This window comes from Haemaphysalis longicornis, unplaced genomic scaffold (assembly GCF_048455015.1).
Source record: "Haemaphysalis longicornis isolate Haplotype H1 unplaced genomic scaffold, Haemaphysalis longicornis Haplotype H1 scaffold_127, whole genome shotgun sequence".
NCBI lineage: Eukaryota > Metazoa > Arthropoda > Arachnida > Ixodida > Ixodidae > Haemaphysalis > Haemaphysalis longicornis.
In genome coordinates, this window is record NW_027526230.1 from 253,272 (window position 1) to 325,360 (window position 72,089).

At 49.4% G+C, this 72,089-nt stretch overlaps 1 protein-coding gene across 1 annotated transcript; it reads right to left on the reverse strand.

Moving 5' to 3' along the window:
- Positions 1–28,655: 28,655 nt before the first annotated feature.
- Positions 28,656–34,127, reverse strand: LOC144163645 (uncharacterized). Its single transcript, XM_077694442.1, has 2 exons — positions 32,829–34,127; positions 28,656–28,703 (listed from the first exon to the last, which is right to left on the reverse strand). Exons 1-2 carry the CDS (start codon positions 34,125–34,127, stop codon positions 28,656–28,658), a joined length of 1,347 nt encoding a protein of 448 aa, XP_077550568.1.
- Positions 34,128–72,089: the final 37,962 nt, after the last annotated feature.

Below are 72,089 nucleotides of genomic sequence, written 5' to 3' on the forward strand. Positions count from 1 at the left end.
ATTAAAGTGGATTGTGTTGGATTGTATTGCGTCATAGCCGAGGCAGACGCACTGGCGCCAGAGCGTCCCGTCACCGTTATGCGCGCTATAAAACGCGGTGCCTGCGGCACTCCGCTCCATCGTTCCAGCGCCGTTCCTCCGCTGGCCAACGCTGCAAGTGAACCCCCTGTGCGTCGCATCTACACAGGGGTTCCCGCAAGGGGAGGTGGGAGTTTTTTTTATGTATGCCCAGAATGTGCCTACAAAAGTTGATCCGGGTGTTTGCCGTATTTATTTGGAACTCGAGTTGGGAGAGAGTTAGCCGTACTAACTTGTTCCGCTGTGTGAGAGACGGAGGGCTTGGTCTCTCCCACTCGTTTCTTCGGCAATTAGTGTCTCGCTTTTTTTTTTCGTCAGTGAACAAAGTAATGACTTTCTGCAAACAGTTATGCAAGTGAGATTAATGAATCTCATTCCGCATTTTATAGTGTCTTCTGCTGGCGGCCCCCGACAAGGGCTTAATGGTTACATCAAGGAAGTGACAATTGCATTCCAAATGGTATACAAAGCCGATTTTCGTTTGAATATCTCTCCTCAATTACTAAGAAAACATTGTACAGAGACTTAGTCGACACAATGCTACCGGTACCTCCTTCTAGCTCCAGGGCAGGACGTTCTAAAGCGGGTTAAGAGAATGCCAGTAAGATGCACTGTAAAGACTTTCTTCTTTAAAATCCATACTAACACATTACCGGTAAATGCATGGTTGCAAGAAAAGGGCTTTTTTGTTCCCTGGACAATTAATTACCTGTACTGTTTTCAAAAACCCAGAAACACTTGAACATGTTGTTTTGGATTGTTTGAACCCAATATTTTTTTGGGGGACGTGCTACAAAGAACACCTAAAAAACTACCGATAATGCCGCATGGAATCAAGTATCTGCCCGTCGTGAACGACGGAGGAATCCCCTCTGACATGTTCATGCTGTTAGGCCTTCACAGCCTATGGAAGGCTAGGATGGGTGTACGTCATGCAGATCTAAATGCCCGACCGGTACGTGAGAACTTCATTTTAAAGTATGGTGCAAATGAGAGAGCTGTACAGTACACAGAGCCACCCGCCAGATTGGGTGGCGTTGCTGAATGACCTTGCTTCTTTAAAAAGATTTTAGCGTTACAAACGTCAGCCGGGTTTCGGCTGGGGACTTTTAACCAGTGTATGTGAATTTTGTTTGTATATGTCTGAACAGGCATTCAATAATAAAAAAAAAATATTTGTAGTTCAGTGGGAAGAGCGCCACGTACCTCCCGTTGCGGCCAGAGAGTCGTGGGATCGAAACCGGCCGCCGCCTATTTTTTTATAGTGGACTGCGCTGACGTCAGCCCAAACGTTGACGGGGCTGAAGAGACGCGCATGTGCAGTAGAGTGCGGACGGCGGACAACGACAACGAGGAAGGGAGGGACACAGCCCCGAACACGAGATGCTTCGCATCTAAAAAAATATCATGCACCCCTCCGTCTAACGACGACGATTGTTTAACGTGAAGCTTTCTTGTGACGGATTCGTTGGTTTGCAAATACCACACTGCGTGCGAGTATATGCTGCTGTGGAGGTACGCACCCCTTTTCTACAACACCCACAGCCACTCTCGGGTGTGCACTCCGTAGGCCCAACGTTTCGGTTTGGGGTGTACGGCGCGAATCGGTACCTGCTGCTTGTCGTTCGCTTCCACCATGTCGAACTATACTGGCGAGTCCAAACGCAGGACAGACGGGAAAAGGGGAGAAAGTGGAAAGGGACCTTTCTGTCAATGCTTGCGAAAGCGACCGTATTAATTTATTTTTTGTTGCCAAGCTGTGGTATGTTATGCAAGTGTTACATTGCTCACGTGTGAGTGCGCAAAGAATGCACCGAGCATTCGCGGTGTTTATCTGGTCTTCCACTTGGGAAAGGTGCAGCAGGGATAACCTGTTTCGGCGGGTCAAGGAGGGCGGTCGTGTACTGGCCCATCTATTTGTCCGCCAGTTGGTGAGCAGGTTTCTCTTTCTGCGAGATACGAGTGATCCCTTTTTGCGGACAGTTTGCTAAGTGAGGCTGTCTCAGGCGTTGCCGGAATTGGTTGTATCAAGTGTGCAAATGCAGGGGCGGATTCTGGGTTATTTTAAATAGGTTATAATGTCGGTAAGATTTCTATCAACCCGTTTTTCTTTGCACTACTTGAGTACAGTATAGCGGGAAAAATTGTACAAGGACATGTGTGATAGTCTGTTCCCTGACCCGCGCTACAGAACGCTGTACAGTGGCGGGCCAGGGCAGGACGTACTCAAGAGAGTTAAAAAGATGCCTGTGCCATCGGTGGTGAAGTTCTTTTTCTTCAAACTTCATTCAGGCACACTAACAGCGAAAACGTGGTTAAAAGAAAAGGGATTCGAGACACCATGGGGTACACACTGCACAATTTGCAAACAACCAGAGAACATAGAACACGTTTTCATACACTGTTGGATGGTGGTACACTTTTGGGATGTGATGCCAAGAACGCTACACAAATACTTTCCACTTAATTCACATGGTATCCGGTATCTATGCGTGCGCGCATGGCCTGGCGCATGGCGTCCGCGCATGGCCTGGCCCCACGGCGACGCGGACGCTCGCCCGGCACAGCAGTTACTGCGGGAAAGCGTTACACAATTTGTTGAGGGGAAAAGAACGCGACAGCCAGTTCCGAAATGGTTGGATTTTGTTGAAACACTGACTGCTATTAAGTAATGGACCACAGACAAAGCCAAGTCGGAGCCACGACGGTCTGCTTTTCGTGTGTGCCTGTTGTATGTGGCGTGTTGGATGACTCGCATTATGTCGAATACCGGCAATAAAGAAAAAAAAAGAAATGGAGCAATCGAATAGACTCCGTCTCGATAACGCGAGAGACCAGGTTCGTTTCCGGCCACGGGTAGCGTTTTTTTTTTGTTTGTTTTTTTTTTTCACTCAGCCACGACTATACATCATCTTCGTCAGAGAAAGTTGGCATTCCTGCATCGCGCATTGGAGTGCAACAGCATCAGTGAAGACACTAGAGCTTCGCTTTAAAAATATTGCACGCAGAACATGGGGTCCGAGTTCTTTTGATGTTGGTGGGGCTCCCAGGGAGGAATCAGTGCATGTCATGAAGGCGAAAAAAAAAAAAAAATGAGCGAGCAAAATTGCCTAAAAGATAACGTCCCCGCATGTCTGACAACCAATGATAGTGAGACACGTTACCCTAAGTCGATTTTGAGTTGAAAAAATATCACTGCAAGGAATCGCCGCACTTTGTTTTACACGGGTCACATTGGTGGCTTTGTTTTGGTGGCTTGGTTTTTTTATTTTCTAGGGTTCGGAGGAAAAACGTAACTTTTTGTATTTGGAGCGTATGTTCCCCACTTTGCTATATATTGTTACGAGGGGGCGCAAGGAGTATTGGCTGGTATTTACAGAAAATCACGCCATATCCACAGAATGAATGATGATAACTGGGGCGAAGCTCGAGAGGGGAGATCATCGGTAACCGTAACTCTCCCGTGAAAGTTCGCCCATTACATCACTCCGCAGCCTTGTCAACAACCACCTCCTCCATCCGGTGACTCGTTGCCCGATCAACTCCCCCTCTGTTACCACTGTGGCGAGGCAGTACACATGTACCGTCGGTGTCCCTACAGGGAACTCGGGCTACGGGGCTTCGGAGTCAATGCTCCCAGGCTCAGACCTGGTGAAATACCCCGCGCCATCGAGGACTACCCCGCACCTCGACCACAAATTGTCACGTAGGATGGGACACAACGGTAAAGAAAGAACTTTTATTTAGGGCGAACTTGTGCCCGAACAAGACGAGAGGAAACGAGCAAAGGTCCTTGCGTCTCGTTCGATCTCCGAGAACGACTGCCTGCGTTCGTGGCGTTATCTCTTGCGTGATCTCCCCCTCGCAGTGCACGTGCGCTCGCGCCTCCGTTGGCGAACACAGACAAACTCGCGCTCCCGGTGCCGAGTTTGCGCGGCCGGTTGCAGCCGGTTCTTGCGCGTGCAACGCGGCCCACTTTGCGACATCTCCGAAAGCATGCGGTGGTCACGTACCACGAGACACAAGGGATGGACAGACCCATGGCTTTAGGAGCTTCGCCCCTAAAATCAGTCCGAGTAGGAAGAGTCACCAGTGAGTCAAGGTGGCCGCGGTACGGGCGAGACAAATGCTCGTCTTTCTCCTTGTTCCCCGTCAGCACTAGGCGCATAGCCGGCATGGCGCGGGTATATAGCCCCACGGTCCCTCAGGCGGGAAGCATGTGGTTTCGCGGGATTGACATACACCCAAAGAGGTATTGGCCAGCTCGTACCTTCGCGTATGGCTGTCGAACCCGGGACCTTACGGTCTAAGCAGCAGTGGAATGCCGCTCTCACGGGCGAAGTGTTAGCGGAAGCTGTAGTGGCAAGATTGCGGGGGATGTGAAATGCCCCACGGGAGTGCATGGCAGCGATATACACCGCGCATGCGCCCTAATTCTGCTTTTGCTGCCGTATTATTTCACCTGCTAGAGAATTTCACCTATTGAAACTAATTCCTTATGAAATTTTGGTGCGTTCGAAATTGGAATATACGGCTGCTGTTTGGCATCCTCGTCGGTCGTCATTGTATTGTCACCAGCCAAATTTTTGCAGTGTCGAGTGTGTTGGAGTGAAGATTGGTCCTATCACTGCTTAAACCAACTTGTGCAACGCATGCTTCCTTGAGTAAGGGACTATTTGCTATTGCTATAACTATCGCAGTGTCGGTACTGTTTCTGTAAACAGCTGTTTGTTATCATATTATATTTGGTGTATATTTCTCAAATAATTTTGTTATCACCCACTCCCCTCTGTAATGCCCCTGGGCCCTGAGGGTATGTAAAAAATGAATAAATTGCAATGGCGTTTATTTGAATGAAAACGTAGTCCGCCGGAGAGGGTTCGAGAGGCAAACGGTTCAAGGTGAACCTGCCGGAGGATTCGATTCGTGCAGCGCGATCACGAACACGAACCGGTGCTGACACCTACATGCGGTCGGTCCATGCTACATGCTCATTCAGGGATTGACCGGTCGGTGAAAAGGGATTAAACGGCGACGGCACGTCCATCAATCTTGATTACAAAATAAATAAATAAATAAATAAATAAATAAAGGGCACGGTACATTTCACACAGGTAAAGTGAACGTAGTACATATAAGTCGCAGGGGGATTTTCAGGGCGGTAGAAAATGCGTATTTTGGGATCGGTAACAGTTGTTATCATGCGCCATCGACATCAGCTGCGCACATCTGGATGCGCACTGTGGGAAATCATGTCCGTTCGTATTCACGAAGCATTTCGATTACGTCTTACCACCAGGATGCGACGGTCATACGAGGCCACACACTCGAAGTTGCGTCAAAACTGCTTCTTTGAATTTGGCGCCAGTAACGCGTACTTAGCACCTCCTGTGTAGAGACCTAGTATGGATGGCTGCGTTAGATATCGGTAGCTATAACGTCCACCGGGTATATCGCTGTAGCATACAAGCACCGAAAAAGAAGACTGCCATAAACCCCCGTTTGATCGCGTCCACCGTCCAATACCGCCATCTCAGGAATGCAGATATATACGCAAGCTCTGATACGGGATGGAGGGGACGGCGGGTAGAGAAACAAAAAAAGCGGCGTCAGTCGGAAGGGTAGCCGAAGCAAGCCGAGCCGAGACCGAAAGAGCCTCAAAGTCGAGGCTTGACCAAACACGGCACGACGGTCGAGGGGACAGAAAGGGGGAAACGGAGGAAATTCGATGGGGGGATTACGCGTTAACGACTGCGCCGCGATACGGAAAGCTTCCCGGGCGAATAGGAAAGAAAAAAGGCAAGTGAAACGAGGAGAGCGACCAGAGAAAGAAAGGGAGTTGAGAAGAGAGCGAGCTTCGGAGTCAGGCCCCGAGGTAAAGAAAGCGTCGAGTGGGCGAATTCCAACCGAGGAAGCATCTCCAACGCCAGCTCAGGATAAATACGCGCGGGGAGTCCTAATCGCACTCCCGCGCCGCGCGGGAGGGAGAGGATGGAAAAAGAGGAAAACTCGGGGTTTTCAGCCTTTGTGCTTGGTTTTTTTCCCCAAAAAAATCCGGCACATCCTTCTTTACCTTTATTTTATTTTGAATTTGGCTCTCTTTCCACCTCTTGCACAGGTTGATCTGGCAGTATTTGCCTTAGGTGGCGACAGTATTTGCCGTCCCTTCGTCTACCTTTCTCGGCGATCTTCCGTTTTCTTCTCGCCAGGATCGCCGAGCGTTTCCTCCGAACGGGTTTGAGACAAGCTTTCACTTATACTTAGCACTCGTTTCACGTCCTACGCCCCGAACAAGATAACGACAATGACTTTGTTTTCAGTTCGACTTAAGGCTCGCGGACTCTTTCGTTCAAGTTTAAGCGCGCTCGACGCCGGTTTTATTCTTGAGTTTCTCCCCCTTTCTTCCCCGTTTCTCCGTCTGAACGTTTGTTTTGATAAGCATTTAAACTTCGCTTCGCGCTCCAGATAGTCCGTTTCTTTGCATCACACCTGCCTTTTCCCTCTTTTCACGCCTTTACGGCACTCCTTCGTCTGCAGCACTCACTGTTGTTACAAGGCGCGGTTTCTTTGGCCGGGTCTGCCTAGAGATGCTTTGCATCAATTTGCTCTGCTGTTAACTATGACGAGCAGCATGACGCGTTAACGAGCGCTAATTACATAAAGACGAAACACTAGGCACCGCAATGAGTATTGGCCGAAATGTCAAAATCGTTTTACAACATCTTAGGATATTGTCCCTGGTGTGGCCTTTGGCGAAAACGAAAATATTTCTTACGCTATGCTTATTTGGGCAGAGGGCACTGGAGGGATGAAAGCAGCTGCCTATGGAAGGGCACCCAACACAAGTGCCAACTTCCGACTGATATTTCTATCTGTTGGTGCCACGCGTGGTATAGCCGTATAGTCGTCGTCGGTAGATGCGTAGATTTGTCTTTTAATTACACTTAAACCTCGCGTTTGCGTTACCGTTCCGTGCGTCGTTTTTAATAAGCTCTGTGCTTCCTGGCAGCGATAAGAAGAGCGTTGGAGCGCGCATAATTGACTTGAATCTCACAAGCACACCAAGAGCTGAACAACAGGGATGACGACGCGGTCGTCTTCCACTTCGATGCATTTGGTTGTTGAGTCCTAATTGCAGCACCCTTTCACTGTTTCCGCGCTTTATGAGAGCTAGGCTTCTTTATTTCTTTCTAATATGATCCCCGCGTATTATTGCAATTGGCATAGCCAGGGTTATGACCAACGGTATAACACGTCCGTGCAAAGTGGAATATTCCGGCGTAATGAAGGAAGCAGTTGAAGTGAAGACAGTGCGTTGATATTGTGTCTGCGCCTGCCGAGGGCCTTGACACCAAATAACAGGTTCGACCTGCCCCCAGCGTATACACGTTGCTCCGTTGCTCGTTTTCCTCGGTTAAACTGACGTCGACAGCGTGGTGGTGCGGCGGCGGGAGCATTTAATGTGGTGTTAAGCCTGCCGAAGTACTTACATGGGCGAAGGGAAAGGTGTTAAGCCTACAACGTTAGCGCGTACTCCCGACGCGTGCCGCTTACACGTCGATGGAGCACACAATTCGATCACTACGAGGGAGTACGCCAAGGAATAAATAATAATGCGCGCTGGCTTCAGAAAGCGCTGTGTTCGCACGTCCTGCTACATCTCTCTCTTCCTCTAGTGGCCCTTGTCATGCGCACTCGGCGTCAGCGGGCGGAAAGCGTGTCCCCGCCGCTGCGTCAACTCGGCGATCCGCAGCGCACGACAGATTAGGCGTAACGACTGCGTGCAAAGTCAACCACTCGCTGCCGTTCCAAGCCGCTGCTCTCCCGCGGCATTAAGGCTCATTTGCGGCACGCCGGGATCGTATTTATTCCCACTGGGTGATTCCGCGAGGCATTGCGAAGTGCTCCTTCAACCCATTTTTCACCGTTTATTTTCGATTTTTTTTTGTGCGTGTGTGCTTGACGAGAACGTGACTGGAGAGAGTATGACGGCTGTGTACCCCCAAGGCTGATGTGTGTATTGCTCAATGCCGTTTTTTTTATTTTTTACACGGCTTTTTTGTCGTTATGAACTGCGTCTTCATTTTCGTGAATTCGCGCCTGACGTAACTTGGCACTCGCGCACTCGCGTTCAATCGAGAGAAGAGAGAATACAGCTTTATATAGATGCCAACGAAATTTCTGTTTATTTCCCATTTTGGTGTGTTTCCCCCGCTATCTGTCGATGCCTTCCATCACAATGCTCTGATTTGCAGAGGAACGAGACCGCAGAGCAGTCAGTGTACCATCATGCTGTACTAGCGCCGATGTGTTTGGCGAAGTCGACAGGATGACCGAACTGCGCATGCGCAGTACAGTTTAACCAGTCTCCAACGAAATTCGCGGCGGCGGCTCGACGGGAACACCAAGGTAAATGTAACTGGTAGCGAAGGTTCCATAGAAGCCCATTAGTTCAGAAAATGGCGGCTCTCGAGCTGCTCATGGGGCTTAGCGCCATCTGTGTGAGGAGGGAACACTTCCGGCGGAACAAAAAATAAACCGGATGTGAAGCAAGATCCGGTCAAAAAGTGACGTCATTTTGGTGGCATTAGCGCGAAAATTTGACTTCAAAATATTTTTAGCGCGCCTCTGATCGCTCAGGGCTCATGTCATTGCCATCTGACGCAAGTTGGCGAGCCGTTGGCGTGTGTGCTTCCAGTCAACGCCAGCCTAACTAGTACAGACTCGTGACTACAGAAACGTACTTAAGCATACTGTCGTATGATCCACCTCGGCGTTGCTGAAAACATCTTGCATTATCTCTGAAACTTTATTCTGCATTCATGTCTTCAACTGCTGTACAAAAGCAATCAGTTGTTTATTTTGATTGCAGTGCGTGGCAAACCGGGAACCGGGCACGTACACCCCCGACCGGAATTTTTTTTTTTGCCATAGGATGCAGAGCACAAAATGACACTCAACCACTCTCCCCTCCCCCCCCCCCCCTTCATACCAAAAATGTGCCCACTCCTCACCCCGATACAAATTTCTACCAACGCCACTACTGGGCTGTTTAATTGCGTCGCACTTACGCAGGTTGCGTGCGTGCCTTAAGTATAGATCAATGTTATATAATGCTTGCTCGGTTTGTGTGCTTCAGTTCTAAGAGAAGAAATAACGCATAGTCAAGCTATAACCAAGATATTTGAATTTTATTCCAGCATAAACATAAAACAACTTTAACACACTGTACAAAATCAGAACGTATACAATAAGTACAAAATGCTCGTGGAAACTACATCATATGATTTTTTTACGAGCCAAAAAATTGACTTTACCCGTAACACATAGCATTATGAGCAATGAAAGCCTCAACAGCAGAACTACTTCGAAACAAGTGAAAAGAACTAGGCACTGCATCTTGACGCAGAAAACCAGGCCGCAGTAATGCGGATTCACGAAAGTGAAGCGAGCACACCGCAGCTGTCCCGGCGTCTTATCAAGTAGACATGGGTTTTTCAGAACTTCACCCAAGATTCACGCCGGCAATTTTATGGTTGCATTGTTTAGGCAAGTGTCGCAACAGATAAGTAAAAAAAGCAGGAAAGATCTGGCAGCAGGGCAGCACGGAGCAGCACAACACAGTACTGCGATGGGAATAATGCTTGCGGGAAGCAACGATCACTACAAGCGTTGTAATGCAATAAAGAAGGCACTGAGATCGACAATTAAAGTGAATCATTTGAATTCAAGTGTGAATACGCTGAGAAGTCCTACAGTAATTGACACCACTTGCTCCGATGCAACCTGAGGTGAAATCAAGAGGTAACTGTGACATAACAAAGCTTTAGACCCATTTTTTTTTTCGAAGCACCACCACGTCCCCTTACACAACCCCCGTGCACGTATTAACAGTACCATATTTTCGCGTTACCTGTGAAAAAGAGAGGAAAATGGTGCAGTGAAACGCCAGGCGTACGGGAGTTGCTGTTGAAACCTTGTACAGCACATCGTTTCCGTAGGTACCGAGGAAAGCGCTCCGCTCCAACCGTTGGCAGCATAGTCAGCATAGTCCCGTAGTTCACCGTGCCCGCCGGGCACGGTACTAAACGTGTTCACCCACGATACGACGCACCTCGCAACTCCACGCACAGCAAAAATTAAGGGCACACTAAATTAACAAGGAAGAACGAATGCAAATGCGCACCACCAAAACACGCGAGGGGCGTTTCCTAGCAGACGAACTTAAGGTGCTCCTTTCCGAACACTACAATGACTGCATCACAGAAAAATGACATGTGCCATTCTTCAGAGGGCGCTACAAAAAAGGTTTTTAAGAATGAACAACATTTTCATAAGTTATTTGCACACTGTGCCTAAATAAATGTGATCCAGAAATAAATACAGTTCGTAAAATTAAATGTTGCTTTATTGTTGAATAAAACTTGGTTTTTTGTTACTAGTGTTTGTTCCCTCCTCACCTAGTCGCGCTTCAATCGCTACTCCCATAAGCCCCCATGCTGATGTTGCTGGCAATAGGTTCTGAACCGCTTTTCGCGCGAGCCTTCGCTACCATTTATATTTACCTTGGGAACACTCTCCGGTAACTCACGGGCTCTACGGGCCAGCGCAGCCGTACACGCTACGGGTCAGCCTCACGAGGCCGAGGGATAACGCGACAGGTCTTATCGATATCGAATAAGAATTGCTAAGGTTAGTGAGAGGCCCGCGTGTTTGAGTTGCCACGACAAGTTGCTGACGACGTTTGGTGAGCTAGGCGTGTGTTTCTTTTTCTTTTTTTTTTTTTGAGGCCAGTGGTAGTGGTATTGAGGTTTTATGCAACCCGATAATCGGTAAATGAAATCAACTGTACTCTTCCAACCTTGTCACCCGATGAACAAGTCCCAGGTAGTACAGAATCACCTCCGAATGCTGCACGGTTAAGAAAGCAGGAAGTGCCCATGGGGCTGGTTGGTTTTGCGTAGCTGAAGTTACAACTGCTACGTCAAAACAAAACAACAGAAATACAACGTGTCTGAGGGTTGTAGATGCCCTTGAAGTGTGGTCTGTGCGCTCACGACGTGAAAGGTTAAAAACGTAATCGTGCGCATGGTTTAGGTAAATCAAAGAGCTAACAGCCATTTTTCTCTCTCCCTTCTTTACACCCTACATACAAAATAACTTTTTCCGTACTGTCGTCCTGGGCAGACCGCTCAAAAGCTTACCCATAGCAGCGACCCAAGCGCAACATAAGTGGGATAAACGTGTTTTCACTCCCTCGCGGCAGCGTGGAAATCAGTTTCTGAACTCGCTGACACCCGGTCCCATCTGTTTTCATATTGTCGCGACTTCGCAAGGCTCTTCTAACGCGCTGTGATAAGAGGGGAAAGCAGCGAACAGAGACACGCGTGAAAAGGTCGCGGTGGCGTCACGTATTCACTTTGTCTTCAAGATTGTGGCGAGAGAAAGGAGCCCGGCGGAACGGCCAACGATGGTAGCGAAGTGTCGTGATTCTAACTTTTCACACTGAACTTTTTTACACCCATCGCCTAAAAAAGATGTAGTACAAGTGTAATAAGGGTGTTGGGAGGTCATTACGCCCTTTTTGTAGGCTGAAACTCCCTAATTTGCAGCTTCACATCCTTTTTGTGTGGCAAAAAGAATGTTGACCGACTGCAACACTCCCGGTTTTCTGCGGGGTGTTGAAAAGGTGTGAAATAGGTGCTCAGTTGCAAAAAAAAAGAAAGACGGAAACAGGGGAGCTGGGGGTCGACAGCTTTGATAAGTTTCGCTAGGTTTTTTAAGCTGTCCAAAGTTTTGTTTGGTTTCGCGATGTTCTTGCTAGCCCCTCTGATGTCACGTGGAACACAAATAATAAGCTCCAGGAAGCGCGTGGTGCCCTAAGCGTTTGTAACAACAGACGCTGTGAGTGAAACACCCTTCACCTTGCGGAGGAGTCTTTTAACTTTCGGAAAAGTCCACTGAATTGTGCGGAAATATTTTGATTGAAATGAGCGAAAGTCCGCTGTGTCGAAAGTGAGACCCCGGCTTGCGGGGGAGTTCGTCGATTTGCGGGGGGGAGTCCGTTTACTTGTAGGAGAGCCCCTATCGGCGAGTCCGCGAGAATCCATACTGAATATTTAAGAAAGCGTAACCTGTAGCGGTAAATCAGGTGAGCCCGCTTGAGCGAACGTCACAAGAGGTACCGTGGTATAACGTTTGAAAAACGGGTGTTGTCGAATGGTAAGTAGTTTATACTTACACAAGTAATACACAACTTTCTACGGTAAGAACAGAGTAGAAAGCGAGTAAAGGAACGAGATATTGATGAACGCTCGCGGAAGATGGAAAAAAAAAAAATCGCTGCATCGACCGTGCTTCCGCGGCCACGTTCGACAACAAATCGGGGAACAGCTGCGGAGGACGGCTGTCACCACGGGGCTGAAGTTGGCCGTTTCTGTGCCGGCGCGATATATAGGGCAATATAACGCCGCCAGTTCCCCCCTTTCCGTCTTGCTAACGTCGCCCCTAAACGGGCATTAACTATACCTGTCGGGACCACAACACCTGCTTCCGCGTTCTACCGCTGCTTCTGTTCGTTTTTTTCTTGCGGGAGTGCACCGCAGTAGAAACCGGATCTAATACGAAACTTCCGTTTTCTTTTTTTTTCTTTTTTTTTTCCTTATGCGTGCGCGCGTGTTTTCGTCTTCCGTACGGAAATATCGATCCCGAGGAAAGCGGGAGAGGAGGAATGCTGGGATGCGGTGGGTAAAACTTCTAAAATGTATTATTTCAGGCTTCCTCGTGCGTTCGAACTCGCTGCGTACGAAGAGGGATTACCTTTTTTTTTTTTTTTTGCTCTCGGGATTTTTGCAACACCGAAGTTAGTGTTAACGAGTCAGTAGCAGGATTTGTGGACATTAGCAGCACAAGGCAAGCAAAATAAAGTGCGATATATGGGGATGAGGCGATGGACCGCGTTTTTGTTTACACCTGTTGCATGGAATCATGCAGGGTGCGTGACTGCAAAAAAAAAAAGGTAGTCCTAATAATAAAACGAGACTCGGAAGAAGTCACACGAGCACTTCGCAGCAAGCAGATCCCACACGACGGAGGCCTCTACCGAAATGAGATGATTTAGCTTAACACTGAGCGATAGGGGTTGTATACCTGAGTATACCCGAGAATAGTATAGTACACCCGAGAAATCGTATACATGAGAAATAGTATACCCGAGAAATCTACCCGGGTCCATAAATGTTGTGTTGCCAAGTCTGTACCACCCTGGCACTTAAAACGTTTTAGGTCGTCAGGCACGCCATGAGCATCTCGGTGCGGTGCGTGCCAGTAGGCAGAGTTTTCCAGTACCCCAGCTTACCCTATCCCGTGAAGCCACATCTCAGGTCCGGCAAGCACAAACCTCCTCTCTTCCCAACCCCGCCCCGTAGACGCTGTGTAGTACGTGGGTTCCCCTCCCGCCCCACTCGGCCTACCCATAACGGGCCTTACCTCTTACTGGGAGTGCCATCCACCAAACCGACCGCCCCGCCTAAGCTGCTCCCGCATATCTTCCTGGGAGGACTGGCGGAACCCGGGTTATAGCTTCTGGCGGCCCCCTGCAACCGGGTTATTGAGGGACTCTGAGACATCTACGGACTCCTAATGAAGGGACTGTGGCACCACGGCACGGACTAGGGCTGTCTAGGGAATAAAGTTTTCTCTCTTTCTACCTGCCTACCTCTGCTAAAACTGCTTATAAGGCTAAATAAGGCGGCCCGTTCATATCTCTGGAGCTCACATTCGGCACTTTTGTAAGAAAGAACTTCGCTACTCAGAAAAAAATTTAAGGGAATGTCTACTAAGTAATTGAAAAATCAACTCAAAGAAGACATATGAGAAAAGTAAACAAGTGAGAGAGAAGGGTCTTTATTGAAATAGGATCGAGGAGCTATCCTCGACAAATATTTACAGGAGAAATCGCTTGAAAAGTACATGGATTCATAAGTGGGCGTAAATAATCACACTAAGAGCACACATGCCGTCGTTAAAAAATAGATCGTGGTGATCCTGTCGAAAAAGAAATCAAAACAATAACAATATAAAGAACAAACTATAATAATAATAATGAAACGTTATTCCTGTTCCATAAACACAAATACAGAAAAAGGAACCGCGGGAAAAACGGTCAGCTTGACGAGGCCGCAGCCCCCTTTTTGCTCAACAGCAGCATCGCGACAGATGAAAACACTCCGGCAAACGGAGGCAACCGGAAAAAGTAACAACGGAAAGCAACAATAAGACACTTCTTTTCTTTGCACGTAATACCCGTTATCCTCAATGGGTATGAAAAGAACAGTTAAACAAGAAAGCAAATTAGGGACATAAAAAGGTTAACACATTTTGGTACACATGGAACGTAATGGACCTGATGATGATGATGATGATTAGTGGCTTTCCCTTTGAATCGGGGCGTCGGTTGTCAGCAACCGGCTTCCCTGTTTTATTACGTTTACTTGCCCTACTCCCAGCTAACCTATAGATTTGCTTCCTCCCTACCACCTCTCCCTCTTTTCTGTTTTAAACTCATCGCCCCCACCCCCCTTTTTTCTCCCCTCGCTGTTCTAAATTCTCGTCCGCATGATTACTCCGCCTGCGTACCCATCCCTTCCCTACTTTTCCTCCACCACCACTCCAGTCGCCTCTTCGTCACCTCTATGGCCTTGAAGTTGAGGTTCCCCCTCGCCCCAAATCCCAAAGCCTCCGCCAGCGTCGTTTCCCCCTCACCCCGCGGTGGCCGTATCTCTGTGCAGCTCCTGACAATATGGTCTATAGTTTCCCGATCACTGCCGCAGCATGCACACGTTTCATCCTGCTGCCTGTAGCTACCCGTGTATGACCGGGTTCTCAGGCACTCTGCCCGTGCCTCGAAGAGCAACGCACTGCCTCTCGTATTGCCATAGAATCCCTCCTTCTTAATTTCCCGTTTCTCTGCCCTATAAGTCTCCTGGGTTTTTTCGCTTCCATTCTCTCTGCCCAATTCGTCGTCTCTGCTGCTTTTACCTGCTTTTTAACTGTTGTGTAAAACCCGCTGTCCCCTACCGACTTTCCGTACCGCTTGGTCAGCTGTCTGGTCCTCCGTCTCCACCGCGTGTCCACGCTCCTCAAATACAGGTATTTAAACACCCTCGCGGTCCATTTTTCGTCCTCCATGTCACGAAGTCGCTCCTCAAACTTTATCTTGCTCTGCGCCTCCCTCGCCTCGAAAGACGACCAGTCCATATCCCCTTGTACCGCTTCATTTGTAGTTTTACTGTGGGCCCCTACGGCCAATCTGCCTACCGCCCTCTGATTTACTTCCAGGCCCGCTTGGGTCTCTGACTTCATGCACAGAACCGAATTAGCGAAAGTTAATCCTGGTACCATGACCCCTTTCCAGACTCCCCTTACCACCTCGTATTTGCTGTATCCCCGGAGGGCTTTATGCTTCATTGTAGCCGCGTTCCGTCTTCCTTTCGTCTTAAGGTGAGCCTCATGAGCCTCCGTGTAATCTTCGCTGTTGTTCAGCCATACTCCTAAATGTTTATACTCTTTCACCAATGGTATTTCTACTTGCTGCACTGATACTGTTTTGTGCTCCTCGCCGTCATTAAAGACCATGGTCCCCGATTCTTCTCTGGCAAAGGATAGCCCTAGATGCGTCGCTTCTGCACCGCATATATCCATCAAGCCCTGCATACTTATCCGGTTGTCCGCCATCAACAATATGTCGTCTGCATACATTAGTCCCGGAACCCGTTGTTCCACCATCTGCCCGTTTTTCATGCAGGATAAGTCGAACCCCATCGTGCTGACTTCTAGCTTCCTTTCTAACCCCGTCATGTAGATCATGAACAGCAGCGGAGAGAGAGGACATCCTTGTTTCAGACCCTTCTAGGTGTATACAGGCCTATTGTATGTTACCCCCTCCCACACTATTTGCACTTGGTTCTCCCGGTATAGCTCCCTGAGTAAGCTAATGAATTCTGCCCCAACTCCCTCGTCCTCCAGGATACTCCAAAGCCGCTCCCTGTCTACATTATCATACGCCGCTTTTATGTCCAGAAAGGCTAACCACAAAGGTCGGTTTTGCATCTTCGCCACCTCTATGCATTGGCTTACCACGAATAAGTTGTCGTCTAGTCTTCTGTCCTTCCGAAACCCATTTTGAAGCTCCCCTAATATCCTATTTTCTTCCACCCACTGCTCTAGTTCGAACTTCACTGCCTGCATTGCTAACATGTACAGCACTGACGTGATGGTTACTGGCCTATACGAGCTTGGGTTCGTCCTGACTCCTTTGCCCTTGTACACTAAGTTCATCCTGCTCATTTGCCACGCGGCCGGTATTGCCTTTTCTTCTATCCCTGTTCTGATGGCTTGCAGTAGCTTTCCCTTGCTCTTTGGTCCTGACTGGTTAATCAACTCCATCGGTATCCCATCCGTGCCTGCCGCGGTGTTCTTGGGGACCTTTTCCTCTGCTTTTTTCCATTTCAGCTTGTCCTCATGTATCTCCAGACCTTTCGGCATACCCGTCGCGACATCTCTGTGTCGCTGCGGGGCCTCTTCATCCACCTTACCGAACTTCTCCGTGATGATTTTGTGCAGGTATGCTAATGCTTCCTCCCCCTTGAGCATCTGCCCCTGCTCGTTTTCTATAGTAGCGCCTTCTGTGGGACTCGTACGTTTCCCTAATGCCTGCACATGGTTCCAAAACCTTTTCGGCGCGTCTCTATCCCTTCCTCGTATTTGCGCTACCCATCGCTCGCTGTCCCCTTTTATTTTCGCCTGCACTAATTGCTGCACTTCCTGTTTCATTTGCTTATACTGCTCCCATTTTAGGTCTACCTCCTCCTGATGTCTCCCCATCCTCTTGGCCTGCCTGTGCTCTCTAGATGCCTGTTTACGCCTCTCTATCGCCGCCTTTATTTCTTTGTTCCAGCAGCTTTTGGGTGTTTTTTTTTTCTCTCCATCGATTGGCCCCCACTGCCTTGACTATTTTTTCCTGCGTAGTCTTGATGAGCCTGTCATATTCCCACTCTTCTCCAGGATTTCTTTCTATGTCATCCTCTATGCTTTTGGCTATATCCGCAATTTGTTTGCTGTTTAACTTCGTGCGCTGCCCCGGTCGACCCAATTATAGAAGAACCTTTTTCCAGTAGCGTAGCCCTCTTGCGGCGGCCACCCGAACCACACTTGGGGGATTATAGAAGAACACGAATACTTGAGCCTTCTAAAAAATCTACCAGAACCTTGTCTCGAGCTCCAAGAAATAAATCGCTTAGAATAGGGGCAATGCACGAGAAAATGGATACTCCTTGCTTTTGCAGGTAGGCATCTGCGTCGACGTAACATACGTCGACCTAAGGTATACTTCTACCAGTTCCAGAAACACTGCTACGTTAATGCCCGCTTCATTTTGAAACGGAATCACACCGCTTCTGTCAATGGCATCCTCAACTGAAGACAAAATCCCCCTGTGTGGCAATGGATAAAACAAGTCTTTGATGTCGACAGAGAAGGCTTTTAAACACTTATTCTCATGACTGCGCAAAAAATTCAATTACTTCCTCAGAGCTTCTAATATGAAAGGGATCCTCGTTATATAGCAGGTTCAGTTTTTCTTGCACGAACAATGCTAGAGACTTCTGCCAAGTACCTTTTTCCGAAACTATACCCGCAGTCTTAGCAGAAAAGAACTTTGTGTGTCTTAACAGAAAAGAACATATCCAGGCTCAATTTCTTGTTATTTTCAATGGATTTCACTAAACTGGTTAGTCCTAATTCTCTGCAATGATTCCTAGCTTCAGCTTTAACCTTCTTCAACGACACATTGTCCCTGCGGTCGAAGCACGACAGATGGCATCAGAGGCTTTCTTCCTAAACACATCGTGAGGTAGCACTGCAAATTCACCATCCTTATCTGCCGGTAGAACACATAACTCTTCCTCTGCCAGAAAATTGACAATGCGCTTAATAGGCACCATTTCCCCGGACGCTGTGGAACGTTCGAGTATGCCCACTCCATGCGACACGCAACTGGCACTCTCATCTTCAGAGCACCTTTCTAACAAGTCCAGTAGCTCAGGCGCCTTTCTGGCTGGCTCCACTGCCCCCTTAGGCCCGAGCTCCAGAACACGTTGCACGTCAACCGGAAGGGCGATGTCTCCTATAGGGACCGGGCGGCCGTTGTATGGCACCACCGTCGTTTCAGCGAACAGCGCCGCCCGTGGCGAGCCGCTCGTCAGCCGAAATGCTACCAGCCGAAATGGTAGCATTTCGGCTGGCGTACCCGCAAATATTCAGACCCCTGCGCGCTCGCCGCGCGGGCTTTTTTTTTTCGCTTTGTCCCCACGGGAGGTAATACAAACGTATGGGGCCCGTAAAGGCAGTCCTCATCCACGTCTGCCGAGCTCTTGATTGATTGTGGGGTTTAACGCGCCGACGCAACGCAGGCGATGAGGCGCGCCGTAGTGGAGGGCTCCGGATTAATTTTGACCACCTGGGGATCTTTAACGTGCGCCGAAATCTCGTACACACGGGCATTTTTGCTTGTCGCCTCCATCAGAAAAGCGACCGCCGCGGCCGGGAATTGAACCCGCGACCTCGTGCTCAGCAGCGCAACGCCTTAGCCACTGAGCCACCGCGGCGGGTCGTCTGCCGAGCTCCATGCACTTAAACAAGCCCTACGCTACATTCTTCGTCAGCCACCAGCCGAATGGGCTATATTCACGGACTCGAAGGCGGCGTTGCAAACCTTACGGCGTGCCAGCTGCTTCAGCCTTCACGAGCATGTATCCCGTGACGTCACGTACCTGCACCATCTCGCCTACGTCGCCGGTCACCGAGTGACCCTACAATGGATGCCTGCACATTGCGGCATTCTCGGCAACGAGAAAGCGGATGAGGCAGCTCGCAGAGGCCTACAGCTGCGAAATGTAAGAAAGATTTTTTTCACAAAACATGAGGCCGCGGCGCTAGCGAAGGAGCTTGTCTTAGCAGAGCGAAACCGCCTCTGGTCTTGTCCTGAAACTCGGCACCCTTTCCTGCACCATATAGACCCTGGACTCAGAATGAGGCTACCAGAGCGGATTCCACGTAAGCTTGAAACCCTTTACCACCGGTTGCGTCTCAACGCAGCGCTCACGAACTCTTACCGCCATCGCCTCGGTCTAACTGCAAACCCCTATTGCGATAATTGTGGATTGCCCGAAACAGTAGAGCACGTCCTTCTAGAGTGTCCGGCATACATCCAAGAAAGAACTCACCTCGTAGAAAAGATTGAGTGCCTCAACAACGCATCTATATCTTTGAAAGGTCTCCTTGGACCCTGGCCCTCTCCATCGTCCCAGAGAAAAGTGTTGGTTGCTTTATCTGACTATTTACACGGAATCGGCCTCGCAGAGACAATTTAGAACTTTACGTGTGAGATCATGTGGACTTTTAAGTCACCACGCAAAGCTTCGTGTTCACTTTTTCTTTTAATCTCTTCTTTTCCCCTCTTTCTTCTGCCCTACTTCTTTTAGGGCCTTTACTCCCTTCTCCCCATCCCCGCAGAGTAGCATGCAGGCGGGAACATGCCGGCAAACCTCTCTGCTTTCATCTAATAAAGAGCTCTCTCTCTCTCTCGGGAACAATTCAGCGCGCCAGCATACACCCCAGCAATTTTACCCGAGTGCGGCGTAATATAATACGCACAGTAACGGTTGACACGAAACTGCAGTGATCCCACAGGCAACCACCGCAGCTAAACGAATGGGTCATTAATATGCGAGTCAATCATCTTAAAGCAGTGACGGTGTCCGTCGTTTTTTTTTTTTTTTTTTTTTTTGTCGCTGAGCTTATGCCTGCCCGGCATTTTAGCATTACGTGTTGCTTATGCTTTAGCAGTCTGCATCGTTTATTCCTCTTCCGTATTATGGTGCTCATCGCTGCTTACCCCTTCCTAGGTGTATGCGCGGAGCTTCTGCCCGTGCGGCCTCGGCCGCTGCTTTAACGCAGATATCGCGGCCAAATCCATACGACTAACATTTCGTTGATTCGGACAGAGCTGGAACACCGGCGTTGATACCGGCGCTAAAATTTGGCAATAGCTGCCCGGTGCTCGCAGTTATGAGTTGACGAACATTGCAACTGCATCGGCATGTTTACACGAGCCGTGGCACCCGGCCTTGCGCGTGCAGCTTCCCCCACCTACCTCGCTTAGACTCACTGAACTCATAATAAAGTGCAGAGATGCGTGAGCCGCGTGTTTACAACAGAACTCACAACCATTCACTGTACCCGCCTTTAACTAAAAGTCGCAGCCCAGGGTCACGCCTGTTATGTGCCCAACGCCACTGCGGGAAACATCAAACAGGTCCGTTGCGTTCGCTAGCTCCTCCCGGACGCAGTAAACATCGTTTGCGGCGTGTAGCTGGCGACCGCATTTTGAGGTTTTCTTATAAAAAAAAAAGAAAACGAGAGCGCCGTTTGAGCAATCAGCCATCGCAGCGTAGCACGGGCAGTACGGGGAAGGGCGAAAGCGACAACATCCGATAAATGTCTCCAGTGGCCGTAGATGGCGCTAGTTGTTCAGGCGCTTGTGTCGCCACCATACCAGCGCACAGAGCCTATAGTGTGCACCCGGTTGGTGGTTCTTACTTGCTTGGGGGGTAGACTGGCTCGAAGGTTGGCCAGGGTCAGCTGCCAGATGCCCTCCGTCGTCCGGTCGAGCAGTCGGCACAGTTCACGACCCTTTTTGTACGCGCTTGTTGCATCTTTCCCTGTAAGTGCGCTATTTATTTTCCGCAACTTGTAATAAAGCGATCAGTTGATAGTCAGCGCTTATGGTGTGCATTTCTGTCCGTCCTTCCCCAAAATGGGCGGTGTTCCTTCCTTTGTATCTGAACAACAACTAGCCCAACATAGTACCCTTTTGAATTACGTCCCTCGATCAAGCGTGACGACATTGTTAGAAGCGTTGTTGTTCAAAGTATATACAAGATTTTTACTCATATGAACGTAGCCGCTAAATACAAAATCGCACGTGGTGCAGTTGCTCCCAGTCTTCTTTCGGAGGTCTACCACCGCAAACACTGCTCCTGGTAGAAAAGATTGAAAAACGTTTACTAACACAGCTCCTGTGATACAGGTGAAGCATTTACGAAATTGAGTGTTGCTATTGGCATGACTCAACGATTCCATGGAAGGCGCATTGTATACGCTATAGGCTACGATTCGCGTTTACACCAAGTTGATGATAATGTAATGGTTTGATTCATAGAACAGCCTAAATTGAATCACTGCAGAATATGTGTTTCTTCTTCTCGACCCTCTCCGTTCTTTGCTTCAGAAGCCTCCTTTCTGTGCTGTGCCCATGGCTTTTGCTTTTGCTAAACCAGCCTGACCGATAACCGCCTTCCCATTGAAAGCCCGGAGGGGAATGCAAGCATCACGTCTCGCACAAAAGATGGGTGGAGGGGAAACGAGCCTGCCTCTTCTCATCTATTTTGGGACTTTCGAGAATAAAGTAACGCGGTTGGAGGAAAACAAGCAAAACGTAAAAATAAAAAAGGTGGAATCGAATCCAGGAGGACGCATTTCAGGGCTGGTTGTTTGTTGCTCATCTTTCTTTCTTTCTTTCTTTCTTTCTTTCTTTCTTTCTTTCCTTCTTTTACTCTCTTTCTCGCACGCTTGTGGGGACGTCTCTGGTCCGCTCATTGTTGTTTATGTGCTCCCTGTCCATGCCGTCGGCCGCCTTTCTTCCGGCGGGAGAGTTAAATGAGCACGTCGCAGGCAACCATGCAAGCCATTCAGCGATGTCGATACGGCATCCTGCCCAAAACAATCGCGCCGATAGCCGTCAACAGAGAGTAATAGCAGATCGGAAAAACGGTTCCGGTACGGTACGCGGCACCCGTTACCGGACCGTACCGGGAAGGCTCGTTTTAAGAGTTATAGCAGACCGTAACTACCGGACATGCTACCGTACGTGACTGAGAGCGACTTGGGTTTTACGTCGTTTCGCAATTCTTCGTGAGTCTGTGGCGTTTCCTGTGCTGAAATATTAGTTTTCAGTTCTCAAAAGCGCTAAAGGCAGCTCTAAAAAATACATGTGCAACGCCCCTACGGAGATTCGAACTAGCGCCTGCGTGAACATGAAGCGGGCATTTTACCTCTACGCCATCTTAACAGATGGCGCCAGCAGGTCAAGCTGGGTTCTCCGTACATACGGCTGGCTGCTTCTAGTTTTTCGTTGTATCTGAGCAGTGTTGTACACGTTCCTCTAAAACAAGAACTAAAGCTCGTTCCTCGTTCCTCCGAAAATTTTAAACGAGTTCCCGTTACAAGTTCATTTATTGCGAAAGGAACGCGTTCCAGTTCCATTTCCAACATTGGAACGTGTCGTTACATTATTCAATAACCAGCACTACGTCCAAGTAAGTGACACATCTATGGGGTCAAAAATAGGCCCAAATTATGCCAACATATTTAGGGGAACCCTTGAGACCCAGTTCCTAGAGAATTTTCCTTTAGAACCACTGTTTTACAATCGGTACATCGACGACATTTTCTTGGTTTGGTCTCATGGTGAGGAAACTCTGAATCAATTCATATCCGATTTTAACAATGCTCACAGTGATATCTCACTCTCACATGAGTATTAAACTTCTACAATAATTTTTTTTGACGTGCAGATAACAACTAACAGACACAGACTGGCTACTTCGGTGTACAGAAAATCCACCGACCGAACCCACCGACCGACACCAATACTTGAACTTTCAGAGCAGCCATGTGAGACACTGCAAAACGGCCATACCATGCAGCCCAGCCCTACGCTTCTGCAGAATGTGCGCTAACGAAAACGACTTCGCTTCAAATTGTGATCAGCTCCGCATTGACCTCGCAGGAAAAAAATATACCCACTACCACTCATTGAAGATTCACTCAGGAAGGCATCAGAACAGGACCGTTCTAGAGTTATTAGTGGCAATAAAACCTCCACTTCGAGGTCACAAACCAATCTGATTTGGACATATTCGGCATCTGGCCCCAACGTCAATGAAATCTTAAGGAGACACCACAACATCTTGCTCCAGAGTGAAAGAATGATTCACGTCATCTCAGATCCACCACGCGTGGTGTATCGCCGAGCAAGAACCATCAGAGACATTGTAACATCATCTCAACCAAAAGGAACTAGTTTCACAGGTTCCACACCATGTGGAAAATCCCGTTGCAAATTGTCTGATGATGACACCAACAACAAGCGCTCAGAGCAGGGAATCTGACTTTTCCATGCAGATCAGGGGCAACTTTAATTGTGGCACTGCAAATATAGTTACCTCCTAGAATGTGGTGCTTGTGGTGCGCAATATATTGGATAGACTGAAAATTCTTTTACAATTCGCATCAATAATCACATATCCCATTCAAAAACAAAACCTTATCTCCCCCTTTCAAAACACATCAACTCATTCAAACACCCGTTCGACCAATTTAAGGCCACGGTGCTCCAATACGGATTCAAAACCCATTTCGACAGGGAAGCCTGCGAATCATATCTGGTCCACAAATACAACACTCTCACAAGGGGTATCAATGAGTCTCCGGCAAGGCTGTCGTGCCTTCAAGCCTAGACCTTGTAGCGGCACGTATCGCATCTTACCACTTCTCAAGCGCTGGGTGGTTCATCAATGTCAACAGGTTACTTTTTCATATGCTTTAATGCTTCTTAAGCAAGAAATCTCACTGTATCACATCATTACACTTTCCAAGCACTATTCGGTTTAGTGTTGTCAATTAGTTATTTTTTCCGTATGCTTTCTTGCTTTTATGGGCCTGGCGGGAGCATGGCTCGTTTTAAGCCGTTTTGTACCTCATGTAAGTCTTGTTAAGCTGCATTGCTGCGCTGGCCAACCCGTTGGCTGCACAGTTCTGCTCGCCCTCGGACATTTTCCCGCCACCCTGGCACCAGCGTCTATCCGTCAAAGAGCCGCATCACCTGCTCGTGCCACATCTGGGAGACGTCATCGTCTCTCTGCTACCCCCTATGCAATTCGCGGCCGTGACGTCCACCGATGCGGTGCCTATAAAAGATCGTCTGCAACACTTCGTCTTCAGTGGGCACGGCGGGCCTGGCGGGAGCATGGCTCGTTTTAAGCCGTTTTTCTACCTCATGCAGGTTGGTTCAGTTTACACCAGTCTAAAAAGCGACAATCCTTTTCGTCTGGTCCTGCCGTGCCCCGGACAGTGCTACAAATGGGCTTATGAATGCTTTATTGTTCTCGAAATGCTTCTTTGTGGAGATGTTGAAACCAATCCTGGTCCTAAAACCCAGGAATTATTGTTGCAAATTTTGGAAGGGCAAGAGGCACTGCGAGGTGAGGTCGGAGACCTAAAAGTGAAAACTGAAAGCCTTTTAGGGGACTTGAAGAGCCGTTTTCTAGAACTTGATATTCACATTAACGAGCTGAAATAAAAAACTGCAAGATTAAACGACATAGACAACCCCATAAGCTCTTTTTCTACTTCGGTGGAATCCAAAAGGCGTAAACTTGTCGACCTTGAAGACCGAAGCAAACGGTCGAGCTTGGTGGTTTCTTCTGGCATACGTGACGAAACAGCAGATGATCTTAAGCGAAAAGTCATTGGGGAAACATTTCAACAAAAACTGGGAGTTAAGTGCCAAACCGTAGGTCGAATTCACTGGCTAGGCAAAGGTCCTGTCAAAAGGCCAGTTATTTTGTTTTTCCAAGACTTTAATGAAAAGGCTGCTGTCCTCAAGAATGCAAAAATACTAAAGGGCACGAACATTTCCATTCAGAATGACTACTCAGCTATATATATATATATATAAAGTAAATCAATGTCCTGGACTAGGCGAAATTGCGACAGGGAAGGATGCTATACCAGTTGAACGACACAATGCGGCCAGAGTCCCTTAACGCTACACCAAAGTCTGATGTTGCCCGGAAATCTGTTCTGCGGTATTTAGTGGGGCCTGAACAAGCGAACGTCAACTACAAAAGCAATTTGTAAAAAAAAAAAAAAGGGGGGGGGGGGCATGGGAGCCGGAGCCGGACTGCAAAACAGGTCCCCGTTGCGCCAACAAAAATATAGACAAAGAAGTTCGCGAGAGAGCAATTGTGTGAGCAACCTCGAACATTAGAGAGAGTCATTTTCACGTTGGCAAGGCTACAAGGCTTCCCTCGCGCGTTGAAGCACGTAGAGGAGGAGGAAATATTGGTGAGGAGGGAGGTAGGAGCGGGTCTCCACTAAACACAGAAAAACCAACAAGTGCGTCTTCGCAGCAGGGAGGCCCGAATGTCCAAGTACTAGGGGTGAGGAATCCGAAGGATGCTGCTCTCCTATACATCAAGGGGCCAAGCCGGGCGGGTCGCGATTTGTGGTATCAAAGGTGGTTTAGGATAGGCGAGTGCGTTCGCCGGAACTCCTTTCCGCCGAAGAGCGCAGCTCCCCCGCTGTGCGCTACCTCGCATTGACGAACAGCCTCGCCGGGAAGCCCCCCACCAGGGTGCCCCGTCGCTAAAACTGAGGCGACGGGTTAGATAAACACCCTCTAGGTAATGAAGCCCACCACCGTCTTTCGGGCTAGTACCCAAGTACAGTTAACAACTACCCTTTGGTGGTTAATTAAAAGAATAACGTGATTAGGGGTGAACTTTAGACTCAATTTACGGGAGAAAGGTTCGACGAAAAAGCGGCGTGTGTAGGCTTCCTTTCATACCATGGGGGTGGTGTGCTGATGTTCGTGGCCGGCTGGCCACGTACGCGCGAGCGCTGCGCGCTCTCGCGGTTTGTGCAGGGTAGCGTTAAAGTGGTTAAGGCTTGGTCGACGCACTGGTTTAGCAGCTGCCGGCCTGAAATGCGCGCATTTCCCCGCCAGCCGACAGTTCCCGGAGCCTCCTAGGCGCTCTGTGTTTCGCCCCCCCCCCCCCCCCCCTTCCCCCCTACTAACCTTCCGTAATCCCTCGCTTAGGTTGTGTTTGTATTGTGGTCGTTACTTGTCTAATTAGCTACGTCAGCGCGCGTTTGGCCGGCGCCGCCGAGATAACCCGGCAAGGGTGCTTCCTCTTCCCTTTTTGTTTTTTTCTCGTTCTTCCGCACTTTGTGAACTTTTCAGATCGCTGTCTTTATTCGGGAAGGTAATAAAACTTGCTTTTATGCTTAAAACCATAACGTGGCGCTTTTCTTTGCGATTAAGAGTCGGCCCTGGTGTTTAGTCAGCATTCTTTCTTTAGCAGTCACTGTTTGGGACTCTACCTTGCGTTATGCTCGTGTGAAGGAAGGAAGGAATTTGCACGCTGCTATTGGCCTGAAATGTCGGCGACGTAACGCGTTGCTGGGATCACGGGAGTTTTCTTGCGGGTCCAACAAATGTCAACGCTTCTAAATTATGCTGCGACATCAAAGATATAAACGCTTGCTATCACCGACGTGGCATAAATATCATCATCGTAAGTATCTGCTTTCATTCAACACATTCCGGAGGATAGCGGTGACTGAGTTTGCATGAACCGTGTTCAGAATACTTCAACCACTCCGCCCATGTCAAATATCTATTGTTGCCTGAAATGTCGGTAACGTCACGTGTTACTAACGCTACAGGAGTTTTCTTCTAGGTGTCTGTGTTTTTCTTTAGAATATATCGAAACTTTACCATCGCCAACTGCAGTGTATTGAGATCTTTCATCATCACAGCAAGGAGTCGTGTGGTGCCGAACTTAGCTGTGACCAGAGGCAGTGAGCAGAAGAGGAACGCACCCGCCGAGGTGGCTCAGTGGCTAAGGCGTTGCGCTGCTAAGCACGAGGTCGCGGGTTCGATTCCCGGCCGCGGCGGCCACTTTTCTGACGGAGGCGGAAAGCAAAAATGCCCGTGTGTACGAGATTTCGGTGCACGTTAAAGAAAACCAGGTGCCCGAAATTAATCCGGAGCATCCACTACGGCGCGCCTCACCGCCTGCGTTGCGTCGGCGCGTTAAACCCTTCAATCAATCAATCAATCAATCAATCAATCAATCAATCAATCAATCAATCAATCAGAAGAGGAACGCAGTGGTTGTACATCGCAGAACGAAAAGGCGATTCGAAAGTCTAAAATACGGAAACCCGATGACATGGGTACCCGGAACTGAGATTAAATGCCTTGGTCGAGAGCGACTTTGAACGGTGCAAACATGCTCTAGACAAGTCATTTTCGCGACATGTTCTACTCGCATGCTGTAGCTAATCGAGAAAGAGAGAGAAAAAAAAAAGGGGGGGGGGGGGCGATGCTAACAAAGTAGGGCGATAAACTTGCGCTATAAAAGATCTTCGCCATTACCTCAGTTTTTTTTTTTTTTTTTTTTCTTACAGCATACGTCCGTTTGCCCCCCACTATGTCGATTAAAACAAGGGTCGCACGCCGGGGAGGAAATCGGCAGTTTCTCGATTCTGCACGGAATTCGCGACGGGGATGACCTGTCGTGAGTCGGGCATTTGAAAGTTTAAGTTGGGTAATCGCTCAATTTATAGCGCGCCATCAAGCGGGCCCCCTGTCACCTTGGAGAAGAGGTTCCCTGCGGGAGAGCTTCGGCGTCGTCGTCACGAAAGACTAAGCGGGGGGGAGGCACTCTGTAGCGCCACTCCGTATTGAAGCGGTGTTGTAATGCGCTCCTCGGGGCGGAAACGGCGCGGGGCCGTTCAACGATGGCCCCAAGCACTTCCTGTCTGAGTGCAGGCTCCGGTGCCCACTGTGGGCCTCCCTCCCTCCCGATGTTGCTTGCAGCGTGGCTACAAGCGGCCGCAATCCTTCATTCAGTGAAGTAGCGAAGGTATTCCGCCGACGCAGTGCTGCTTCGTCGCCTCCAGTTGACCTTTTTCTCTTTCTCTTCTTCCTTATTTTCTTCGCTCCACTTCGTCCTGTCGTGCGGTGGAGGGAAGCGTTGGAGCCTTACGAAGACCGTTCGAGCTTCGGCGCAGGCGGCAGCAGAAATAACAATGCCTGAAACAACGCAAAATGAGACACTTTACACCTCGGCCTGTTTTTTATTCACAGGAGCTCGCAGGGCCCGCTGTGCCCATTGTTCTGTGAGCAGTCAATCGAAAAGCCACCACGGGTCGATCGCACCCGTTGCTGGTGCTCGTTGAAGCTCGGTCGGTGTTTGACTAAATATAAAAGGACGGATCTAATTTAATAATGCAGGTGACACGTGGATGAAACTACGTCTTGATCATTTTGTTGTTTTCCGGAGCTATCCTTGTAGCACGGAGTTTAGTTGGGAATATGCAAAAATTGACGCACCTTGCACCACTGCTGCAAGGCTGGAGAAACAGCAGAGCTGGCGGCCCCTCTTCCTTCGACGGAGACCCGGCTGTTGCAACTCACATTTATTTCCGTACTTACCGCTGAAAGTTCTCCGTGAATGGCAGGCGCGGATCCTTCTGTGCGCAGGCTTTCACTTATTTCCCAAAGTGGACCGCGCTAGAGTGAGTGAGTGAGTGCATAACTTTATTGAGCCCGAGACGGGGGTAAGGGAAGAAGTGAGATGGGAGTCCCCTTCATTCTTCCCCCCTCAGACGTTGGCCCGGAGTCCTTGCTCCCTGGCGGCGTCTTCGGCCATCTGGACGGCCCGGAGTTGAACGCCCGGGTCTGAATGAGCAGCACGGTCTCCCACTGCTCTGAGGAAGTGATGTCTAGTGCTTGAGGTGTGGTGTTCACCTTAAGGGGGCAGGCCCATAAAATGTGTTCAAGGTCGGCCCTTGGTGAACATAATTTACACTTGTTTTCGTATAGACCGGGGTAACAATGACTGTACGTCACCGGGTTCGGAAAAGTGTAGGACTGAAGTAGACGCCATGCTACTGACTGCCACTTTCCCAAGGTGCGATGAGCTGCGGGATATCTGGCCCTCCCTAATCTGTAATGGTCGATTATCTCCCTATAGGTCACCATGCGGTCCCTACCCCCCGTGCGAAACGATGCCTAAGGTGTTTCTGGGCAGTCTCGGAAGCTTAGACCTCGAGCTGCCTCGTGAGCGTTTTCGTTCCCCGGAAGTGCAGAGTGCGCTGGTGCCCATATAATTTGGACCCCTCGGAGTCTTAATTCTTTGAATCCTCTAAGGATTCCTTGGGCCTCGGGTGAGATCCTTCCCTTTGTGAAGTTTACAATTGCAGATTTGGAATCGCTTATTATGTATTTCGCTCTTGTAGAAGAAAGCGCCAGTGCAATGGCTGCCTCTTCTCCTACCTCCGGAGTGTCCGTGCGGATCGTTGCGGAGGCAATGCAATGGCCCTGCCGATCGACTACTGCCACGGCCATGGCGTTGTGTTCACAGTACTCGGCCGCGTCCACGTAGACCACGTCATCAGATCGTTCGAATCGCTTTTGGAGGGCTTTGGCTCTTTCATTCCTGCGTTGTAGGTTATGCACGGGATGCATATTTCTGGGCAGAGGGGTTGTGTATATACGTGCCCTCTGCTCGCTAAGGATATCCACCTTTTTTCCTTGTTGAGCCGCATAGGTGATTTGAAGCTCTTGTAGAATGTGTCTGCCTGTTGCGGTTTTGGAGAGTCTTTCTAGCTGTGCTATTTTTTGGGCTTCTACAAGCTCGTCTATGGTATTGTGCAGCCCCATCGCTCCAAAGCGTTCATTTGGTGCCGTAATGGGTATACCTAGTGCCTGCTTGTAGGCTCGCTTAATGATGTTATTGATTTTTTTCCTTTCATCGGCCTTTAGTGCCAAGAAGGGCGTCGCGTAGACTATGCGGCTAAGAACAAAAGCCTGCACTAATCTGACGAGGTTACCTTCTTTCATACCATGATGCCGGTTGGCAATTCTGGAGATGAGGCGGACTGTCTGGTGTACACTCGTTTCGAGAGCCTTTATGGTCTCTGTATTGCAACCATTGGCCTGTATGCGAAGACCAAGGACTCTGGTGCTCTGTACCATGGGAATGGGTCTGCCGTCCGCATATAGCTGGATATTGGCAACATCGCGGTCTCGTTTGCAGCCTCTCGTGGTTGGTCTGCAAATAAGCAATTCAGATTTTTGTGGCGAGCAGCTAAGTCCCTTGGGGGTCACATAAGCCACTACCACGTCTATCGCCTGTTGTAGTTTTTCTTGAATTTCTCCGTCACTGCCACCGGCAACCCACAGTGTGACGTCATCAGCATATATGCTGTGGTGCAGTCCTTCTATTTTGTTTAGCTGCTGTGGCAGATTAATCATGGCGACATTAAAGAGAAAGGGAGAGAGAACAGACCCTTGCGGCGTCCCTCTGCTACCAATTTTGATCTCGCCAGATTCCAATCCTCCGATAAGTAGTTGTGCAGTCCGCCCCGAGAGGAAATCTTTGACATAGTCATAGACCTTTTTTCCTACCTCAAGCTGGGCGAGGTTGGAGAGCACTGCATCATGTCGCACATTGTCGAAGGCTTTTGTTAGGTCGACGCCTAGTACTGCCCTGGTATCTAGTCGTGAGCACCCGTCTGAATCAATAATTTGGTGCTTAAGTCGGAGCATAATGTCCTGAGTTGATAGCTTTTGTCGGAACCCTATCATGGTGTGGGGATACAGATGTTTCTCCTCCATGAATTTGTTGAGCCTATTGAGAATGACGTGTTCCAATAGTTTGCCTACACACGAGGTAAGCGATATAGGTCTTAAGTTTTCGAGGTGGAGTTTCTTGCCTGGTTTAGGAATGAAAACAATCCTAGCTGATTTCCATTGGGGTGGTAAGGTTCCCCTTTCCCAGCAGTGGTTCATGTACTTGGAAAGTGCGTCTATTGAGTTGTCGTCCAGATTTCTAAGCATTTTGTTAGTTATTCCATCAGGACCCGGGGCAGACTTGGTACGTAAGCAGTGTATGGCATATCGCACTTCTGCTGCAGTGATGGGACGCTCTAGTTCTGGATTTGGTGGTCCTTTGTAGGGTGGGAGAGTCTCTGTAGGGTTAGTACCAAGGTAACGGTTTCTGATTTCTTGAATAAGTTCGTCGTCTGTGCCCTTGTATTCATGCAGTATTTTACTGAGATTGTGTCTCTGAGTAAGTTTGCTCTTTTCTGGATCTAGCAGGCATCTCAGGATGTTCCACGTTTTCGCGAGTCCCATCTGGAGCTCCATCCCATCGCAAGTAGAGTCCCAGTTTTGACGCGTGAGTTGGTTGGCGTAATCCTCAATATCTCTATTTAGTAAGGTGAGCCGCCTGCGAAGGCTGCGGTTGAGTTTCTGCTTATTAAGGCGTTTTTCAAGGCCCGCCTTGGCTTCCCACATGTGTAGTAGCCTAGAGTCTGCTTGATGTATGTTGGCTTCCTCGGGTATAATTTTGGTTGCTGCCTGGACATGTTCATGAATATCTGATGTCCATGCTGCGATGTCCTCTATCACTGCACAAGTCGAATTTTGTTCAGCAGCACTAATTTGCCGGAAAGTGTCCCAGTCTGTGATTTTGAGTTGCTTACCTGTGGCCCTAGTTGGCGAGGATTGGATGGTAGTTCTTAAAATGCAGTGATCACTCCCTAGGTTTTCTTGAGTGTTCAGCCATGTGACGTTCCGTGTGTTCCTTGTGAATGTAAGATCTGGTGTGGTGTCCACGCTAATACTGTTGCCTTTCCTTGTGGGGTAAGTAGGATCAGTGACCAGGGTGAGGCCCATCTGTTGGGCATCTTGCCAAAGCTGCCGGCCCTTGCTGAGGTCCTTCTTATACCCCCAAGCAGAGTGCGGTGCATTAAAGTCACCCACAATAATAAGTGCCTGTTTTCGGGCTATGTCTAATGTTTTGCGAAAAAGATTTGCAAAGCGGTGCTTTTGGCGGGGCCTGCTGTACAAGTTAAGCACAAAAAGGCTGCCCTCTGCGCGTTTTTTACCCGATAAAATTTCGACGAGGACGTGGCCTACGGTCGCAATGCCAGTATCGTGTTGAATGGCCGGGATGTTACATTTAACTAGGGTAGTAACGGTTTTTTTGGATTCACCCGAGTTCAAGTCGTAGTACGATTTATAGCCTGATAATTTAGCCTCGCCTCCCGTTTCCTGGAGAGCGATTAAGTCTGGCGTCTCCGGTTGCTGCTGATTACTTAAAAACTGCCATACATTTCCCCGTTTTCGTTTGAACCCGCGGCAGTTCCATTGCCAAATGACGTACATATTTGCATTGTTACTCCGGGCCATAGTGTCCGCTGGTATTATCGAATGTTCTGGCACCTTCCCCCATGTTGGGCCTCGAATAGGGCTTGGATTTGTATGCGCCTACGCCTGGTGTCTGTTGGGCTATTGTTTGGGCGTTTTCAATAGCGAGTACCCTAGTGTTCAAGTTTGCTAATTGCTTGTTCACCGACTCCGCAAATTTGGAGAACATGTCTTGCAGTTTTTCGAGACGAGCATCTATTTTTGTTTCTAGCTCCTCGATAAACTTTTGCGTTGTCGGGTCACCGGGTTCAGTTCCCGCTTTTCGCTTAAGGGGCGGTGCATCCGCCTCGGACTCGCACCTAACTTCTACTGCTGCATTAACGGAAACTGGGATTGGCGTAACGGGTTCAGCAATGGGGCCGTTAGGTCGCGCTGCCGGTGGTGGGAGGTTTTTGGCCTTGAGTTGGGCATTCTCTGCTTTAAGCTGTTGGTTTTCTCTGATAACTAACTCAAGCATTTGCTTGATATGCGTTAGCTCTGCTTCAACTGCAGAAGGTAGCCCTGACCTAACTTGTGTGTTGTATGGAGCAGTTCGGGAGACCGTGCTGGCCCAGCTCACCTTGCTGTGATCCACCATAGACTTGTCGTTGAGTCTGGAGCGTGAGGCAGAGCACGACTCTCTGCGCTTCTCCTCCCGGTGACGAGACTTGGAACGGGATCTGTGCCGGCCTCCAGTGCTCTCCTTCTCTGCAGCTGGGGGAGGGAGTCGAGGAAACGAACCAGAGCGGCTCCTCTTCTCTGCGATTCTTGCTTCTCGGTGGTGCCCTTCCGGGCCGGCACCGTTGTCGGTGTTGCTCCTGTCCGTGGAGCTTTCCTTGGGTCTCGAACCACGATGCTGTTTCTCCCACTGACGTTGTTTGAGGAGAAAAGGAGTCTTAAACCTTTTACGGCACTTCTTGTCACCAGTCGTGTGGCCTTCGCCACAGATTGCACAGTTCAGTTCACAAACATGATTGTCCGGTGGGTTCTCGAGATTGCAGCTCTTGCAGAAGGGCTTGTCCGGTTGGGGGCAAACATCGGCGCGGTGTCCGAGTCGACCACAGCTCGTGCAGAATTCGTGCTTCTTCTTATGGAGGAAGCAGCGATACTCTGCACCTCTATAGTAGACGTAGTATGGGACGCGGCGGCCTTCGAAGACGATAATGACTGAGTTCGTTTTGCCCATGCGTCGGGCCTGTAAAATCGCTGGGTTCTTCTTGTAGACGAGGCTGCGTGTGATGTCGTCAGCGGTGTCATAGTCAGGAATATTATGGATCACTCCCTTGGTAGTGTCCTCCGGGGGGGCGGCGTATGCGGTGATCTCGTAACTGTGCTTGCCGAAACAGAGCTGTCGGATTCCGTTGTACTTTTCGGCGTGGGCCATCTTTGGGGTGCTGACGACTATGATGTTTTGTTTGGGGCTTGTCCGAGGTAAATCGTCTTCGGCTTCTTCCTTCTTGATTGCTGCGGCGGAGAGAACACCGTCTCTGATCTGTGCGTCATTCAATTTGGCGACGTCTAGTCCGTCCCGCGGTCGGAGGACAATCTTTATGTCCTCTTTCGGCAGCCGCGGCTGGCGTGGCAACCGTATTGCTTGCTTGCGCTTTGGCTCTGGAGTCTTGCTGACAGATGAGGCACTACCGGTGCCTGGTTGCCTCTGAGAGTCGTTCTGGGCTAGGTTTAGCCGTGCGAGTGCCTTGCCACTTCTTTTCCGGTGACTCGAGAGCCAACCGGTATCATTTTCGAAGTCTTCGGGTGAAATAGCCTCACCCTCTACTTCAACGACGTCCATATTGCACGACGAAGAAGCCAGCGGCGCGGTTTGGTGCGGCGTCCTCCCCGCGGTCACGTCCGGAGGCCCCGTGGCGCCCGGCGCCATCGACCAGGCACGGCGGCGGTTCCAAAGCGCTGGTTAGGGTTAGCTTCCTGCGGCGTGGCCGCTCGGTGAAATGGGTGTAAAAATCCTACCGGTGGGCCAGGATTTGTCGGAGTTGGTTCCTTGAAGACCTGGAAGACTTCGGTACCCGATGACAGAGCTTTCAACAGGTTGGTCGTGGAATTTACGCCACAAAAGGGAAAGATCTCAGAGCCCATGCGAAGCACGTTTGCTTGCATGCGCGCACGTGACGCGCTAGAACTCCCGGCAACCGGCTTCGCGAACTCGGCGTCTGTGCTCCCCACTTCAGGCGCGAACGCACGTGTGTGGATTTGCCTTCGCGTCTCGTAATGAGGCGGCCTGGGAAGGCAGGATGCAATGGTTAGTGCACGCTACGGGCACCTAAATTTGTTGTTAGGTTTATGTATTTTTGGCGCTCCAAAATTAACCCATTTGGCTCTAATACTTGTGAGAATTCTGAAGTAACCATTTTTCCTTGTAGGGGTTGCGCACTGCATCCTTACGCAACCTCTTCTTTTGTTTTTTCAATTGGCCAACATCACCACCTCGTCTCAAATAAAGTTTATTCATCATAATCATTTCAATTCACTGCACATGTTATTGTTTTCAGGTGCTGCTAACGCCGTACACCCCTCGGGCCTGTGCGGTGGCCCAGTGGTTAGGTTTCCGGTTTCACGGCGGGTTCGACTCCCGGCACCTACCTAACCGCATTTTTTTTTTTTTTTTTTGAGGCGCGCACTCCCAACACCTGCTCGTCGGCTCCTTCCCTCCTCGCCACTTTTCCTCACACTTCGACATCTCTCGGTGCGACGGACTGATAACGCTCGCCCCGAACAGCTCCGTTGTTGATAATATGTGGGAGAATCGTCACGTGCTGGTGCCGCAGTAATTCGCCAAGGATTTCATATTTAATTCTTCGACCTCGACCACACTTTTGGGCAAATTACCTCCTCTCAATGACGCCTAGCATGCCCGACTGGTTCGCCCCGCCCGGTTTTCAGTTTAGTTCTGTGCTTGAAATCAGTCCCCCTCCGTTCAACGAAACGCATTTTTTTCGAGGAGCAGAAATGTGCACGTGTGAAGAGCACGTGCAGAGACGCGGGTTCGCTTTCGCAATTTGTTTGCGTGTCTAGGTGAATTGGAACATCTGAATGTTTTGATAGAATAACAGCGTTGTTTTTTTTTTTTTTCTTGGAGGGGCTGAGGAGGAGTAGTAGTAGTAAAGTCCTTTATTGGAAAGGGAAGGCCGGTTGGCCAGAGGGGGGAAATGGGAATAGCAGGAAGGAAGGATTAACATTGAATCTTCAAGGGCCGTGCAGGCAACTTCAATTGAGTTGCTAATTGTTCAGTTTGAGCAGCCGAGTGGGTTGTAGGCCCCGGCTCACACTACTCGAGCCAGACCGCTCTCAAGGGAAAAGGTGCCTAGCGCGGCGAGGAATTGGGGGTCATGGTATGGGGGATTGTCTGGTGAAGAACCATTTGGGAGTGCACGTTCGACAATATATCGATGGTCTGAGAATGCAGCACAGTGCCAGATTAAATGGTTTAGGTCCGCGATAGAAGTCGCTGAACAGTATACGGACAACGGGGAAGGGGGGGGGAGGGGGGGGGGGGGAGGGGGGGGTGACTTCACAGGGTGAATCCATTTGGCTATGATGTGAGGAGTGAGAGCAGCATTGGAAAGAGTCTTATAATGAAAATTTCGGCTGGGCGTGGCAGAGATGGTACACCGTGTAGGTAGCCAAGCGGAATGCTTGATGCTAGGCGACATCGGCGCGCGTTACGAGCGTGGTCCAGTTGCAGGCGAAAGGAGGTGGGCGAGACAGCAGCAGGGGATTGGTCACCCAGCGGAGGGGTTACGAGAAGGCTCTCCCTAGCCGCGAAGTGCGCGGTCTGGTTGCCATGTCCCTGCATCATGTGTCCCGGTATCCATGCCAGGTGAGTTTTAGTGCCGTTCTTGGCGAGTATGTCGACCATAGCTTGAATCTGGTGGACAGTATACGATGGTCAGAACAAGTCTTGTTGAACTCCTCAATAGCAGTTTTGGAGTCGGTGAGGATACGAATGCGGGCAAGTAGTGGAGCAGAGACGTTGTAGGCAAGATGGTCCAGTGAATGGAGAATGCCACGCAGTTCAGCTTCAGGGGGAGACGGATAAAGTATATGTTTAGTATTAGAATCGCCAAATTCGCGACGTGCTGGACAATACCACGCGAGGCCCATTCGGTGTTGGTCCAGGCTGGCATCGGTAAAAATGTAGCTTAAATATTTCGGGGTTCTAAGATATGTCGATGATTATCTCGGGCTTGCGACAACTGCTGACACTGACCTTCCAAACCGGGCTAGAGAAATTGTCCAGCATTTTATTTCAGCCTCTGATGGATTTAATTTTACCCATGAATTTCCGCAACACAACCGTCTACAATTTTTTTATATTTAAACCTCAGCATTTCAAGTAATCACATCTGTTGGCAATATGAACCAAGGTCACTTGCGATTCGACTGCGCACATTTAAAGTTGGTCAAAAGGGGCATTGCTATGAACTGTCACTCTGCTATTTCTAAGTCATGCCAGCACAAACAGCCCGAAAGCTTCGAAGCTCAAGTGTCACCCCTTCAGTTAGCAGGTTACCCTTCATTCTTCGTCCGAAGTGTATGCGAATCACTTCTTCAAAAAACGAAGCGAGCATCTAACGAAAAACACCAGAAAGATAAAAGTAACAATCCGCACGTCATGCCTTACATGCACAGGGTGTCGCACAACATTAAAAAAGTAGCCAGCCGGTACAATATTAAAATGTTTTTTTTTTTTTCAGCCCCGTGTAAGTTAGCAAAAACTGTGCCCATTAATGTTTATAACCGAAAAAGAGAGTGTGTGAAAAAAGACACGAAAAACGCTACACGAAATGCGTTTCAAACGTAGTCTACAAAATTCTTTTGACCTGCAAAAGAGTATACATCGGTCAAACTGGGCGCTGTAGGGCGCGGGAGCACAATCTTTCTGTTAAATCGGGGGGAATCCGGTTATGCATTGTAAAACCTGCGGCTGCGTTCCCAAGTTTGAAGATACCGAATTACTTGCACAAGCTAAAGCTCAAGCAGAGAGATAAATTATTCAAGCCTACAGAATTAGAGACTATGGAGGAGATTGCGTCAGCACGCTCTCGGTAAACCTTTTACTCACTAAGGTAACCTTCTTAGAAGGTCATGTTTAAAAAGAGCTTCGATATTCTTACGCATTTTCAGGCTTTTGAGAAGCACTTGATAGCAGTGGCAGCGGCCTGTTCGCAGCTCTAACCAGGCAACTACACTCGTTGCAGTAACTACTGAAAAATGCGTTCTTAATTCGCGTTTCTGCTGCTATTGCTGCTGTTGCTGCCATTGACCGATTTAATTATAAGTGTGTGTGGTAGAAAAATTGAACTAATGTCTGACAGTTGTTCGTCGTGTAGGGCTGTCCGTCGCGAGGACGAGCCGGATGTAAACTGCGCTGAGTGTTCAGCACAGCGCATTTCGGAAAATGCGCTGGTGGGACAGAAAAATCTTTCAAAGAAAAGACTAAAGCTGAAAAAAAAAAAAAAAAAAAAAACTTGGCGATGCCCTCAGTGTCGTGATGTTGGACCACGTGCTAGCAACAACGAAGGTAGCGATTCTAAATTGGACATCAAATCGGCTCTTGCGTCCGTCATCGAGAAGCTAGACAGCATACCTATCCTAGCGCAAAAGGTTGAGAAGATGGAACAAACACTCCAGCACATACATGACCGATTTGATGAATTTGAAAAACAAGTTGGCCGTCAAGAAAGTGAAATCAAAGGACTGAAAAAGAGAGTAGCGGAGCTTGTGGCAAAAGAAGACATGAACCAAGTTTTTCAGACACAGTTGCAACAAGAAGTTAATGAGCTTGAGTTCCGAAAAAGACAGCTTAACTTGGAAATTCATGGTATTCCTGCTGTTGCTGGTGATGACCTGCTCTCCTTGTTGAATGGCGTAGCGCAAAAAGTGGAAGTTCCGCCCCTCTCAGGAGCAGATGTTCAGACTGATCACAGGCTTTCACTAAAGCCAGATAAGGCTCCGGGCATAACCGTCCGTTTTACCAGAGTCCGTGACGGACTCTGGTTTTACGAAACAAGCTATGAGGGACGCTTGGCTCAAACAAAAAAGCAAACTAAAGGGGAGCGAACCATGCATTATCCTTCAGAAACTGAAACTATTGGACTGTCTGGTGCCAAACATACAGATACGATTTATCATTCAAATCGTTTGCCGGACCTCGTTATTCTTCAGGTTTGCTCCTCTGAGCGCGCCAATCGGTGATTGAGGTTCAGTGTGGTTGAGGCAAGCATATGGATGCTGTTTTGGTGGTAGGGGCTGGAAGATTTCATCCTATGGGGCCATTAAATTCAACAGTTCTCTAAACTTGGTGGCACTGTCTTGTGCTGGTGAAGCTTTAGGCTCGGCAATTGAGTTGGGCAAGCACGATTTGTCGATGCGAACAGTGACGACACGCACTGCCTAGTCCGCATGGTGGCACACGTCTCCTACAATGATTTGGCTTGAGCAAGAATGGAAGTTGTAATAACCACAAGAAAGAAATTATCCCTTGTGGTATCGTTATCTGCTCTTCGCTCTCGCCCCTTGTGTTGTATGTCTCGTAACGGATCGCAGGTCAAAGATATGATGCTTTTAGTATTGGTTGTTTGTAACCTTTAGTGTCTAAGGTTTTCTCGAGGTCAAAAGTGTTGAGAGGAGGGGGTTGGCATCGACATCGTCCTGTCTATCGCTGTTGTACCTGCCAAAGTCCACAGGGACAGGGATTTCCGGAATTCAAGCCTAGCCTTGCTCAAGTCATGCCTTGAAACTGCAATGCAAACAGTGCGACTCGACGGCGGAAGCTTTAAGGAGACTTTAGGGAGGGAAGCTTTCGGGAGGGGTCTCTCCGTGACTGCCAATGGGCACCTAGTGTTTTTTTTTTTTTTTTTCTTGTTTCAATTTTCAACTTTCAGAAGGAAACCAAGATTGCAAGCGGTCGCTACGTATCGTAATAAGAGTGCACCGACGGAACTACAAAACGATGCCAGGAGCTAATGCTTCGACGAAAGCGCTTAAACCATAGTTCCGTATTTTTGTTTTCTAAATTTCCACAGGTTTTATACAACAAGCGGAAGCGTGAATAAACTGGCGATACTCCGTCCGTCATTGTTATGCCCTTCGCCGCGACGTTGGAGAAGACAATGCGAGCATTGACGACATCAGCAAGCCGGGCAACAGAGGCCGTCCTTCGAGCCGCGCCGATTCTGCGTCCGACGTCCCCGACTGTAGACGCCGCCACAGGCTGCGCGGTATACGCCCAAACCTTCTTGTATTCGCTTCCAACATTGCTGCGCAATGTCTGGGGAAAGAACGAACGCACAACGGAAGGGTAAACAGGCGGACAGTTATCTCACGCACGAAAAGGTCGGCGTGAATTAGCCATTCGTGGGCGAGGAGGAAAAGGCTGCCGTTACTTACCGGCGTGTAGGACCGCAGGTCGGCTATCGGAAACAGACAGAACTTTCGTCTCCCGAACTGCTTCGGTATGCATGCAGGCGTCATGGAGGTGAGAAGGAGGAGCATTTGGGGGGAGAGAGGGAGTTGGTAAATTCGATCGATAGGTGGCGTAATGGGCCCATCTACCATCCCCCCACGCTTCTCCTCTTCTTCCCCTATTTGCTTCCAAACGAGGAGACGGCCGTCTCGTCCTTGGCGTGCAATCCAGCACGCTTCGGCGACGCTTGCCGCTCCCGTTTCCGCGCGGCCCCGTTGTTCCGCGCGGGAAGTCGCAGACGCGAACCTGCAGACGACCGCGCGCGCGTCGTCTGCTACACGAGCGCAGACGGTAAGGCGCCGATTGAAATTATCCTCGGCGTCGCTGGTTGTTTTTTTTTTTTTTCGCTTTCCGCTCTCTCTCTCTCTCTCTCTCTCTCTCTCTCTCTCTCTCTCTCTCTCTCTCTCTCTCTCTCTCTCTCTCTCTCTCTCTCTCACACACACACACACACACACACACACACACACACACACACACACACACACACACACACACACACACACACACACACACACACACACACACACACACACACACACACACACACACACACACACACACACACACACACACACACACACACACACACACACACACACACACACACACACACACACACACACACACACACACACACACACACACACACACACACACACACACACACACACACACACACACACACACACACACACACACACACACACACACACACACACACACACACACACACACACACACACACACACACACACACACACACACACACACACACACACACACACACACACACACACACACACACACACACACACACACACACACACACACACACACACACACACACACACACACACACACACACACACACACACACACACACACACACACACACACACACACACACACACACACACACACACACACACACACACACACACACACACACACACACACACACACACACACACACACACACACACACACACACACACACACACACACACACACACACACACACACACACACACACACACACACACACACACACACACACACACACACACACACACACACACACACACACACACACACACACACACACACACACACACACACACACACACACACACACACACACACACACACACACACACACACACACACACACACACACACACACACACACACACACACACACACACACACACACACACACACACACACACACACACACACACACACACACACACACACACACACACACACACACACACACACACACACACACACACACACACACACACACACACACACACACACACACACACACACACACACACACACACACACACACACACACACACACACACACACACACACACACACACACACACACACACACACACACACACACACACACACACACACACACACACACACACACACACACACACACACACACACACACACACACACACACACACACACACACACACACACACACACACACACACACACACACACACACACACACACACACACACACACACACACACACACACACACACACACACACACACACACACACACACACACACACACACACACACACACACACACACACACACACACACACACACACACACACACACACACACACACACACACACACACACACACACACACACACACACACACACACACACACACACACACACACACACACACACACACACACACACACACACACACACACACACACACACACACACACACACACACACACACACACACACACACACACACACACACACACACACACACACACACACACACACACACACACACACACACACACACACACACACACACACACACACACACACACACACACACACACACACACACACACACACACACACACACACACACACACACACACACACACACACACACACACACACACACACACACACACACACACACACACACACACACACACACACACACACACACACACACACACACACACACACACACACAGAGAACAAATTTACTGTGCGCTCAGTATGAGGTCGAGGGATAAGGAAGATGTTGGAGATCCTCCTCGATCCTCTTCTCGAGCGTTGATAATAGGCGCGCAGAGCGCTGTGGTCTCTCCGCGACTGCCGAAAGCGCTGTGCGCCCCTGGCCCTTCATTCTTTGTTCTATGCTTGCTCCGCCCTTTCTTGGGCCTTTGTGCTCGCTAAGCCTATTTCATGTCGCGTCGGAGCCGTTAATTGGATACATCCTACCTCTCTTCCTTTTTTTTTTTTATTTACCCGTTATTTGCGTGTGCACGCTTTGGAGGATGTGTTCCAAGCCACTCGTGCGGAATGCCGCCGAAGAAAAAAAAAGTAGTCCCGCGAATTCCGTCGATAGTCATTTTGTTGTCGTTTTGTGAGATTTGAACTCTTTCGCGTCGTGGTAGAATGAGCGTTGTATCACGCCGAGGCTTTCAAATACCTGTAAATCCAGATATGTCCACTTTGCAACGATAAAGGCGTTCTGGTGTTGCCTCGATTGTACTAATGCGTTAATGTGTTTGTATTGAAATTCGTAATGCCTGAGAAGCCGTGCTGGGCGCTAACGGGTACTCGCATTTAAGGTTTGTGCGGCAATCCGAAGTAACGGCAGCTATTTTGAGCGCTATTAGGCTAAATGACCTCGAGGCATATGTGTGGTGCCAAGCCGTGCGCTGGATTTTTGCCGGCTTTTCTGAGATGTCTTTATCCAGTGGCGCGTGTTGCATAACTGGCCGGGTCTGTGCCGAATGCACACACTTCTTCGCCGTGCCAGCTCGTATAATGGGGAATGTTGGCGTTATGAAATGAGCTCCCAGCTAAACGCTCTGCGTGGTCGTCACCGTAATCTCTTGTTGGCTCATACAGCGGGTGGACTAGACTCTACAGCCCCGGAATGAACGGCTCTTGCTACAGCTATGTTTGCCTTGGGGTTCCAACGATGCCGATGCGGTGAACTTCTTTTGTCTGGCTAGCTTTTCCATTGGCGGTAACGTCCATTGCTGTTAAAGCAGGAAGCGCCATTGTAGCATGAACTGGCTAGCAAAAACCTGTGCATTTGTGAACTCCTAATCAGGCAACTGCTGCGGGACGGTTTCAGCCCCCTGGATAGAATAGGCACTGTCGCTTCAACTGACATTAGTTATGCTAAAAACAGAATTTCTAAAAAGATACCACTTTGAAGTAATTTTTTCAAATGCGTGCGTGTAAGAAATATTTTTATTTCCTCGATTGCGGTTAGGTTCTGCATACTGTGTGGCGTTTCGTCGATAATGCCACTTGTTGCCTTTATTTTTATGAAACCGTTGATGTTTGCGCATTGTTTTCTGTAAATGGTCTGTGCATTTACTGTAGTTTTACTGTATGCAGTTTTACTGTACATCATCGCATGTGTGTTCTTACGCCTATTCTTACACATGAATAATAAACGGCCAAGACAGCAGTATCTCTAAATACACATCAAAATAAAAAAAATATATATAACACAACGCAGTATAAGTGGTGTACACAACTGCGGCTTTTTTTTCGCTGTTTGTAACACAGTTCGACATGGCGATGCGGAGTCCTTCGCTATAGCTAAGGCCTGTGGAAGTTTCGTCTAGCAGCGCAGCATACCAATAGGGACTGCTCCCGTTCTGTTTCACTTCTATACCCGCGAAATTTGACAGACGCTATACTGCTCTGTCTCGTAGCCAGCGGGAGCAGGCGTTGAAGATTTCGGCTCATTTCTCGATAAAGAGCCCACGGGCTATTCGCATCAATTACGGCTTCCCGCGCAGGAGAGTGTGTCCCCGTTACCCCTCATTGCGCCGCGGGCCCAATCTCATTTAAACGCGCGCGCGAAAAAACGCGCGCTTTTGCCGTTAACGTTAACTTGCAGGCATTGATTGGTGCTGCCGCTTTTCATACGACGATTCCTACTCAGGAGGCAGGAAAGGACCTCGAGAAATTGGGGAAGCGAGAAAAGAATGAAAATAAAACCATGACGAAAACGAAAAGGAAAGTGCAAAACTTTCATCGTAGTCACCAAGCGTGTGAATCCTGCGGGCAATCGAATGGGCCGAAGACGAGCGGATGAGGCTGCAGCGTATAACTGCGCGGATTTAGCTGCCCGCCGCGACTATAATGAAATAAAACCGAAGAACATTTCTCTCTTGCTTCAAATTTTTGTTCTTCTCTCTCCTTTCTTTCTCTGTTTTCCCTTGTTCAGCCTTCGCTTTCATTCATTTTTCCGCTCATCGTTCTCCTGGCGCCTGCATTACACGTGCCGATAAGTGCTCTTTTAGCGCACCGACCACTCGTGTGCTTTACTGCGTGGACGCTGCTTCTGGTAGCAGACTCTTTTTTCGAGTCGGCTGACCTCACTACCTCAGTGCGACTCTAATGTTCCCTTGTTCGTCTTCGCCTGCCTCTTCCCATCCTCACCCCATCCTCCTCATCCTCTTCATGGCGCTCGCACACATCTGAGTAACCGCCATTCTCTCCCTCCCTGTTCTTCCACGCGCATGACTATACGGCGGTTTCGCCGGTTTGCGCTTGTTTTTTTTTTTTTTTTTTTTTTTTGTGCGCGTGTGTCTTCTCTTCCACTCTTATTGTCCTTTTTTTTTGCCGGGACGGCCCGAACTTCATGATCCTTTATTCGCACGCCGCGCGAGATAGTGCAGTCATTACTGTCTGCTTTATTTTCCTCCACGGCTGGCACCGCGGTGGTAGATTCCGTATATAACAGTGTCCAATGTGTCCTCTTATTCGGTTAATTGAATTAGTTTCGCCCGTTTGTTCCCTTTCATTCCGCCGTCTCCGTATGATCATTTTGTTTGTAGTTTTTGTACACATTTGTGTTCCCCACACGTTCATATTTCTTCTTGTCCGTTCTCGTTCGTACAGTCGCGACTGCTGTTTTGTTTTTATTCACCGATTGCTTCGCTAGTGAGCGCGTCCTCCTTGTTCGCGCGAAGCCTCTTGGTGATGTCTTCATATTACGGCTTCTCCGATCCTTTTGTTGGCCGAATTTAAAGCAAAGAAAACGTTTCCACCGCACTACCGAGACAGCCAATCCGGGGCAAGGAGGGTTCTGGTCTGAGGAGGCGATGCGTCGCCTTTCTGTTCCCTTGGCGGTGTTTTCCTCTTCGCGCATCTTTCTTTTTTCTTTTTTTTTTCTGAACCCGCGCCCGCTGTGGTCCGCGCGCGTGGCCGGATTTCTATTATGCTGCATCGACGAGGGTCGGGCCCCCGCAGAAACGCCCCCAACATAAGAAGAAAGCAACACCACTACATCATGAGAGTCGGCTGAAATGATACGCTTTGGGATCCTCTTATTGACAGAGATGAAAAAAAAAAAGAACTTGTAACAGTGAGATGAGTAGGGCCTAGTCACGTTTCGATAAAACAGTGTGGCGGTCGCGGAGGCTTTCCCCTTATCTAAGAGGCATTGCTCAGAGTTTCTGGCAGTGACGACGACAGCGACGACGACGACATTTGCTGCGTCGGTGCGCTTAACAATCCGCCGAGGTTCCGAGCAGGCTAGAAGTGGCATCTCTTCGCATGCGGCGAACTTCATCTTGTTTTGTGTTTTTTACGCGGGTGCCCTTTAGACAGAGCAGCTAGCTCTGCTGACTCGACTGGTAAATTGTGTTTGCTTTCTCGCAGTAACTTCGCTGACGTGTGAGCTGTGAGCGCGAAAGCCTTCTTTGTCTTCTGACAATCTAAATGGCACGCGCAAGAACTTCTGGGAACACCTCGTTTTAATCAATGTCCCGTGCGTGCTAAGAGCCCCTCTTGTTTGTGATCCGAATTTTTTGCTTTACTGCGGCAGCTCTCAATGCAAAGTTAATACGGTTTCGCGCCGCCCAGAGCCCGTTGAAGAGAACTCTTTGTAAATGACACTGCACTGCAAGCGTATATGACACTGCACTGCACGGAGGAAAAGCCAGCTTTCTGAAAAAGAGGTTGATTGATTAATTGTAGAGTTTTACGCCACGACGCAACGCAGGCGATGAGGCGGCCGTAGTTGAGGGCTCCGGATTAATTTTGACCACCTGGCGATCTTTAGACGTGCCCCGGAATTTTGCACACATGGGCGTTTTTGCTTTTCGCCTCCATCAGAAAAGCGGACGCCGCGCAGGGCATCGAACCCGCCTCCTCGTGCTCAGCAGTGCAACGCCTTAGCCACTAAGCCACCGCGGCGGGTTGAAAAATAGGTGTGCTTCGACACGAAAAAGATGATACACGTGATCATTCCGCTAGAGAGGGGTTCCACAATCAATCAGTCAATCAATCAATTAATCAATCAATCAATCAGGAAATTGTATACGCCTGATCAAAATTTCGGTAACGCCATTTCAACTCTACAGCTCGTCGATGTTGACATTCGTAAACACAACCCTCCAATAACACGGCCCTGCCCAGGGAAGTTGAAGCAGACGCTGATTATAATACAAAAACAAATTGGCACAAACAAAGTGGCATGGCCACGCCTAAACGTTGGGTTTCTAGCGTCGCGGCGAGCCCTTGGATGCAACTTCGCAGTGTTCGTTGAGCAACAATTGTTTCGCATTTTTTCTCGCATTTGTTCCACAAAATTCGTTATATTCCCAATTTTTTCACGTTTTCCTTTCGCACGAAAACCTGTCAGTCTCCAGTTAGTCTACGCAGTTGAGTACAGGCAGCGGTAGTATTGTTACGCGAATGTTCTTCCGTTCTTCTGTTGTGGAACATGTTCCACTATTTACTGTGGGGGTGGTTCAACGTGATGCTTCCGTGTTGCTTTACCGTCGGTTGTTAAATTAATCAGATGGTATCAAAAACGTCTCAGCTTATTTCTTTTTTCGCCGCACGTACACAGAGCATGGACGGCTGAGGCAACTGAGAAACGAAAGTATTAAGTGACCAGTGTCTCGTCATAATGACCGTGATTGGGTGGAAATGAAAACACGTTTTCCCGTACCAATCGTTGATGCGTTGAGTGTGTTTTTTAGCTTGTGAGGTGGTGTACGTCGGTACGTGGTTTGTAAACATTTTCTCGTACCATCTTTCTGCGCAGCGTGGTTACAGACAACTCAGAGAAGCCTTTTATGTGTTGCCAACGGATAAGCTCACTTTTGTTTCTGCCGAATCGCCTTGCTGTGGAATATGGTCTAACCATTTGCTGTAACGTTTAAGGTTCACAAATATATTCAGTACTTTTCTTGCTCATATGCTGTGAAGAACAATGATTCGCGGACCGCGGTTATTCTAAAGCTGGAAGCGCTGTACTTGCGGTCGTTTAAATGGTCTTTTGTCTGTATCCTGGGGCGGAATTCTCAGTTTCATTCATGACGTCATTGCACTTGCGAGGCCTCCCACCAACGATATCACTTTCCTTGTGGTATGTCACACCCGGTCATTTGCTTCCAGCCAATCATGGCTCGTTTGAATATTGAAGCGGACAAGAAATGAACAAAACTGTGAAATTCCGCCGTTGGTCTTCATTTGCTTATTTGAACGCCTTCAGCGGGGAATTTGAGCATCCTTGAAAGGCGCTTCTCTGCGTTTATTCTTTTTCCCAAACGTGTCTCGTACCCGTTATTAGGAGCATGCATTGTCACATTATTTTTAATGCGTAAGCCTCGCTTAAGCATTGCGGGTATGCACCGACCTGACGTCCCCGTTGGTGGCGAACGCAAGCATGCCCCGCCCCAATCGTTGCGAGTGCGGGTATGCAGTGTCCAGACGACCGCGTTGGCAGTGACGCGTTATGGGGGGGGGGGAGGAAAACGCGATATAAAGGTACAATAGAACCAGATAAATATATAACCAAATACGTTTCGTTTAGTGTCTCCCGCTTGTTTGGTCAATGCTGTCAGCACACCTGACATTTAGGCCTCGTTGTGCGAATCGCCTCCGCGCACCAAGGGCGAGAATTGGGGAGTTTTTCCTCCCAGTTCTTTATTGCGTGGTTTCCGGCTCGTTAACCTCGTGTACGCGCAGAAGCACCCATAAATACCTTCCCCGTTTGCTTTTCTACATGCGCAGTGTGCTAACTTAAATCAAGGAGTAAAAAAAAAAAGATTAATGTCGTAGTGCTTTGTTTCACTGCTCTTAACTCGCAGACGACGCAGTTGCTCACTCAACAGAGTGTCGTTTTTCAAACGCGCTGGTCACCGCCCCTTTTTTTGTTGGCCACGGTTTCAATTTCGTTTGTTGTCTCGGCATCTAGACTGTAGTGGTACGCCCCGCGCCGAGAACGACGAAGGTGTGAGAAAACCGGGCCAGTGCAGAACGGAAGGACGAGAACGGCTGTTTTGTTCTCGCAGTTTGATTACTGGCGAATGAGTACATTTAAGATGCGAAATGAAGGACTTCCGGTCTTTAATCATTGCGAATTTGACTCCTTTCTATTTTTCACTTCTGCTCTCTATTCAGCTCTATTTATAACAGGGCTCAAGCGGTCGCATTTAAATTTATTTTGAGCACCAGGGAGGAGATAAAGCCAAACGGATGGTTGGACAGATCGGATTGAATTGGATTGGTTTGGGTGGATGGGTGGATGGATTGAAACATGAATGTTCGGACAGGACTGGAGAGTATGGTGGCTAGAACGGATAGGGTGGATGGATTTATTCAGAGAGAGAGAGAGAGAGAGAGAGAGAGAGAGAGAGAGAGAGACGCATTCTGTGCTTACTTTTCGGGTAAAGATTATGAGTTTAAAAGGCTTTTCATACCGAAAAACAAAGGGCGAAAAAAGAGAAAAGCGAGTACATGCGGGTATGTGTCGTCATTTTTTACGTGTGTAAAGAGCGTGTGAATTCTACATGATGGCTTGCTTTTACGACGAATCAAAAATTGATTTTGTGTGCAACGGTGTGCGTAACATGGTCGTATATCTGAGTCTCGGCCTCGGCAATAATTTTGACCTCCAGGGACTCTTTAAAACTTGCCACGAAATGGGCGTCCGTGGGGACGTGTACGGGGTTACAAACGTGGGAGAAAGAATGCTTGCGTTTGAGCAGTTTAGCTCCTTTTTTGTGGATGCGTAAAAATCAACAAAAAGCAAGTGGACAGATTCTTGTTATGCGTGTGCTTGTTTGCTGTTTTTCCCTGTCATTTTTAACCGTAGGGTTGAAAATTATCTTTGTACTGTATCACTGGACTCAAGTGTTCAACGGAACAATTGAACTCGACTGTTAAACTTCAGTTTTAAATTTGAGTTTGAAACTTTAATGTTGAACCTGACTGTTGAGCTTGACTGTCGGGCCGTTCTGTCGGGCTTTATGGTTGGAGTTGGCAGTTACACTTGCCCATTAAACTGTCTCATAAAATTAGGCTTCTCAACGCGACTATTCAACCATTGAACTCGACTGACCCGCCGCGGTGGCTCAGTGGCTAAGGCGTTGCGCTGCTGAGCACGAGGTCGCGGGTTCGATTCCCGGCTGCGGCGGCCGCTTTTCTGACGGAGGCGAAAAGCAAAAACGCCCGTGTGTACGAGATTTCGGCGCACATTAAAGATCCCCTGGTGTTCAAAATTTATCCGGAGCCCTCCACTACGGCGCGCCTCATCGCCTGCGTTGCGTCGGCGCGTTAAACACTACAATCAATTAATCAATTGAACTCGACCGTGAAATGAGACTGCTAATTGAGAAACTCACGAGCAGCCGTTCTTACTGTCATGTACCGCGCTCCGTCAAGCCCCAAGTCAAGTTCTGCGCTTCGTCAAGCCGTAAGCCGACAAGTACCGACACCTGGTGGGGCCCACTTTAATAGTGACTCACGTGACTTAGATTGCGCGGGCCTAGAGCGGCAGTGCGCGCCCAAGCATGGACGACGCCGGTCACCACCGGGCTAGTGCTTAATAAAGTACCTTCCTTTGTGTTCTATCAGTGCGTCCACAAGTCCTGCATTCTCAACTCGGTCTACCTAACTCCGGCAACTAACACTTATATTTGACCGTCACTTAACTCAATGAGCTGCAAGCTGCTTTGCTTGCTGCCACAATTTGTTTTCTCGGTCGTCGTCTCGCTACATTAGTTACGTTCACATACATACAATTTTTAGACCAGGTACTGAGTGCACGGCGTTCGGTGTGTGATATCCAGGGCCTACAGATTTATTTTAAGGGAGCATGAATGCAAGATGAAAGTTTGTTTTATTCGAAAGATTTGATGTTTTATATGGAACCCAGCACTTGACCGTCAGCAAACGATGCTATATTCACAAAAAAAAAAAAAAACAATCGGAGCCAAAATTTTAATTCTCCTGCTAAATCGCGTTACGCGACGTCAGCAATGACGCGTGCAAGGTAGGTACCTGAAACCAATCTTAGTATGTCGACTAGGTCAGCAGCGACCGGCGAACCATTTCTGGTTGCCTTGTTTACAGTTCGTTCTCCTAGATGGCGCTTCGATACTGCTCAGGACCGCTGTCAGCGCGTGCTTGTTTTTGACCGAAATTGTACTTGTCTTATTTTCGTTACCGTTGATAGTAATCGTTTCGTGAAGCATTGGGTATGCTCGACAAACAGGCTGGAGTAAGACAATGCCGCTTATGCCTATGCTTAGGCCAGTGTCGCGTCAGCGACGCCCAAAGCTCCGTACAGCTATGCAGGATGACCGGCATAGTGTGCGCAACCACTGGTACTGGTATGTTTACGTGTTCGTTCGTAGCTGACCTTGTTGACCCCACCATTCTTACTGCTATAAAGTATGTCAACTAGATTCAAGCGCGAATAGCTCGTTCTGGAAGCGTACAATTCCTGTTTAATTTGCGCTGGATTTTGTCGGCCTCGGCGAATCGCAACGGGCTGCCCATAATAAGTCACAAGTGCTGTGCGGAAAAGTTAGTTAGGGTGTCGCATGACTATCTCTGTTTTGCTTGTTATACAGCTAATTTCAGTGAAGTTTGTGTTGCCAGTGGTGTCAGTGTTATTCTACCGAGATCATCTTTCGAATGAACGAAAATTGCATTTTGTCGTTATGGCTATGCTAGTGGTTCGAGGAGAGCTAATATACGTCTGTGTTATGTTCTTTTCATATTAATTTGGGAAACAATTGAACGACCAGAGGACCTAAACTAAACTACAACAGGTCCCGCGTACGTCCGACTCCATCGTGAAGCAACCATCGGTCTCAGCAGCCAACCTCTTTTCCTTTTAAAATGAAAACATTTGCGCAACATTACAGGATTACGCGGCCTCGAAAAATGCAGCATGCAAAATTAGTCGGTAAGTAAAACAGAACATGTAGGCGCGCTCAGCCCATTCGTACGCCATTCTGGGCTGTGTGTAAATTCCGCCTGCGGCACGGCGTCGTGTGCCAGGTTGCCACATCTAACGTGACAGCCTCCAAATAAGCCGAGCCGAAAAGAGAAGGCTTCCTATACTTTTGGGTCTGCATCCCAGCATTGCTTTTTTTCTTGACTCCGGGCCGCTTGCTGGCGAAGATTACTCAAGTCCTGCTACAAGAGCCCCTAGATAGAATAACGAGAATCACGGTCCACTTTTGGCTTTTTTTTTGTTAGGGTTAGTACAATCTAAACCAATGCGCCCAACGTGGCGAGAGTGCGCAAAGAGAACACTACCGGATTCGCTTCTTTCGTTTCCGCGGAACTTGATTTCTGTTGTTTTGTTCGTTGTCTTAACGTTATCGCCGCACAACAGCGAAAAACTTTGGAACAATTGATGCTTCTGTTGCGTTGGTGGCTGCTCAGGATTCTCATTCGCATTTTCTGGGTCGTTCACAGGCGACACGGTTTGTTTTGTAGCTGGGTGATTTCTTCCCAAACAGTTTTCTCCACCGCTGGTGACAGGTCGTGGGAGGAGCCGAGGTAACCAGAATTACCCGTGCGGCCTCAGCCCCTAACCCATCTTCCCCTGCTTCATTTGTGCCTGTTTTGACGTAACTAGACGTACTTATTTGGTCGCCTTTTCTGCATCAAGCCGCATAGAGAATCCGTCGACATTTGTCCGCGTTTTTTTTTTTCCTACTTGCAAGCTCGCTCTATGTGCCCTTTAAACGAAATGAAAATTAAGTCCAGAAAGGGGCGTCGCACAGTGTTTGCTGCCTCATCGCCTGCGTTGCGTCGGCGCGTTAAACCCTACAATAAAAAAAACGGTGTTTGCTGATGTACGCCACATAAATGTTAATGGAATACAAACGAACATACAAACAAAAAGAAAAGAAAAGTGTCAAGATTTAGACCCGCGTTCGTGAACCTGTGAGGGTAGGGGTACCCTCCAGCCGAGAGACGACATGCAGCGTGCTGGTGGTGACGGTGACTGACCCCCGAGCAGCCGTGCTCGGCGGTGTTTATTGCCCGGCCACACACAATGTTGCCCACCGAGCCTGGTGGGCGCCACTGAACTTAGCGGCCAACGAATATCAGGGATGGGGGGCGCCACACACTTGTCACCCCCCTCACCCCCAAGTTTGTTTGTCCTATGCAAACACCAAACAACACCTGTCCCCCCGGCGAGTAACGGTCTGGCGGTCTCCGTAGTCTCGCACTCAGCCTGGGCACAGGTGTCGATGCAGGGGTGCCACCTGTGTCACTCTCGCACCAGCTGTCAGCCTTCCCGGTGTCGAAGGACTTGCGCGTGGCGCCACAGTGGCGCGAGTAGCACCAGCCCCTGGTGCTGTGCTGGCAGCGGTCGGTGAAGCTGGCTCCCCTTGAAGGAGTCCAGGCTGAGGCAGTGCAGCGGGCCCGTGGCCAGGCAGCCCGGCTGCGCCAGCAGGGGCGCCAGCACCTACTCGGGTGCGTACGGGTCCCCACACAGCATGCACAGCATCAGCCGCATGTCCAGCCGGGGCCCCGCGACCGCGGGCAGCGCCTGGTAGATGTGCAGCCGCTCGATGCTCTCCACCAGCGCGCACAGCGCCTGCTCCAGCCGCACGGAGTCCAGGCCGCCGCCGTCGTCCACGAAGGGGCACTGCAGGCTCTTGGCCCGGATGATGCCTTCCTCGCGCAGGAAGTCCCCCTGGCCCGCAAACACCATGACTAGGGGCAGGCCGTGGAAGGGCAGCCGGTCCTCCTGCTCCAGGTTGGCTAGCAGGGTCTTCTCGAGGCTCTCGCGGATGTACTGCAGCCCCGGCTGGCTGGTGTACACGCACAGGCAGCCCTGGGGCAGGGGCTCCGTGCGGAACGAGTTGTGCGGCAGGCCCACGTCGCCGTCGATCTTGAAGTCCAGCGCGTACTGGGCCTTGTCGTCGAGCCGGAAACCCTGCGGGTGCACCTGCCGCATAGCCTGCGCCACCTTCTGGGCGCTGGCCCTGGCACCCAGCACCACCAGGTGCAGCAGGCGGCCGTTGGTGCCCAGCACCCCGCCGCCGTTAGTGCCGGCCTCTCGCCGGTGCAGCAGCTGCTCGATGACGCCGTCCATGCAGTCGGGCTGGACGGGGCAGTGCTCCCTCTGGCACCTGAATGCTTGCCGCCGTGCCGGTGAATGTCCCCACCTCGGGCTGGAACAGGGCCTCGAACTTGGTCAGGAGGCCGGGGACGTCTGCCACTGCATGCACTGCTTCCCGGTACTCCGGCAGCCTCACGCCCAACGCCTGAATCCAGTTCCGGCCCAGCAGCGTCGGTGACTGCCCCTTGGTCAGGTACAGGGGAAGGGTGGCCTCCCTGTCGCCAAGGCGGACGCTGACCTGGGCTTGACCCTCGACTTGGGTGAGCTGTCCGGAGTAGCTGCGCAGCATGACGCCCGACGCCTCGACGGACACGCCAGGAAAGGTGCGCTTGAAGGCTTTCCCGGCCATGACTGACACACTGGCCCCTGTGTCCAGCTCCATGGGAATGGGGCGCCCGCAGACTTCGACGGTCAGCCAGTATGGTGGCACCGGCGGCTGCACTGTGGCCGCGTGCCACATGTCGAACATCTGCGGGTCTTCGGCCACGACGTGAAGCCTAGCCGCTGCACCCGAAGCTGCTGCCGCACGCCCCCGCCGCCTACCCTTGCGCCGACTCCCTCGGCCGTGGGCTGGCGCGGAACATGTGCTCGACGCCGGCTGCTGCTTCCGTCCGTCCGCCGTCGTCCCCCCTCGGCACGCCCGAGCAATGTGCCCAGTTCTTCCGCACGCAAAGCACTCCGCTTGCGCGAACTGGCACAGGGAGGGGGGGTGGTCACCACCGCAGCGACTGCACCTGCCATGCCGTGCCGCCATCTTGTTCATTGCCGCCTCCGCCGACGGTGAGCCGGCCGCACGTGCTAGCTCGCCCGCGTCTTTGGCCGCAGCCTCCATCGCCAGCGCTGCCTTCACGGCGTCGTCCAGCGAGGGGTCGGGAAGCTCCAGGAGTCGCGTCTGCATGGCGGGGTCGTTGATGCCGCAGACGAAACGGTCCCGGAGCAGCGAGTCGAGCTGCTCCCCGAAGGCGCAGCCGCTCGCCAACCCTCGCAGCGCTGCGACGAACTGCCCGAGCGTCTCTCCGTCTCGGCGGCTCCGGTTATTGAAGCGAAAACGCTCCATTAGCGTCGACGGAGCCGGGCTGTAGTGCGAGCGTAGCGTAGCGAGCAGCTCACCCAGCGACTTGTCGTGCGGCGTGGCCGGCTTGAGCAGGTCGAGCAGGAGAGCGAAGACGCGGGTCCCGCAGCTGGCCAGGAAGATGTCGCGCTGTTTTGCCTCGGGTGTGTCGTTCGCCCGGAAAAACACGCCGACTTGTTCCTCGTAGACCGGCCAGGCGGACCCTTCACCCTCGAACGGCTCGAGCCTCCCGTACAGCGGCATGGCGTAATGGCGGCTGGCTTGAGGGGGCGGTGTCTCGGCGTTCTCGGTGGCGGCGTTCACGGTGGCTTCGGCCGCACCGCGGGCTTCTTCCCTCGTCGCCAGTGTCAGTGGCGACGAGTGGCGTCAGTGGCGACGAATCCCATCCTCGTCGCCAGTGTCACGATTTAGACCCGCGTTCGTGAACCTGTGAGGGTAGGGGTACCCTCCAGCCGAGAGACGACATGCAGCGTGCTGGTGGTGACGGTGACTGACCCCCGAGCAGCCGTGCTCGGCGGTGTTTATTGCCCGGCCACACACAATGTTGCCCACCGAGCCTGGTGGGGGCCACTGAACTTAGCGGCCAACGAATATCAGGGATGGGGGGCGCCACACACTTGTCACAAAAAGAAGCGCAGCACACATGTTTAGTTTGTATTTGATAACCAATTCGCAGTTTTCCCCCGGTATAATGAACGCGGTTGCTATTTCATTGTCGATTTGAATACTCGGCGATAAAGTACGCAGCACGCACGTGTCGTGTGCGCCACTTCTAATTAGCCGCGAAGTTTGATGCCCGGGCTTCCTTTGTCCGGAGCGCTTTTTGCAGGGACCGGGTTAGGGAGAACGTTTCGGCGAAACGCGTTGTACAAAACGAAAGAAAAAAACAAAAAGAAACAAGCGTTAATAGAACGCAGCGTAGGGAGGGTTGGAAACAAAAGGGTAGGTTCGAGCGTCCCTGTCTGTCGCGGTTGTTGCTGCTGCGAGACCGTAGTCGTCTCGGGGAGCAGCGAATTAGCGCGCCCGCGAGCGCGCCAAGTGTAAATGAGAGAAGAATCAGAGCCCCCTCCCTCCCCTTCCCTGCCCGCTCTTTCTCGCTTCTCCGGCCCGAGCACGCACTACTGTCTGGGCGCATTGTGCCGGCAGGCGTGGCTGCCAACAGGCGCTACCCTGGAGTAGGGACGAAGACATGTGCAACGTCGTCAATGGGACGCCAGGCTCCCGTGAGACCGCGCTTTCCAACGAACTGCAGCTTGTGGTCGGTGTTGAGGATTTAAGCTGCCAGCTTTGCGTAGTCAAACCTATGGGGGCTGGTTACACGTGAACCCATGGCCGAGTAGGTGTTGGCCTCGGAACCTTCGCTCGGGTCCAGATGACGGCGACGACGATTGCGGTGCCCGGGTGTTCTTTGTCCGCGCCGGTTCAAGGCCGTGCACCGCATATACAAGAGCCGGCAGAAAGGAGCCGACTAAGCGGGAAGCTTTTTCTCCCGGCATCTCGCTGTTTTCTATATCTCTTTCTTTTTTTACCCTTGTGTTAAAGCCCTTTGCTGCGTGCGGTTCGCTTTTGCCTGAGCTCCTGGTAGTACGACTTCCGGGAGGTAACTCGAGCTGTTTTCGTCGTTTGGAGCGGAGGTGCGCTTGTTTTCTCCCGGGATCCGCCATGTTCGTCTTGGGGGAAACGTAAACAACCTCTACGTCTTGGAGTTTAGTCGAACCTATATGGACGCCATTCTTTTCAGCCTTTTGAAGATGGCTACTCAGCGTGACGTCATTGTCATTAGTACACCTATCCCGAATGCATTCAGTTTTCCTTGCGCAGAACATTGCTCAATTGAAATTTTGACCTCACCTTGGAATATATTATTCTGGTGGAATGCGCTCACAGCCCAGTCCTACCACCCCTCTGCACCCGCTCCTTTCCTGAGAAGGGGGAAACACCGTTGACTAGCTGTCGATTGGAGCACCTCACCCTTCTGCTGACCCGGGCTGTAATGGGAACGGCAACGTATGCATTCCAGACTAGGGTTTAATTGGAACTGAAAGCGCAAACTAGACATGGACAAAGAAAGGGGACAACAGGACGAGCGCTAACTACCAACAAAATGTATTTGATAAAAATCACAATATATACATGCCACGCTTTCCACTTGCATACCACCACACATGCGTACCACCACACATGCATAGCACCACACCCTCCCACTGTCGTCGTGAAAACAATGTTTTCTGTCTCTCTCTTATTGAGATTAATCGATTGAGGTTTACTCCGCGATACCTAATGTATCGCTTTCCGTTCTCGGCACTATTTTGTTACGCGTAATTGCGAAGAAAATAAGAATCGTATTCTGAGTCTGTCCACCCCTCCATGTGTTGTTCCCTTGAGTCGGCTGAGTGAAGTACATCGAAATGCTTTTACACACGAAAATCGCTTTCAAAAATCTCCTCTACTGGAGTCCCGAGTGGACGAGAAGTTTAAAACACCAGGGTAAGCTCTTCCTTGGCTTGCTGTATCAACGATTTGCCGAGTGAGCGCGTTCACGATTATGGGCCTTCAGACTGCGTCCAGCGGACACCGCTGAAACCACACTGGGTGTACTCAGGCGGCTTGATTGCGCGCCACGCCTTTAGACAGTTTCACCCTTTGAAACATTTCAGCGTGCGACGGAAAAGTACGGGAATTCCGCTCTGTCGGGCTATAATTTCCGCCTGTCTGCAGGGGCCGAAAACGCGGCGACGTCGGAGGCTGGAGCCGACACACCCCGTGAAATCGATGGGGGACATTATCGAATCTCGGGCTGTCTGAGTCCCCCGGCATCCCGGCTTTTGTTGGAGCGGAAAGACAATCACGACCCTTCATCTTACCACCCGCAAGATATGTAATGACGCAATCCGGTGGGGCCGCCTATCGCACCACACTTAGCCCGGATACGTTGCACTAGTGTCACTAAATAAGCCTTCATTTAGTGACGCTACGTTGCACCAAGCCCAGTACTTCCACGAACACACAGCGAGCTGTGCTGTGCCCCTCCCTCGTAGCGTTTTCCTCGATGCGGGGCGCCAATTGGTGGAGACCGCAACGAGGCGCTTGTTGGACACGCACGCAGGCACGTAGCACTGCCGCTCCGTTTGTGCTGCGCACACAACTCCCGAACCTGCAGTCAGTCCCAGCCCGTTCGCAGCAGTGCCGATTTTCGCGTTATTTAGGGAGCCACTTCTTTTTTCCCCGGCTTTGATGAACGCGCCCTACACTGGCCGCGGGGCCGGGGTTTTAAATAGGGCTATCCGCGCGCGCGCAGCGAGAACGCTAAACAGTCGAGACTGAAACCGACATCCTAATAAAGAGAAGTTCAAGCAAGCCTGCGCTCTTTTTTTCTCGCTCGGCCCTTTGCTTAACATTGTATCTTTCATGAATATTTACTCAAGTGTACGAACTTATCTTTCGTTTTCAGAAATGAAACAGGGGCGGAGCTGTGGCTGTTCTTACTGCTCGCCATGCTTTACATTTCGCGGTGCAATCTCTGTTAGGGGTCCCCCGTGAGGCCTGGTTCTTCGCCCCCTCGATGCAGTTACGATGGTAACAACAACAACAAGAACAACAACAACAACAACGACAGCGACAACGACAACAACCAACAACCAACAACCAACAACCACCACCACCACCACCACCACCAACAACAACAACAACAACAACAACAACCACAACAACAACCACAACAACCAACAACCACCACAACAACCAACAACCGCCACCACCAACCACCACCACCACCAACAACAACAACAACCAACAACAACAACACTCGTTGAGGTATAGCGCCGAGCTGAACCTACGTAAATACACTGCACACAGAAGCAAAAACGGCTGTGAGTTATCGTTTGCCCTTTATTCTTCCGTATTCAACGTAGGAGTGAAGAAAGCAAAGTCGAAAAAGATATCACGTCGCATTGGTGTGGAATTTCTTGCCCTCAATTATGATTTTACGATTGTGCGATTTCTCACCGAATTACGCGGATTGGGGAAAGGGGTGGGGAGGAAGGGGTGCTAAACCTTCGAGTTCACCCTGGTTTCAACGAAACCGGTTTATTCGAAATGATTTTCAATCCCAAGCACAATTCAGGGAGAATAACTCGTCTCTTGTTTGAACAAAGTGCTGTTTATAACGAGGTTTGTCTTCTATCCCGCGGACTTTGTTATAACGAGGGCTTATTGTATCTGACCGTTCTGTGGTCCTTGCGGCGTTTGGCCGATGAGGGGCAAGCAGTGTTTATGTGATTCCGTTCTTTCCCCTCTATTATTGTGCACTGGTAATGTCTTCTCTCAATCTCTTCCACGTTTTCTTTGCTTTTGCGAAGGAAAATTTGACATCCACCTTAAATGCAGCCGTACGGCTACAAGGGAAAGCTATGCAGCTTTCTCAGAAATTACGCAGTTGAAAAAATCGTCCTGGTCCAGGATTCGAACCCGGTACCGCCTCCTATAACAATAATATCGCTCTACCAAGCGAGTTAACCAGGAGGCTAGTAGTTTGTTGCGCGAGAGCGAATTGGTCAGCAACTCAATGTGAGGGCGGGTGTTTTTCCTTTCCGGGCATTTCCAAAATCGATACCATTCTTAACCTCCCTTTCGGTACCATTTGTGCGTAAGACTTGACAGCTAGTCGGCAATGGTATGAGTCGAAGGGGCTCTCTTATTTTCGGAGTGGGCTACATGTCGGGGACGTTGGCAAATTAAAAAAAAAAACTACGAGTTGAACACTACGTTGAAGAGACGCGAACTGTCAGAATGGATGGCGTGCGACCAGTGCGGACGCGGGAAAATTAATTGAATTGGGCATGGGAGTTGAACGATGGTGAGGGGAAGATTTGGAAGAAACAGCGAGAAAAACACGAAGACACGTTGCAAAGAAAGGACAGCCCTCGCTGGACTAGCAATTGAACGTATATTTGCAAAATGATACAACCTACAATCAACCAAACACCACGCGCGTGAAAAAAATGCTTTTAGCTTTTAGCAAAAAAAAAAAAAAAGGACACGCCAGACTCAGTGCAACGTCGTAATCAACAATCATCGCCTTTGTAGGAATGTGCTCTTCCTGTCACTCAAGGCAATTGAAGCTACACTAACCCGGTCTCCTTCTCGTTGCTGTCTGATATAAAACGCTGCAAGTATCTCTCTCTCCGTTTTCCTTCTACCCTTGTCCAGAATAGTAACATTTTCAAAACATGGCGTACACTTGCACTTGCGACATTTTCTCGTTTTTTTTTCCACAATGCCAGAATGTACCGACTATACCCAGCAAGCTACACTTGTACAGCGAGGCGAAGACCGTGAGTGTTGGGAAGTGGAGAGAGGAGAGGGGGCTACGTAGCGGAGGCGACAGACAACTGTCGCTTTTTGAACGGCATTTGCAGCGAAGCAACCAGATGCGCAGACTTTTTTTTTTTTTTCATGATAAAAGTTTGGTGACTCTCAGCTCAGCGGTCGTTGAAATTGCCCGCATGTTGGGTTTTTAAAGCATACGGGCATCATGTGTCACGGTGCTACTATTATCCTTACTGTGTTTTAGCTTTCCGCAATTGGCGTCCATTCGGAATTCGGGTCATGCTTTCAGCCGATATTCGAAGGGCCGTCGCGTACGCGCGCCCCTGGCGCTACCGAGGCGAAGGACGAGGCGGACGTGTCCACGCGAGATTCCCGCGAATCTCGGATGCGCACGCGGCGGACATGTGTCGCTTCAGCGAATCCCTGCGGGGCGCTGCTGCCGCTCTTGTTCGTTGAGGGATCGTAAATAGTACAGTGGCTTCGGCAGCGCTGCTTCAACGACGCACGTCTCGCGTCCATTTAGGCCGCTGGCTGCAGCGGAAAGCTCCGCACGCGGAAGAGAGATAAAAAAGAGGGGCGGGAGCAAATATTAAATGCAGGGTAAAAAAAAAAGCTGAAGCAGTAAAGACAGGGAAGAGATATAGAAAGAGAGGAAATGAGCTTTTGGCGGACCATGACTCTTAAATGCAAACTGGTTATGACCGCCTTTTTTTTTTATTCTCCCCCTTCTCCACTTTCTTTAATTTTCTTCATCCGGCGTCTTTTTGATGCCGTGTGTAAAACGCGGCGGAGAACGGAAAGCCTATTTAAGTCATCGTGCGAAGACTAAGCGATATGGGACTAGCATACACAGATTACCTCCTCCTGCTTTGCTGAAATAACAAATTGAAACAAGCGCCAGATGTTCAAAGCAACCGTCGGCGGCGATCAAATCACGCTTTATCGTGCCTAGACCATTCATGTCGTACTTTTAATGCGTGAGCATCATATCGCGACTCCCACTCCCCTCCTCCCCCCCCCCCCCCCCCCCAAAAAAAAAAAAGGAATGTCTGTCCGTAACGCGCGGCACGATAAACCGAACAAAACGCATTGGAACTTTTTTATTAAAATATCATTTATTTCATAGGCGTCCCTCAATAAAAGATTCCTAATATGAGACCATAAGCTAAAGGGCCTTTAAAGCAACCCTGGAAAGGGTGGTTCCGCAATATCTGAGGTAATTATTTTCTTACATGTCGTTCGCCTTTCGCTCATTCCCAAGCCTTGCGACCGACTGACTTGCAAGAAACGCAGGACCGTGACGCACGGCATGAAGGATCCTTCTTTAAAAGACGTTGGTGACAGCGGTCTCACGAAACGCTAAAAAAGAGGAAAGCATGAAAGCAGTGCACCGAAGCAGCACGCAGGACAAAAAGGCGGCTAATACTCCGTCGACACTCACAAGTCTATAGTTTGACATTTCGCTAACTTCTGTTGTCGCCGTGCGCGTTTATAGCCAGGTAATGACGTGGACGTAAAACCGTCCCGGTCTCAGCGGCCACCTCTTTATTAGGTGGCCGTTATCAGCTATCAGCTGTCAGTTTCCCCTTTACCGCTTGTCCTTTCCTTGCCTTTTGCCCTTCTCTCTCGTGCCTTGCGCGCGAAGAATCAACGCTATAGTGCAATGGCGCTTCCATGCCGTCCTCCGTGACGCTTTCTTCATGTCCGGTCTTCCTATCATCCTTCATGTTCTGTCATGTTTTTTTTTTCTTTTTTCTTTTCATTTGAAGTAGTGCTGGCCAGTTTGTGTGCCACGTAGTTATGGGGTTGAGAAGGCTGTTTTCAAACTCCGCGGGAAGAACGTTTTAAAGCTCGATGCCTCCTCTTCAGGGCAGCTATTCGGAAAATTCGCACTGACATCGCGCGCCGGTTCTATGTGACCCACGATGGAGATGCCGCAGTCACCAACGCTGTCCTGGGGGGGGGGTCATGGTTGCTTTTGTTTTCGTAGGTTGCGTTCTTACCCTTCTCGGGGCAGAATTGTCGCTGTTTCTCTTTTTTTCTTTTCGGTCCCTTCATCAGCGGAGTCGCTATCAGATTACTAACAATATTGCTATCAGACACCATCCGTGCTAAGCCGTGACGCTGTCCATTGTTTTTTGTTTACGTCAGAGAGCGAGGTTGCAGGGCTGTGAAAAAAATGCGTTGCTCACGTTCTTCTTAGGTTTTATATATTGTACTACAAGTTTATCCAATTATTGGATTTAGTCGCTGCATGTTGCTTTACCGCACCTGAATTGCGTTAATATTAGTTAATATCTTGTTTCTTTATTTTTACTGTAATTTTTCCTTGTGTTTGGGCTGTTTGCTTTATCGTGTAGTGGCGAAATCTGGCACACACACAGACACACACATATCTATATCCCTCGCCCTCTTTCTGCCATATCAGACATACGTACGTACATACATACATACATACATACATACATACATACATACATACATACATACATACATACATGCCTACATGCATACATGCCTACATGCATACATGCATACATGCATGCATGCATACATACATACATACATACATACATACATACGTACGTACGTACGTACGTACGTACGTACATGCATACATGATGAATAAATGAATGAATGAATTCTTTATTTCCACTTCTGTACATCTATATATACAGATATTTTCGTATAAAGTGGCGAGGCCAAGGAAAAAGCTGTACCAGACAGCTTGACTAGCCCTTGGCCTCGTCGGGTGCAAGGCAAAGACAAGGTGGTCAGCATTTCAGACAAAAAGTAAACGAGACAAAAAAAATCAACAAAAGACGAAAAGGGGCCGCGTTACTGCACAACCAAAAAAAAAATGTTAATGAGTTGTAGTCAACTTCTCAGCAAACTAATAACATCTTGTAGACTGGAATACATGGTATCCACGTTATGTCGATATCCGGTAATACGAAGTCCACGGGGACCGCAAAAAGACTTGTAATTAGCCGAATTTCCAATTAAACAAAAAGCACAAGAACAATACTGCTCTTAGTCCGAGACACTGCTCCCTGCTTGATTTCGTTCAGAATCCTGACTTTCGTCGCCAAGTGCCGCGTAACGGCACGTGTTGTCATGATAGTCGAGGCTTGTGGCTAAAATCGAAGCCTGCGCATCTGCTCAAAGGACGCTGGGCCCAAGAAAGAAGGTTCGAGGCCTGAAAAGCGAGAAATGCTCACGCTGGCGCGAGTCTCCACCGGCCTGCCGGTGTGCGCTACCTTAGCGCCAACATCAGTACAAAGCACAGCGCTGTTCTTGCGCTTGAAAATTTTGAATTTTACCGAAAAAAAAAAACGGTCGCCTGGATGCTTTGTATCTGATATAGCTTCCTATTTACAGATATAGTGGGTCTTAGCTTCCGATTATCGAACAATTTTTGCCATTGGATTGCATGTAAAATTTCCGGGACAAGCACATACGTTGTAATTTGCCGAAAAGTCCTGTAAAGCGACTTCAAATTACCGAGACTCGGTGGTAGTCGATATCCTCAAATGGACTATGCCAGAAACGTTTGCCTAATGCGGCTCAGTTTTACCACCGAAAACCGCATCGCAAACTTACCTCATAGGGTGACCGCAGGTTGCCAGTAGAAGACCAACCTTCGCTAGGAGGAGCAGAGCTGCGCAGTCCTCTTGATCGTAGTTTCTCCTGTTATGACTTCTCCCGTGGTTAATTCGGTGTTCACATGGGTGAAATTCCGATCAGCGTTGTTACTCGAGTCGAGCCCAGCCACAACACGTGTCGCTGCTTCAACAGCTGGACATCTTTTGGATTATTCCTTGGTCTGCGTTCCGACTCATTCCGGCACACTCCGCTCGTTCGAGTGCAGCGCGAAACCCGCTCGATGCGCATCCACCTTCCACTTCGCAGAACGCGCGTAACGTGCCAGTTCTCTCGGCGGCTGCATGTTATTACGCGCACCCTCATTATGGTGGCTAGAAGGGTACCTCATCAACACCTTGGATGCATCTTCATCAACACCTCCAAGACGACAGTGCCTGCACTCCGCGATACAGGGATCTCGCTAGGCTGCCCGCAAGGCTTGCTGAAGTATTCTGCGCTCAATACAAACGTCTTTATCGGAGAATATTCTGCTCTCAATACAAACAAGAACGTCTGTATCGGGGAATAAAGCGAAAACCGATACGACGAGCGTAGTATCACGCATTGGGAGGAACGGGGGGGATGTCGGCTTTGTCGAGTCCCGTGACATCACGGGAGCGCGTCGCTGGTGAAAATTGACGAACACGTATCGAGCGGCGATGCATGCCGGTGGTCACGTTGTCGTCCACGTCTTGCTCTCAGTGGGAAGCAACTCCCTTTGTGGCGCTTCGCTTACTGTACCACTATTATCTGGTTTCTTATTATTTTTCACGCGTTCCGTCTAGTCCGGTTGCTACGCTTACGTCTGCGCGATGAAAGAAGCGGGCTCCGTTGGGCGTTGCGGAGGGAGGAACAAGGGAGTTCAGGCGGGAAGTATCCTTGGTGTTGCTCGTCCGATGTATTGCTGTTCTCGGCCTACACGGCTTACGAAGGCTGGCTTCAGTGACGCCGCATTGGTAAAAAAAACCTCCGTCGCATGCCCCCGCGCGAGGGACACGAGTAAATGCAGAGCATTGGGGGTGGTCACGTGGCGTAGGTTGTGGTAGTTGGCGGTGGTAGTTGTAGTTGTTGTTGTCGTAGGGGTTGGGTAGTTGGGTTGCGAGAAGAGAGAGAGAGAGAGACGAGAGACGCAAGTACACACTAAACTTTTTTACACCCTTTTAGCCAAAAAAGGGTGTAGCAAGGGTGAAAAAAGGGTGTTGGGAGGCCTTTACACCCTTTTTCTTGAATCTCAACACCCTTTTCCTAGCTCTACACCTTCTTTGTGTGAAAAAAAGGGTGTTGATCAACTTCAACACCCTTGGTTTTTCTGAGGGTGTTGAAAGGGTGTGGAAAAGGTGTTCAGCTCTTCATTTAGTAAGGCCATGCTTGGATGCATAATAGCACTGTAAAGAACAAGCCATCCCCTCATATACTCGCAAGAAGTTTTCAAACGCAAAAAAAAAATAATTGCTAGTATGCAATGATCGTTCGTTTCCATATGCGGTGCACCTCATTCCCCACGTTTAGCTTTGGCACGTGAAACACAAATTTGAACCTTCAAAATTAAAAAAAGACTATAGTCGTGCGCCGAAAAGGGTGTTTACCGACTGCAACACGTTTGGCTTTCTGAAGGGTGTTGAAACAGTGTGAAATAGGTGTTCAGTTGCAAAGAAAGAACAGCGAAGCTTGGAGTCGACCTAGTTTTTTCCGGTGTTGCTAAGTTTTATGTTTGCTTTTGCTAAGCTTTTCAATGTTCTTGATAAGCTAGGATGACCGCTGAGGGGTGAGGCCTAGTTTAACCGGATTTTACAAGGCTGTTCCAGTCTGCCCCCCCCCCCCCTCCACTGCCAGGGGATCCAAGGGGAAACAAGTTAGGTCGACCCCCAGCTATGCTGTTTCTCCAGCTTTGCACCACTACTGCAAGCTTCGCCAATTTTTTTTTGCCTTTTAGAATCCAAAAAAACTAGTACCTTTGAAATGGTATAGTAAGAGGTGCGCATACACATGCGCCCCTTGTCCTCACACCCTAACAAGCTCGAAAGCCGCGGCTTCACTGTTATAATACCCTATCTGCGGTGGTGCACCATTTACGGGTGCAGCAGTTCTTTTTCTTTGTATTTTTTGCTAACGCCCCAGAGCTCAAAGAGCTCAAAGAGCTCCACTGGTAATAGACTATGCCAGTTCATATTGCTTTAAACATGGTGAGGTACAAAACACCCATCGCTTATAGAAAATGTTCAGTCCATCCATGTAAACAGGTACAAAAGGCCTCCAAAGTTGGAGGTCTCTTCACATTTTTTCTTAGTTGGCGGTCTTTTCTTACACCCTTTTTCTTAGTTTCGAACACCCTAATTTGTAGCTTTACGCCCTTCTGGGAAAAAAGGTGTTGAAATAGTGAACACCCTTTTTGAAGGGTGTTGAGGTGGCGGAGATTTGTTTGGTATTTAATAAAATTCTATAAGTTATGAAACACAAAAACCACGTCGTAATTAAAAAGCTTTTGGAAATCTGCATGTTGATTTGTGTAGTCTCATAGTAAAATCCATACTTCAAAAATTAGCGCTAAAATATCTGTTTTTTAAGTGCAATGCACTTCTTAAGCGACCCTGAACCTGCGTCCACCGGCGATGTCCGCGCACGTGGAGATGGGTGCGCGCAGCCTGGCCGCTGACATAGCACATACCCACGTGGGGGATTGGCCAGGAATCTCCTCGTCTTCCTTGCCAACGGGGGGAGATGGGCGCGCGCTGCCTGGCCGCTGACATGGCACATACCCACGTGGGGGATTGGCCAAGAATCGGGCGTGAGAAGGGCTAATGCACCTGCTTAAAGGAGTACTGACACGAAATTTCAAAGCTGAGATCCGCTCTAGCAATCAAGTACAACGACAACACAAATAGGTGTCTGTGAATAAATGCATCTTTCTTTGTGTGTGTGTGTGTGATCTCTCTTTCGCGAACATTACCGAACCGCGCAAATTCAACTCGTGCATTCGCACTTTCACATTCTTCCTCTCGGGGAAATGCGGGGAATTTGCGACAAGCCCACCGATTCGATTGGGGTTTTTTCCTCTGGTGGATATAAAGTCAAGAACAGCACATGTACTACTAAGTAAGTATGGTCTCCCTGTACCGCTTCCATCCCGTTGGTTTTCGTGCTGAATTCCTTTCTGTGCCAACTGTAACTTGTGCGTATTGGCTGCTTGTGTTGAATGCTGCGCGCTTCGCCAATTCACATTACCACTGCGCTTGCCGAATGCTCAACACCCTTTTTTAGGGTGTTAAGCATCCTCAACACCCTTTAAGGGTGTTGAGATCAACGCCCTTTTTTCATCCGTACACCTTTTTTTTGCCAAAACACCTTTTAAAGGTGTTAGCCATGGGACAAGATTTTTACACCCTTTTCGGCCAAAAGGGTGTAAAAAAGTTTACTGTGTATGTAACGGGTTATTTATTGCCATCGTTTGCACCCCACCATCTCTGCGGGGCAATCGGTTGGATCTTTATTATTATTCTTCTCTTTCTTTTCTTTTCTTACTTATTATCCCTCTCGGGAGGGCAGTGCGCCATCGTCGAAGTTCATAAGCGATGGAAGCAACACCTTCAACCAGTACCGCGACGCGAGCAATTCATCGACGGCGGCTGAAGACAAGGCGGCGAGACGGCGCGCTGCCGACGCCGAACGCAAGCGTCTGAAGCGCGCTGCCGACGCCGAACTTCGTGCACGAGAAGCTGCGGCCAAACGTCGGCCAAACGTCAACGTCGGGCCGCGTATCCTTCGCTCGGGCAACGAGTATATTCGTAGCGCGCGCAGTAGAGGGAGAGGAGGTAGCACCTGCTGCTGCAACGCCTCTTTCAGCGCCGGAGCACGCGCATGCGCGCCCGCACCTGTTGTTGAGAGCGAGGAGGAGCGGGGGAGGGGCGCACGTGCTGGCTGGCTGCGGACGCCGATCGCCAACGGACGGGTGACATTGTGAGTTGAAGAAATGCTCTGCATTTAAAACACACTTTTCGGTATATGCTAACCTTCATCACTCCGCCACCTTCTTCACGTTCATCATTGTTTTCGCGCTGTTTTCCCTTTCACCTTCCCACGCACAGAGCAGCTGGCCAGAGCTTATGCTATTACCCCGACTTCCGACTTTTTGGTGCTTTTCCCCTTTCACTAAACTCTCTCTCTCTCTCTCTCTTTAGATAAAAACCATAAATGCCTCCCCCATTTTTTATTGCTAACTACGAAATAGAAAGGCTTCCGAGTATCCAATTGGACCTTGTCTATGATGTAGCTGTCGTTGTAAAGTGGTGGATAAAGTTCTATAATTGCTCATTCCTATGTCACTTTCGTAGCGTGTGTACACAGCGTTTGGTGTGTCATAGAAATTGATCAACCTTACTCTAGCAGAGGCGCTAAGAAGCCTTGTAAATGCTTATACAATGCAAATGAGTGTGCTTGTCTACTTTAGAATTGCCTCTATGTCCCGGGACAATAAAAAATAATAGTAATCCGGTCCATCTCATTGCGTGTCCATGCATGGTGGGCATGGAAAATACGGTTTACGCCGAGGCAGATCGGGGTAGAGTCAATCAAGCGGAGTAGTCAACCTGTTTTTAAGTGCAGTTGGTTTCATGCTGCAATCGATTTCTAAATGGAGAAGGGAGGCCGCAGATTGAGACAGCCAACCCGCTCCGTTTCATTCGCTCACCTCTTATATCCCTGCTTTGCTCTTTTTCGCTCGCGATGTCTCTTTTTTGCTGCTACGTCCAGACATCGCTAGGCTAAGGGCGCTCAAGACACATCTCTTCCGTTGCGGCGGCATCATCGTATACGGATGGATGACAAATCCGTGGGCGAATGGGATTCGATGTATCGTTGCAGCAACGAGCGCAACCTGTCTCGTATCCACCTCGGTATCGTTCATATTTCTCGCCCCGCCGCCAGTCTTGCCTCGGCCATTTTTTTGTTCCGGCTCCTTCTGATCGCAGGGAAACTAAGATCACGGATGTGGGTGGGACGTGAACAAATGGTCGTTGCACCTACTAATATACGATTCCCTCTGACGACGACCCGGGCTTGCACAGGGCTGGGCATTATGCTTGGTGTCTGCGGACGCCGGATGTCGTCGGCGGGCGGGTACTTGCACGACGCTGGGTGCCGGAATCGCGTTGTCGTGCCCAAGCGAGAAGACAGGTGCGTACGTGGAATGGATTAGACTCCCTGTAATCGACGGAGCTTAGTCATAGGGTGTAACCTGTTTCTGGGGTACTGCCAACGAGCGTACTAACGCCGACACTTTTCTTTTCCTTTCTTGGCTTTCTACATCGAGTCTCCTACCTATCTGTTCTCGACTCCACCTACTGCAATATTCTATTTCACTTCCTCGTTCTACCAGGGATCTTATTGAGGTTTCACCTGCAAGACGGAAATTTATTCCCCAGCCTATGTTCTTTCTCTCTGCGTTTCCCCTATATAGCCCCTACAGCTACTATAGACCGTCGGCGGTGCTAGCACTTTGCTGATGGCGTGACATCGGATAGAACTTAGGCGGATATCTTCTTTATTAAACGGGCTTGGACCCTTCCATAAAAAGAAAAAAAAACTTCAATTTGAGTATTTCGATTTTAAATCAAAAAGCTTTGTAAAAACACAAGGAAAACACGAGATAATTACACCAGATAACTCAATGTATACATGTCATTATTTCAAAATTATTGTCGTGCTATTTTCCGCCCATTTTGTGTGTCTCTGTGTTTGTATAATTTTGCATTGAAAGATTTGAGGGGTTAATGTAGTTGAATGTTACCGTTAATTAAGATTGCCATTTCTTCTAGAATTTTTAACGTTCCTTCATTTTTTTTAGCTCGGGTTTTCTTGCTGTGAGGTTATTTCTAAGGCGCAAAAAGTTGTTCCCTGTGTTCCTTTGTTATGCGGCATTCCTCTAAGTAGTGGTCGAAGCTGTCTGCTGGTAAGTTACATTTACATTTCTTGCTATCTGATGGCAAGCCCTTGAAAATAAAATGTAAATCTACCATTTTAAGTGATAAGTCCCGAGGTGTAATGGTTTGTGGGGAAGTGGGCCGGAATTTTGTGAACAATCGTTATCCATTGGAATGTGTTACTTTTATTTTCTTCGTGTTGCTATTAAATATTTTAGTGTTTTCTTACGTTAATATCGAGCTCCTTTTTTGTGAAAAATTGTAGTGGAAAAGGCCAGTTCAATTTTTCGCCATATGTTGCTGATTTCTCAGTGATTTCATCCGCCATTTCGTTGCCAATACATCGCCAGTGTAACCTTTATTAGAAGTTAACGTTATTTTGACGTGGTTTTCTACTTTAGCATTTCTTCATTTCTGAATATATTTGCGTATAGATTATTTGGACTGCTAATTGTTGTTAGTGTTGATAGGCTGTCGGTAAACAATTGTACGTTCCCTTCTTTATGGTTACTTAGGCGATATTCAATTGCTTTTAAAATAGCGATTCCTTCTCCGTCAAAATCAATGCTGTGCTCCGGAAGTTTGCATTGCTTGGTTTCTATCTTTTTCCCTGCTTTATCTAAAGTTATAAAAGCTGCTCCTACGTCGGTCTTTTTCTTGCGAGCCGTCGGTAAAGACTGTCAATAAAAGATTTCTCTTCTATCAAACAAGCTTTGTCGTTCATGCTTCGACAGGTTTAAAAGTGCCACAGTAAAACGAGAGAGCAAAACACGGAGAGAGCACACGCCGCTCTAAATATGCTATACGTGATTTCCAAAAGGACTGCCTACTGCAGACTCATGCTCGAAGGCAACATACGGACGCCATAAGTCGACGTAAATGCCTCGTTGTAGCCAACGCGAGTAGTCTTCTCAAGGCATCGAAAAGGCTCGCGGTTGCTAAAGTCAGTGCGAGTGTTGCCACCGTGCTTGACGTAGCGCAGCAACCGATCGGTTATCCGTCCGTGGTTCGCTGACTCAAGCTCCCGTGGAATCAAGAACACCTCCTCAACTCGCGTCGTAACCCCCCGTTGACTCTCGTTGCTTTCCACAGCTTCATGCATCGGCTAACAGCGTATAACAGCTCAGCCCCAGAGGCGGCACATACTCCTCCACCTCTATTTGCTCATGGTTCTGCGGCACTATAGCCACTCGTCCGCAATGCTTCATGCAAGCCTACTAGCGTTCAAAATCCACACGAGTGCTCCGGAAGTGCGTATTTTGTCTCTTGATCGCGAGTCCCTGCTTGGGTGGCACAAGAGCTTGTCAACACTCCATGCCATTATCGCTGCCTCGTCGGCGCCGTTAGCGGCGAGGAGCGGCAGACAGCGTTGTAACTGCTCCCACGAGTGCGTCCACACCCTCGGCGGGGCGCAGGCGAGCTATAGTTCATTCTGTAGCGCTTAGCGCTATGATTGCACGCGCTATGGTTTCGCTTGGGTGACGTAGGCGGTCACCACCGATACAAATGGGAGGCCATTCCAAGCGTACGTTGTAGCGAATGAAGACCAGCGTCTGCTTCCAAAATGGTGATGGAGTCGACTAGCCAGGCAGTGAGCCCACCACATTTTCCTCTTGCTCCCTACCTGCTGTCGCCCCCTGCCTGCCCATCTTTATTTCTTAACATACGTGGTAAGCGACAGTATAGCGGCACGTTCTCCCCTACGGTGTAGGGGGCACCGGAAAACCATAGCACGTTGGTTCACTGTTAGTGGTCTGCAGAGCAAACGAGGAGGTAAGGGCAAGCCCCCGCAGAGCCTTCTTAGCAGGCGGCGGAGCTTTCGGCAGTGCCGGCGGAGGAGCGGCGGGGCCGACGACCGCCGACGACGACGCCGTCCGTGAGTGAAGGCTGCAACAGCTTGTAAGATTGCGTAGGGGAGTTGAGAGGAGGGAAGAAGGTTGGTAGACCGACCTTGCTGACGTCACGGGCCGCTTGCAAGGTGCGTGCCAGCTTAGTCAGGCGGCCTCTCCCCGGCGTCCGATGCCTCCAGGAGGTCAAGGCGTCCGCTCCCGTACCGACCGCCGGGTGGCGCCGCTGGTCATGCCCGTGGAGGTTTTTTTCGCTGTAAGTAGCAATATGTGGCTGGTGTAGGACAAATGAGAGCGAGGGATCCTTTCTCTTCTCCAGTACTCATAGCTGCAAGCGCATGGTGTCCAGTCTTGACGTTGTTCGTGCTTGTGAAAATACTCTCTCTATTCTTTTAAAGACGATAGTCTTTCTTGGGCTACTTAAACCCAGAAATTTTCGTCTGTCTGTCTGTCCGTCTGTCTGTGACTCCATTCACCCACGCGGCCAACGTAAAACTATGCCTGCGCAATAGTCTTATATAGTCACAGCTAAATCTACCCATCTGAGCCCGGTGTAATGTTCATATTTGTCAACATTGTTGAAGAAGAACAAGACATTACGCAAATATAAGAGAACAGATTAATACAGAACTGATATTTGCACTGTTCCTTTATAAAAAATCATACATGCTTGATTTTTGCGAAATTAAATACTTCATCAACTGCAGAAAAACAATTCACTCCGCCGTCGCGTGCTGTCGCCCGCGCTACTATAGCTTCTGAAGCCATTTTAAGAAATCAACCGGCAACAGTTACGAAAGGTTTCACTAGATAGGTTCCACTTTCTTCTTGCAACGCACTTGGAGTAGGGAAGCGCGGTTCTATAAACATTGAAGTAGGGCGCCTCGATTCACGTGCGTCTTGGCCGTACGGCAGCGTTGGCATCGAGACACCCGGCCTGGAGCAGTGGAACGCGGTAAATTTAAAATGATTTAAGCAAACCTTTGGCGTCTTTACCTTGGGAGGAGCGCGACGCAAGAGGTAGAAAATGAGAGGTGAGCGGGAAGGCGAAGGGAGGCATTTACTTGGCAAAAGTCGATAAAGATTATCGTCTTTTTCGACATTTGCA

Bases quoted from the DNA above. Each gene is read 5' to 3' on its own strand.
- LOC144163645 (XM_077694442.1), bottom strand. From the start codon at position 34,127: ATGGCGCCGGGCGCCACGGGGCCTCCGGACGTGACCGCGGGGAGGACG. The intron at 28,704-32,828 runs GTGAGCTGGGCC...CGGGCCGTCCAG, and splicing joins CTATGGTGGATCACAGCAAG to ATGGCCGAAGACGCCGCCAG.